The 68,718-nt window shown below is 63.4% G+C and overlaps 2 protein-coding genes across 5 annotated transcripts in view; both read right to left on the bottom strand.

Moving 5' to 3' along the window:
• The window catches only part of PRMT2 (protein arginine methyltransferase 2), a gene marked incomplete at its 5' end in the record, with an annotated part of 16,338 nt that extends 2,440 nt beyond the window's left edge, over window positions 1-13,898 (bottom strand). Inside the window, 7 exons of the mRNA XM_084231758.1 lie at window positions 404-533; window positions 639-814; window positions 5,754-5,918; window positions 6,304-6,465; window positions 9,006-9,188; window positions 9,887-9,994; window positions 13,860-13,898. Of these exons, the coding sequence (XP_084087884.1) occupies window positions 404-533; window positions 639-814; window positions 5,754-5,918; window positions 6,304-6,465; window positions 9,006-9,188; window positions 9,887-9,994; window positions 13,860-13,898 (963 nt within the window). The remainder of the gene's footprint in view (window positions 1-403; window positions 534-638; window positions 815-5,753; window positions 5,919-6,303; window positions 6,466-9,005; window positions 9,189-9,886; window positions 9,995-13,859) is intronic.
• An 8,084-nt stretch (window positions 13,899-21,982) lies between these two features.
• DIP2A (disco interacting protein 2 homolog A) lies at window positions 21,983-68,018 on the bottom strand (the record flags this gene model as incomplete). Of its 4 annotated transcripts, XM_084232530.1 has the most annotated exons (39): window positions 21,983-22,235; window positions 22,917-23,040; window positions 23,387-23,561; window positions 24,487-24,561; window positions 25,846-25,903; window positions 26,279-26,340; window positions 26,756-26,785; window positions 27,310-27,480; window positions 27,683-27,851; window positions 28,412-28,542; window positions 28,898-29,007; window positions 29,709-29,820; window positions 29,895-30,016; window positions 30,585-30,708; window positions 31,759-31,839; window positions 32,369-32,478; window positions 32,900-33,101; window positions 33,564-33,678; window positions 34,359-34,486; window positions 34,988-35,068; window positions 35,367-35,503; window positions 36,191-36,330; window positions 36,874-36,988; window positions 37,299-37,418; window positions 37,882-37,975; window positions 38,147-38,211; window positions 38,856-38,958; window positions 39,207-39,316; window positions 39,722-39,845; window positions 40,754-40,864; window positions 44,122-44,213; window positions 46,578-46,775; window positions 47,446-47,565; window positions 50,814-50,942; window positions 53,123-53,314; window positions 54,405-54,524; window positions 57,819-57,920; window positions 59,247-59,327; window positions 67,928-68,018. In XM_084232530.1, 39 exons carry the CDS (start codon window positions 68,016-68,018, stop codon window positions 21,983-21,985), a joined length of 4,677 nt encoding a protein of 1,558 aa, XP_084088656.1. The 4 variants fall into 4 exon arrangements, with proteins under 4 accessions (XP_084088656.1, XP_084088657.1, XP_084088658.1 ...); XM_084232531.1 differs by lacking the exon at window positions 26,756-26,785 and having other exon boundaries at window positions 50,814-50,945; XM_084232532.1 differs by lacking the exons at window positions 21,983-22,235; window positions 22,917-23,040; window positions 23,387-23,561; ... (14 more) ...; window positions 33,564-33,678; window positions 50,814-50,942 and having other exon boundaries at window positions 34,355-34,486; window positions 47,446-47,629; window positions 53,127-53,314.
• Window positions 68,019-68,718: the final 700 nt, after the last annotated feature.

Raw genomic sequence — 68,718 nt, 5'->3', positions numbered from 1 at the left:
TTGTGCAGAAAACTCCCTGCATAAACAGAAAGCTCCAGGCTGGGACTGGAGCCAAACTAACGCCAAACTAACGAGATGCCAAAACTAGCGCCTCAGCAGGTCTGTCCCCAGGTCGCCTGGACCTCCCGCGCCCCCTGGTGGTGACAGAGGGCAAGGCCGGCTCTCGAGGGCTGTCCCCGCGGACCCACCCACAGAGCAGAGCAAACATTTCATTCCCGTTCCATGACGACAGGAGGCGTCATTTATTTGAACCCCATGCTAAGAATATTAAACATAAATCTAAAAATAAGGGGCCGCATTAAAGAAAATAACAGAAGCATCAACAGCAGCCAGGCGAGGACGGGCACGGTGGCCGTGAGGAGCCCCTGCCCGCGGGGCCGGGCCCTGGGAGGACGCCCCTCACCTCCAGGTCGGCAATCTGCACGGTCCTCATGTCCAGCTGCAAGATGGTGCTGGGCTCAGAGAGGCAGTCCTCGGGCTTCAGGATGTGGTTGTACTTGGGCTTCGAGAAAAACTCCTTGATGGCGAGGGACCTGGGGGTGCCACAGCGACGGCTCAGGGCCTGACGGACAAGCGCCGCCTTTTTGCACGCGCAGGGCCGCCAGTCACTCCGGCTGGCCGCGGCGTGGGGGACTCACTTGAGGGCGCTGAGGTTGAACTCGTAGGCGTTGTCCCAGAAGAGGACCTTGCTGCGGTAGTCCCGGTCGGCGCTGCAGGGCACCAGGTGCAGCGCGGCCGTGGTCGGCCAGATGACCCCGTCCTCCTTCAGCCACGCGTCCCGGGCGTACAGGATGGACTCGATCATGAACTCAAACTGCTCAGGAGGGAGACACGGTGAGCGGTGCCGGTGCTGCCCATTCCCGCGGCACGCACACGGCTAGGCCTACAGGGCCCACTCGGTGCCCCCTACACCAACACCCCTGGTGCTGCTACGGCCCGAACACGGACCGCCACTCCCGGGCGCAAGCCTGCACCCGCGCCCCGTCATCACTCAGGCCTGTCCCCTTGTCCAGAGCCCAAGGCTCGCAGGGCCAACTGTCAACAATTCGCTCAGGGCCCTCTGGACCCGCACCCCCTGGCTGAAAACACGACACAGCAAAGCACAGTCTGGAAGAGCCTCCCGGGGCCACGACCCCCAGCCCCCCAGGCCAGCGGGGGAGGAGCACCCACACCTTGCTGGTTCATGAACACCCTCAGGCAGAACGTGCTCTGGCGTGACACGTGCTCAGTGTGGAGAAGCTGAGAAAACTAGAGGAGCACAAAGGGCGGCAAGCCCAGCACCATGGGAGACGCAGCTATCACCTGGCGGTTTATCTCCAGAGATTTTCCTCACACACAAACACGAACACAAATAATTGTAAATGTGTAATTTAAATGTTGTTCTTTCCATTACCATACAGCAATTCGGCTACAACCTGTGGTGCACAGATCTTTATAACGACAACCAGGACCCGAAGGCCCCTCCCACCGGGCCCTGGCCTCCCCCGAAGGCGCGCCACATAAACGGGACCGCACAGCTGTCACCAGAGGTGGCCTTCCCGCGGGGCGCCCACACGGCGTCAGGCCTGTTCCCAGAGCGCGCCTGTCCTGTCCGGCTGTCTCCTGTCATAGGTCAGTGCATGGGCTGCGCTGCCCACTGGCCACCCCACACAGCCTCTGAGCGGGCAGCGAGCAGCCCCCTGCACTGCACAGGGGTGCCAACATCTCTCCACGTGCTCACCTGTCACCCTAAGGTCCCCTCCGGCAAAATCTCTACTCAGTCTTTTGCCCACTTCCCCAAGACGCGGGGGTTCTCCCTGCTGCGCCCTGGCAGCCTCTGCAGCCTCATGCGCCCCACCAGTGTGCCCCCAGCCCAGCAGGCCGCTCTGGCTCCCAGCACCGGCACCTGCGGAGCGGCGTTCTGCGTTCTGAAGAAGTCAGTTCACCCCGCGCGCTTCCACAGGCCGTGGCAGTGCTCTCGGTCACACCTGCCCTCCTGGCCAGCTGGGAGGTGTTCTCCTAGGCTTCTCCTGAAGTTTTTTATCTACACAGTTCCATCTACGGTCTGTGTGTGGTAAATGGCTAAAAGCTGAGCTTCTTCCTGGGCATATGGATGGCCAACTGTTCCAACACCATTTATCGAAAACTGTTTTTTTTCTATTAAATTGATTTCGCTCCTCTGCTAAAAACCAAAGGAGGGCCTCCCTGGTGGCGCAAGGAGTTAAGTTGCAGCACTATCAAGCTGTCTGCAGCCTCTGCGGCACGAGTTCTATCCCCTGCCGGAGAGCTGCCCACAGGGCGCAGCAGACCTCTATCTCCCCGCTGCTCCTCTCAGCACTGTGTTTCAGTGGATCCATCTGTTCTGCTCCCCACTCTGTCTCTGGGGAGTCCTCGCCTCCCCCACACTCTAGCCAGTACCCCAGTTCTTGCATGCATGCATAAATAAATGTTTTTAAAAGGTATCGATAGATCATATTTATAGTTATCTGTTGCTCTTGACATCTGTGTCTCTCTCTTCACCAACACCACGCTTGCCTAACTACTACAGCTTCATGCTGTTATGAAGTCAGCCAGGGTGATTCTTCAAATGTCCTTCTTTTTTTTTTTTAAAGAAGCATGTATTTTTATTATTTATTTGTTTGTTGGTTTGTTTGTACAAGCACTGGGTACAGTCAGAAGCGCGGGAGGGTGAGGGAATTCACCAGAGCCAGAGCGGGGAGCAGAGCAGGCAGAAGGACCGAAGTTCACTGCTGAGGGGAGCAGCGGGCGGCAGGAGAGGTCTGCGCGCCATGCGGGACCCTCCTCCGGTGGCCGGGGAGCAGCCGGGGATCGAACTGGCGCCGCAGAGGCCGCGGGCAGCTTCGCCACCCAGCGCTCAACCGGTGCACCACCGGGGAGGCCCCAAATGTCCTTCTTTTAAAAATGGAATCCGCTATTCTGGCTTCTTTACATTAAATTAGATAAAATTTAAAGTCCACATAAATTTTACAGTAAGCTTGTCTATAAAGAAATTTCACATGGATTTTGCTGGAATTACATTGGATCTACAGATTAACTGAGAAGGGGTGCCTTTACTAGGAACATTTATTTAGTTCTTCTGTGATTCTCTCATCAACACTGCAGTGTTTCCAGCAAACACACCACGCGTGTTCTGTCGGGGTTCCAAGCACCTCACGTTCAAGAGCCCTGGTCAACCACACTGTGCACCACTGGTGTGTAAATTGGGACTGAGTTTTGTGCAGACTTTGTACTCCTATCTGCCTGGACTTTCCTTAGTTCCAGGAAATGGAGCTCTCTTGGGATTTCCAGACCCAGTGCCAGGTGAGGAGACAGGACTGTGACCAGGAGCTTCCCGTGGCTCAGGATGGGACTCTCCGAGTGCCCACAACTCCAGAAGGCCCATCATGGGCCACACTTGCCTTTTATCCCCAAGAGCTCCACCAGAGGAGCCTCCTTGGTGGCGTAAGGGGTTAAGCACAGCACTGTGAGGCAATCCACAGCCTCTATAGCACGAGTTCAATCCCCAGCCGGCCAGGGAGCTACCCATGGGGTGCAGCAGACCTCTCCTGTCTCCCGCTGCTCCCCTCAGCAATGGATATCAGTCAATCCACCTATTCTGCTCCCCACTCTGTCTCTGGGGAGTCCTCTCACCCCCGCACCTCTGGCCTGCACCCCAGCTCTTATATGCATAAATACATAAATCTTAAAAAGAATTAAAAAAGGGCCTCCCCGGTGGCACAGCGGTTGAGCGCTGGGTGGCGAAGCTGTCCGCGGCCTCTGCAGCGCCGGTTCGATCCCCGCCTGCTCCCCGGCCACCGGAGGAGGGTCCCGCATGGCGCGCAGACCTCTCCTGCCGCCCGCTGCTCCCCTCAGCAGTGTGCTTCGGTCCTTCTGCCTGCTTTGCTCCCCGCTCTGGCTCTGGTGAATTCTCTCGCCCTCCCGCGCTTCTGACTGTGCCCAGTGCTTGTATAAATAAATAAATCAATCTAAAAAAAAAAAAAAAGAGCGCCACCAAAATCCCAAAGTGAAAACTGGATGAAAATCCCTTGTGCTATTGATACTGGGAGCCGCCTCAGTGGTGGGGAAGTGGGGGAGGGGCAGCAGCAGCGCTGGTCTCTCACCTGCTGCTCCACCCGGCTGTGGCTCCTCAGAGCCCAGCAACCTCCTTTTATGCTTGCTCCTGGAATTGTAGAACAGACCAATTAGGTGCAAACTATGAGCTGATTGGTGCTAAGTGGTCCAACCAGCCATAGGACTGAAAAAAACGGTCTAATCAGACTTGTGGGTGGAGCACCCTGAGAGAGGATACAAGCCAGGGTCAGAGGCAGCGGAGAGAACATCGTTCCAGCCTCCAAATGAAGAAGGCCCAGAGCTGACCTTGAAAGAAGCAAAGCAGCAGCAGCTACCACCACCAGCCTCCAGAGAGAGGGAAAAGAAGCTGAAGACCTTGTCAGAGATGGGACCTTGGTCCTGTCTCTCCACCCCCTGAAGGGGATTGTCTCTCCTTGGTCCTGTCTCTCCATCCAGGCCCTGGGCCCGGCGTCTCAAAGAGCCGTTTGCTCCTGGTGGCGCCCACTTTCCCGCAAGGAGCCGTGAACACTGGGTGTCTGTGACACTGCCTGTGGGGGACCACTGGTGACCGTCCCCACTGGCCAGTGCTGTCCAGCACTACTGGTGGTGACCATTAGTGCCGCTATCTGGGTGCGGTGGCCACATGAGCTCTTTGTCTCCCATTTGTCAGATAAACCCGCGGTAGCTATTCCGGAGCCACGGCCTCGTGCAGCCACACGGGTGACCCACAGACACCGCCCTGTGCTCTCTCAGGACCTGCCTCGGAGGGCGCGAGCCCACAGGCCCTGCTGGACGGCTACAGCCCTCGGCTTTGGTTTTTGGCTGAGCCCATCTGGGGAGGGAAGTTCTGAAATCCAGAGCACGCGCTCACCCGGGCGCACCTCCAGGGCCAGGGCAAAGCGGAGATGCCTGTGAGGGCTTGGTCTCTCTGAGACCTGCTCACAGGACCACGGAGCCCCCCCCCAAGCCATCTTCCCCCACCCCACCCATAGTCTGGCTACACGTCTATCACCAAGACATCACAGACACACCTAAAGACAAAACACAGAACGTGAAGAGACAGAAGTAGCAGCACCGACCCCGGGGGGGGGGGGGGGGGTCTCAATCACCACATGGGGCACCACAGCAGGAGCAGAGTGTGCCAAGGGCCCTGACGGACACGCGGCCAGCAGGTGGGCGCGGAGGGCAGGGCAGTGGCGCTGGAAGCCCAGAGGGCAAACTGTGACAGGCAAGGAAGCGTGTGAGAGGTTTGGACGTGAAGGACACCACTGAGGAAGATGTGGGCTGGAGGACACGCTGGAAGAGAAGAAGCCTCTGGAACTGAGAGTCACAGAGAACAAGAGTCTGGAAACACAGAAAAGGACCCTGGGGCCCGTGGGGCAGACACAATGGGCGAGACCGACACACAGCAGGCTTTCCAGGGGGAGAAGAAAGAAACAGCAACAGTGAAGCAAGACGCCCAGGAGTTCCCCAAATTACAGGCAGACACCACCCCTCAGACCCGGAAGAGGGGGAGTGCCAGGTAGGACAAAAGCTAAAAGAAAGCTGCCCTCAGCCGAGTGCTCTCAAACTATGGCAACTCAGAGAAAAGTCTTAAAGTCACAGGAAGAGAACCCCTCGCTGCCAGGGGGACAAGACAAGCATCACACCCAACAGTGACGCAGCGCCCACCGAGGGCGAGACCGGCGCCACGCCCCGCCTACCAGCAGGCAGGTCCCCATCCACTCGGACACCAGCACGTCCACCTTCTCTGGCAGCACCACGTCCTCCACCTTCTGCTGGAACACGGTGATGACATCGGCGAAGCCATTCTGCAGGACCAGCTGTCCAGTGTGCTGGGCCATCTCACTGGCCTCCACCGCGTATACCTGCACAGGCATCGCCCCGCCGGGTCAGAACCGGTGCCAGGAGGCCGGCGTGCATGCCCCTGAGCTGCTTCCACCCTTGGCCCCACAGGCAGACCTGTGCACAGCGGCCTCGACGCCCACAGGGCCCACCTCGCTGCTCAGCAGCCACCTGCTGGCTGGGACATGCCTGCCAGGGCAGGAGGGATCCCCATATTGACACTCGGCTGGGGGTGCCCATGGGGTCGCACAAACGTGCACAGAAACACTGCTCCCCTCAGCTGGCTCCATCTCGCCTGTGCTGCCCCACACCGCTCTGGGGGTGTCTGCACCCACAAAGCTGACGACAGCTCCGCGGCAAGAACACGAGGACACCCCCAGAACGGATCACAGGGCAGGCGCTGCTCACCGCTCTGGGCCGCGCGTAGTGTGCACAGAAGAGGCTGATGATCCCTGTGCCACAGCCCACATCCAGAATCACTTTATCCTTCAGAGACTCCCTGTTCTGCAGGATGACGTTGTGATATTTGGTTGTCCGTGGTTGGTCTGCCAACATCTCCAGGTGAAGTTTCTAGAAGAAATACAAAGGGATCACACCTGTGACAAGCCAGAGTGTGAGCAGACACCCCCAGGCCCACCCCCCACACGTGAAAATGGAGAAGTTAAAAAAGCAAAAGATCAAACACACCAGCAGAAAAGTAAGATTAGCCAGTGAAACAATGCGATAGAAGTTTCTAGATCCTCCAGCCCCGTGTGGAGCTGCATGCAGCTTCTCCCTCGCCCCTCCCTGCCCAAGAGCTGGATGATGGAGATGCAGATGCATAAACATCGTCCCTGGCCTGGATCCCGCCCACTCCCCAGCAGATATGCGGGCCCAGCATCTGCCCCAGCGCAGGCGGTTCTGCAGGGCCGGCGGCCGCCAGTCCTCAGGCCAAGGCGCCCTCTGTGCTTGGCAACAGAAACCACAGCTCCACTGACCTGACCCTGGTAAGCTCGTGGCCCAGCCATGTCCTGCGGGGAGACACCTGAAACCTGAGCGCACGTGCCATGGGGCCACCGCGGGAGCAAAGGAGGGCCCCTCCAGACAAAGGTCAGAGGCCACGTGCCCTCCCAGAGCCCGCCCCTTAGGTCAGCCAGCAGGAAACACAGCCTGCCACCAGCGCTGCTGAGGGGGACACTGACCCAGGCCACCCGGACCACAGCAGCAGGCTAGAGGGGCGGGCCCTAGGAGGCGCCTCACCGAGCGGGCACTGAAGAGCAAGGCTGAGGCAGAGGTCCCCAGTGGACAGGCAAGCCCTGCGATCCTGCCTACCCCACCTAGCCAGGGAGGCTCGTGGCTGGGAGGCAAAGGCCTGCCGACCAGAGAGTGGGGCTCACGTGGCCCCCCAGTGGTCACACAAAGAACAAGCCCAGGGACCCAGAGGGCCAGGCCAGTTCTCAGGTACTCAGGGGTTACATAATTCTAAATATTTTGTTCCTCACAGAAGAGCTTCAAAACACACAAATCAGAAACGAATAGAATATAAACAAATGCCAGCCACAGGGAAGCTCCGGACACCCTCTGTCAGCAGCTGACAGCTGTGGGCAAATCCCAGCAGGGGCCCAGGACAGGGCTGTCGCCCGCACCCAGCACCCACGAGAAGGCCAGAGTGAGTGAGTGCAGCAGCAGCCCGACAGAAAGCCCTGCAGTCGGACAGCGGAGGCAGGTTGGGAAGGGGCAAGGCCGGTGCTCCACACACCACGTCTCCCCAGCTCAAGTCCTTCCAGGCGGCAGCAACGGACCTGGTGTGGCAAGGGGAGCGCGACAAACGACCACGTTAGCTCTAAAAGCAAGGCTGGCCATGAAAACGCTAAGAACCAGGACTGCTGGGGCCAGCTCTGTAGACAAAAGGCTACTGAGGGGAAAGGCTAATCTGCAGGATGAAGAGGACAAGCAGCCAGTCCCGATTCCGACACAGCGCCGAGGAGCCGACGCGGGGGCGGCCCTGTCCCTCAGGGAACAGCAGGTCGTCCCTGGGTGACGCTGGGGCCGCAGTGACCAAGCCAGACGTCTGCCTGATTCTCCCAGCAAGTGAATTCAGACTGATTTAAACACTTCATTATTAAAAATGGAGCCACAGACATCCCCAAAGCAGGCGTGGAAATCTGCAATTTTGGCATGAAGGAGGCCTTCAGAGTAGGACGCAAGACACAGACACCCCAGAAAAAGACAACTTCATCAGACAAGGTTCTGCCTGGGAAGGGAATCACAAGGCTGCATGTACTGCTCGTTGAACAAAAGATGGAAAGAAATCAAAAGAAAAATGGGCAAATCATGTGAAAGTTTACCAAAACAAGAAGAAATACAAGGAAGTATGACAGGTGACCAAGCTCGCATCAGCGTGGGCACCCACGTCAAGACAGCACATCCCGTCGCCCAGACCGGCCTCCTGCAGCCTCGCCTGACCTGCCTCCTGGCCACCAGGCCCCGGAAACCGCTGGCACCGCAGGTGCCCAGTCTGACTCCAGGGACCAGCTCCCCGACTTCCGTGAGCTCCACCGTCTATACATGCGTCATGAACACCCGCGACACTGCCTTGTGCGGTCATAACGGAACCAAGTGTTATTCTTTGATGTCTTGCTTCTTTCACTCAACGGTATGTTTGTGACATTCATCTACAGGAATCTGTTTTTACCTCGTTTTAAGATATGAACAGAAAAGTGGATCTTTATTCAAAATGAATTGAAAGAAACTAGTAAGTGGTTTAACGGCACTAATACTGACTTACTGAACTTCTTGTATGTTACTTTTAAAGTAAAATTTATTTAGTATTATTTCAACCCCCTGACCTCACTACTCAATCTTTTTAAACAAGGGTCAACACCATGGCCCTGCCTATAATTTTTAGTGGCTTTTAAAAATCAGAGCAAGAAAATACCATGAAGTTCAAATGTCAGGGTTGCCAGGAGCCGCGCTCATGTCCCCATGAGCCCCAGGGCCAAGCTCGCCTGCACCCGCAGGGCCTCACGCAGAGGCTGCCAGTACAAGGAGCAACTGATCTTTGACAAGTGGGAACTTAGAGCCAGAGAGCAGAAGCCGCGCAGCCGCCGAGGGGCACGGGCAGGCGGTACCAGGGTCCCGTAGCTGCCGAAGTACTCCTCGTCCTGCCATGAGTCCTCGGGCTCGCAGTCCTCCAGCTGCTTCCCCAGATGGTTGGCCGGGATGTACCCGCAGGCCCCCGCACGCTCGCCCCACCACCAGTCAGCGGTCGTCTGTCTCAGGATGAGAATTTTTTCTCCTCTCAAAAAACTGAGCTGGTGAAAAACAGAGAAGTGAGGATTCAAGGAAGACCGGCAGCTGGCATTTCCACAGCGGCTCAAGGACAACTCCCCCAGCGCCGGGCCCAAATCCCAGCCACTTTAAAAAGCAACTGTGAAAATTAAAGGAAGTTCCGGTGAGGAGAACCTGCAGAGGGCGCGCTCCCTTCAGTGCTTTAAACGTCCCCACTCCGCTGACCTCCAGGAGTTTAGTTTCAGGTGTTCCTCGCTGACAGTCGACTTGTTAACCTCCAAACGTCCAGTTCCTTGCACCAGACAACTGGCCCCTTTACCCGGCTTAGCCCCCTCCTCCCCGCAACCACTAGTGGATCTTATCCTACAAGTTTGTGTTTTATTTATTTATTTATTCAAGATTGATTTATTTATGCATACAAGAACTGGGGTACAGGCCCGAGGTGTGGGGGGGCGGTGAGAGGATTCGCAGAGCGGGGAATGAAACCCCTTGATTTCACTAGCTAGGAAGGCTCTGAACCAAGGCCCCATGCAAGGCTCCCGAGCCCTCCTCACCTGGGGCCCTGGTTGGGTGGGCGGCGTCACGCAGGCTGGAGGAGGAGCCCACCCAGGCCTCTCCCACCCTAGCTCGGGAGTGACTCTGCTAGACTCGCTGCAGCCACCGGTCACCCGCGGCTGGAGCCACAGACCAAGTGCCACCGGGCCCGCGCCTAGCAGCCTACCTGCGTCTCGTCCGGGGCAGCGTAGTCGGCGATGGCCACAAACTCCTCAGGGTAAAGGGCCCCCTGGGTCCGCTCGTCCTCGCCACACTCAGCCAGCTCAGCACCCTCCTGCTCCGTCGGGGGAGAAGAAGACAGTGAGCTCTGCTCTGCTCTTCCTTTCTTTGCCACAGCTCATCAGAATGGTCCCAACCAGGTTTCATGACCAAGTTTTTATCACTCAAGCAATTTTGGGGATCCTCCCTAGCGGAACAGTGGCTCTCATCTTGCCTCTGCCTCTACTGTCTGTCTCTAGGATCAAATGATTCTCTGGGAAGCAAAAACCAAGGTCTCCGCCTCACCGCCACACCGAGGAGGGCTGCACTGTTCGTCCGTTCAACCAGTGCCAGGCTCGGCCCTCACGCCAGGCCTGAGGCAGCCAGGGCGTGCCGCGTGGGGTCACCGCCCTCACACAAAGTCAGAGTCCTAAGAAGAACGGGGACAGTCCCGGGTGTTTGGCATGAAAAATATAACGTAAAAGGCAAGAACGGCACAATAACATGACTTGCATCCAACAGCGAGCGTCAGGGAAATGAAAAGGAAGCAGCCCTTCACACCCATCCTCGTGACTCGTCTCCACAAGGCCCTGGAACAGGTGACCGGCCAGGTCTCCAGGGACCGGTATGCCCAAGGACAGCTGAGGGCCGGGGGATATGGCCCCACCGCCGTGGACATGTGTGGCTCAGGCCCCAGAAGGCCGCCGGCCCGGCCACTGCCAGTGGTGCTCCTCCCCCGGCAGGCAGCTCCTCCCCAGGCCAGGCCCCTGAGCAACGCCACCCCCTGAGCTCATGTCCTCCAGACCCGCCTGCATGGACACAACAGCCCGCTGGCCGAGAAGGTGTGCAAGTCCTGGCGCATGAGGCAGTGTTGGGGACTGCACAGCAGGGACTTGGGGACGGGGAGGGAGGCGGCTGAGATCAGAGCAGAGACACTCAGGAGGGCTGAGGAGGGCGGTTGCTCGCAGGAGACCTGGGCCAGGGGAGATACAGAGAGCAGCTCTGAGAGAAGAGCCGCGGAGATGGTGCATCTGCCGGAGGAGGACGGCCCCTGGGAGAAAGCCAGTCTCACAACGGGGTGATGAGATTCCAGAACAGCGAGGAGAGGTTTAAATACCCCGAGACCCAGGCCCACGATGGCGTCCGAGCACAGCGTCCCTGGGTGTCCTGACTTTCTTCCTTAGAATAAACGGTTCTCTGCTTTCTGGAAAAAATTTCCGTCTCTGCTGACTTCTCTGCAATGTCTGCGGATTCCTTGACAGTTCGTGGGACGAGAACCTGTGGTGGCTCGGGGGCTAGAGGAACAGCGCAGCCCAGCGTCGCAGGGGCGCGGACACGGAGGGCAGAAGACAGCCATGCAGGCCGCCAAGCTTTTTACACGAGCTGGCAGGCTTGACCTCACATCTCAGGGACTCAGCAACAGGGCGCCCGGGAGCCCTGGCTGGCCCAGCTCCCCTGGGCGACAGCCACATGCACCCTGCAGTCACCCTGTGTGGCAGCCCTGACCGCAGGCCATCGAGGGGCGCATTTTTCCCTCACACGCACCTCGCGGGTTCTGTAACGAAGAGTCACAGGGCAAGCGGGCAGCTTCCAGGGCCAGGAGGCTCCAGAAATGGGGCAGCAAATCCAAAGAGGACTGACCAGACACCCACAAAAGCGAGGCCAGTCAGGGCCTAACAGTGAGGCGAAACGCAGAGGGCAACAGTCAGGAGGCCGGATGGAAGGACAGACTGGCCGCCCCCCTGCCCGGCTAAGACCAGAGCCACCAAAAGCCCCAAAACCAGGGCCATGGTCTCACGCCCCCTCCTGCCCACACCGAGGCCGGCCCGACGGCACAGGGCGGGGTATGTGGGCCTTCCCACGGCTGCACACGGCCTCGGCCCGGGAACAGCCACCGCGGGTTTGTCTCACCCATGGGAGAGAGAGCGCACCGTGGCCCCAAGGGGCGGCCACCTCGCCCCAGAGAGTCCCCAGAAGCACAAGCAGAGCACCGGCCACCTGTCAGCATGGTGGGCAGCACTGGCCAGGGGGACGGTCACCACTGGTCCCCCGGAGAGACTGGTAAGGGGAACTGACTTGGAGGATTCTCATATTGTGAAAGATCTGGGAAAGAAAGACTGGGATGGGCTATGGCGCAGGTCACTTTTCTGGGTAGCAGTGAAAGGGACAGCTGAACGGCCAACGGCAGACACGCGGGGTTATAAAACACCTCACTGACCCAAAAGGGCAGGCGTGGAGAAAGATACAAAGAACGTGACAAACAGAGCCGGGCAGCAGGATGGCAGACTTAACCACATAAGTCCTGACGGAAGAAGCGGATGGACCAGACATGCCGTTGGAAGGGCACGCTGCCACCAGGAGGAGGACACACCTGACGCACAAGTCAGCAAGGAATCTGAAACAGCAAGATGCTGCTTCCAGTCCCTCAGCCTGGACAGCCTGGCACCTCCAGAGTCAGCACCCCCAGCAATACCGGCAGGTGATGGGCAGAGCCCTCCCAGTATGGCAGGAAGTGCCCACCTGCACTGGCACCACTGGGCACCAGCGGGTGTTCAAGGGGCGGCGTTTGACAGACACGGGTACAAGAGTCGGCGGGCGGGGGAGGGGAGGGAAGGAAACGTGGCTCACCTCCCGGACAACAGAGGGTGCAGCACACTCCACACACCCCATGAAGAGACCCACTGCAGGGCACCCCACAGACCCGAACTAGCCCTTTACTCACACAGCAAGGACAAGCCCCCCCCAAAGTAACATCGGGGACAGCAGCAAACTGCCCGATAGAGAGACAGACAGACAGACAGACAGAGAGAAAGGAGTTAAATTCTGGAGGTAATTCCGGAGGTAAATTCCGAAAGCATACCCGGGCGTCACTCCCGGTGCGGTGGAAGATGGAAAGCACTGGAAGATGGAAACGGTGCCACCACACAGAGACCAAGTCACAGACCAGCCCAGCGGCTGCCCCTGGGGACAGCACAGGACCAGGCTGGGGAACAAACCCCATCTGTGGTTAGTTATCTTCATAGATAAGCATCACACAGACAATACTCTAAAGTACATACAACAAAAAGGTAACAGATCTTCAATTCGGTGTGATATATGCTTGATGTTTGCAATTTTACTCTGTAAATTTACTAGTATCTTTTAAATTTCTCAAAAGGAAATTGAGAGATCCACGGATTAAAACATTTTAGAATTTCAAGAAACAGATGAATGGAATCAGCCGCCTACATTTTTGACTCTTTAACAACAGGGGTTTAGCTGAACTCTAATAGGTGAAATCTGTGTATAGCTTTGACTCCCCCAAAACTTAACTGTGGTGCTCCCTCAAAGGGCTGGACCCTCAGCACCCATCCCAATCCCAAAATTCGATGATGCTCAAGGCCCTACAGCGGGCCCACGGCCAGGTCTTCCTGTGGATTCAACAACCCACGACTGCAGTTGGTTGAACCCGTGAACGAGGCCCTCAACAGAAGAAAACGTTCCTGTAAGTGCACCCACACAGTTCAAAGCCGCGCTGTCCAAGGATCATTACACTGAAATAACTGACATCACACAATGGAGTGTTTGATTTTTTAAAAACACTGTGGTCGTATTCATTTGAGTTTCAGCGTTACATAATCAACATTTTTTAATATTTAAGGACGACTTTTTTACCACTGACTTGAATGAAACTTTGTGTCCAAGGCACCGTGAATGAAGACTTAAGTCTTCCCCAATGTGTCAAGCCTGCCCTGGACCAGTTACACCTGGGAATGAGAGTAGTGCTGGCTGCTCCAGTGCAGGCACCAGGGAGGAGCCCCAGATTCCCGGGCCAATTCAGTAGCCACCGCCCTGCCTGCACCCCGGTTACCTTAGGCCCCCTTGCTGAGTGGCCACCTGAAGGTCCAGGGGCGGCTACCCAAGGCCCCACCCTTGGGTTACCTGGGAGTCGCTGCCGTTACCTGGGAGTCGCTGCCGGCCCCGGCCCCTGAAGTCGCCATCCTGACCCAAGGCTGTGCCGCATAACTGCCGCTGTCAGTGTGGCCTGTCCCCCTCCATTTCCACTTTGAAAAAGAGAATGAGAAAGTGGCTGTTACGCTGCCTTTAATTAAGGTCGCTGAAGTTCACAGGCAAAGGGGACGGGGTGCCGGGTGGGCGTGCCCTGCAACGTCACTGCAATGAGAACTTACAGAAGAAATGAAATTTATAAACGTGATTCTTCCCAAAGCAATGCATTTACAAATTTCTCATTTCACACAGTGCTTTCTTCACCGGTCTGCAAGGTGAGGCCCTTGCTCGGTGGAAGCTGGTTTCCGGAGACCCACTCGCCAGCTGGGGAGCCCCCGGGGCGCCCCTCCAGTTGCAGCCTCCTGGGAAGCGACTCCAGCGGCTGCCAGAGGCGTTTCCCGCCCGGCTCTCCGCCGAAGGTCGGGGCTCACGCTGCTCAGAACACGCGTTTTCTCTAGGTGCGCGTCTCAGTTTCTAGCAGGCCCGAAGCCCCCGACACCTGCACTGGCAGCGGCTGACCACACGCGCCGCGTTCTTCCGGGCGGACGCTTCCCGGGGCGCGGAGGGGGCGGGGCGGCTGGGCGCCGGGCGGGGCGGCTGGGTGCGGCTCGCGCGAGGGGGCGCGGCCCGGGCAAGGGGACGGGATTGGCTGCGAGGGAGGGCGCTGCCGGCGGGGCGGGGGCGACGCCGCGGGGGCGGCCACGGGAGGGGATGGGCGAGGCGCTGCGGGCGTGGCCCGGCGAGGGCGCGGCCGGGAGGGCGTGGCCACAGCGGCGGGCGGGGCCGGGAGGGCGTGGCCACAGCGGCGGGCGGGGCTGGGAGGGCGTGGTCACAGCGGCGGGGCCGGGAGGGCGTGGCCACAGCGTCGGGGCGGGGGCGGGAGGGCGTGGCCACAGCGCCGGGGCGGGGGTCGGGAGGGCGTGGCCACAGCGCCGGGGCGGGGTCGGGAGGGCGTGGCCACAGCGCCGGGGCGGGGCCGGGAGGGCGCGGCGTCCGGGGTTCGCCGCCTGAACGCGGCGGGGCAGGGGCGGGGCAGGGGCCGGGAAACCTCGAGAGGGGCGGCGGCCCCGGTCTTCCGCTGACGCGCAGAGCGAGGGTCCCTGGTCCGGACTGTGCTGTCTCTCGCGCGGCCCAGCGCCGGCACTGGCCGCCTGGAAACCTACCTCAGACGCGTCTCCGCCGAGGAGCGTGTCCGCGCCGCCAGCGCAGAGGGGCGGACGGTGCCTGCGAGGAGCTCGAGCCACCGCCCTCGGCCCGCGCAGGCGCACTGCGTGGCTGTGCGCGGCGAAGGCTCCGCCCCGGCCCGGGCCCCGCGCAGGCGCAGATCGTGCGTACGCCGCGGCCCTACGGAGAGCCCCCGCCACCCTCTGGCCAGCGCAGGCGCAGTGAGCTCAGCCTGGTGGGCCTGAAGGCCCTGGCCTGAGAGGAGCGTCTCGCGCCTGCGCACTTCCAGACCCCGCCGCGCCTCGCCTTCGCGCGAGCGGACGCTGCGCCCCAGAGCGCGGGCTGGGCCGGGACCCGCGGCCGGGCTGGAGAGGGCGGGGCCCGCGGTGGGCGGGGACCTGGGGGCGGGGCCACGAGGAGGGGGAGGGCGGGAGGGGCCACAGCGGCCCAGGGACTGGGGAGCAGGACCGCGCCTTCTCCCGAAGTCCTGGCGGCGGCTCGGCCGCCCTCCATCCAGGCCACCGGGACACAGCCCAGCCGCCGGAGCCGCGGCCGCGACGTCCGCCGTGGGAGGCCTGCCCCCCCGCGGTGCGGCGGAGACGCCGTCCTCTCCAGCAGCCCGGGCCTCGCCGGGCCGGGCCCGGAGGGAAGACCGGCGGGGCGCGCGAGGCGAGGGGCACCAGGCAGGAGGCGGGCGGAGGGGCGGAGCGGCCGCCCCTGCCGGGCTGACCCGGGGGCTGCGGGACAGACCCACGCGGCAGGGCCCCGGGGCCAGCGGCGGAGCCTCCCCTCCCGCTGCTTCCCCCAGAGGCTGCAGCCGCGCCCGCCTCTTCAGGGCCCGGCGGCGGCTGGCGCCCCCGGCTTATATCCTCGCTCAGGGAGCCCCGCCCACACGTCTGATTGGCCCGTTTTCCAATCCTGTGGCTGATTGGACCATTTGCCCATCAGCCCATCGCGCCTGATTGGTCCAGCCCGCGACGCAGGACGTGCGCTGGACATGAAAGGGCCGCGCCGACCCGCGGACCGCGGAGGAAGCCGCTGCCGGGCGCGGGTCCTGGTCGCGGGGCAAGGCCGGCCCAGCGCCGGCGCCCGGGCCTCCGCGCCGTGTGTGCCACCTGCTGGCGCCGGCGGCCGTCGCGCTGTCTTGCACGCCGCGCCCGCAGAGCCCGGCAGCTCGCGTCGTCGGGGCCGGCCCGGAAGCCCCTCCGCGGCCCGGCCAGCAGCGCGGCCGCTCCCTGCACACGCGCGGGCGGCGCCGGCCGGGGCTCCGCGGCGCGGTGGACACGGACCCTCCCGGCCAGGCCCTGCCGGGCGCCGCGCCCGCCGCTGTGCAGGCTCCAGGCGCGCCCTCGGGGACCGGGCGCGGGGGGCGGCGTCGCCTCCCGAAGGCAGCGCCGGGGCCCCCGCGAGCCCGCGCGGCCCGCCCCCCGCGCTGCCCGCGCCGCCCCCGCTGCGGTTTCCCTCGAAGCCTTTCCTGCTCGTGCGCACGAGGCGGGCGCAGCCCCGGGCGCGCGGAGCGGACTCCCCGGAGGCGCGGGGCGCGGACAGGCGAGGACGGACACCGCCGGGGCGCGCCGTGCGGGAGCTCCCGGCCGCCGCGTCCAAGTCCTGCTCCCGGGTGCGGCGCCGAGCCCCCTGCGCCCCCGGGGGGCCCCTCCTCCGCGGGGTTTCGAGGGTGGGACGTCCTGAGCCCGGGCTCCCACGGGCGCTGCGCGAGCTGCGGGGAGCAGCCCCGAGGGCTCCGGGCGCGGCCGGGGCGGGGCGGCGTCTCCCCGGCGGGCGCGCGGCCGGGGTGGGGTCGTTTGCGGGTGAAGGGGGGCCGCTCGGAGAGCGGCTCATTGGAGGGGGGTCCCGGCGGCGGCGCCCCACTACTGCCTGGGCTGCCGCTCCTGGGGCAGGGCTCGGGTCCGGAGGGGTCTAGGCGGCCGGGGCACCTCGCGCGGTTGGGGGGTGACCCGCGGGGAGGCTGCGCCGTCCCCAGCAAGGGGGCGCCCGGCCGGGGGCCGGCGCCGCGGACACACCCCGCCCCGCCCCCCGCCCGGCCTGCCCCAGGGGCCCGCGGCGGGGCCTCGGCAAGGCTTCTGCGGGCCGTGAGGACCGCGGACCCCGCGTCCTGCCGCCGTGGGGGTGCGGCCGGCTCGCCCCGCGTGTCCGCGGAGCCGCTGCGGGTCGCGCGGGCCTCGTGTTCCGAGGCGGCCCGCGGGCTTCTCCTCCGCGGTGTCCTCGCCGCTGCGCTCGCCGGAAACCCCGGCCCGATCAGTGGCGTCCGCGTCGACCTTGGGGGCTGTGGGACTGCGATGTCTGCGGGGGTTCGGGGGCGCCGGGCGGGCAGGTCCGCGCCTCCTGCCCCCGCCCGGCCGGGGCCGCCGGAGGCTGCTGCGGGCGCGTCCGGCTCTGCGCCTGCAGGAGCGAGCCCGCGCCCGGCCGCCTGTCCTTCCGCGGCACTGTACAGTGTCCAGCAGTTTTCATTTCCGTAACTGGTGACAACACCAGCCTTTCATTCTGAGTCTTGCAATTTGAGTCTTTTTTTCCTTTGTCAACCCAGCTAAAGGCTTTGTCAGCTTTGTTAGCAGAGAATTGGTTTAGGGTTGCTTTGATTTTCCCTGTCGCTTTTCTAGTCTCATTAATTCCTACTCTGATTATTTCCTTTCTTCTACTGGCTTTAGGTTTGTTTGCTTTTCTTATCCCGGTGTCTTTAGGTAGCAAATTAAGTTATATTTCAATTTTCTTTTTTTTAAAGATTTATTTGTGCATACAAGAACCGGGGCCCAGGCCAGACATGTGGGAGGGTGAGAGGATTCACCAGAGACAGAGCGGGGAGCAGAACAGGCAGAAGGACGGAAGTGCACTGCTGAGGGGAGCAGCGGGCGGGACTGGAGAGGTCTGCGCGCCATGTGGGTATCTCCACGGCCGGCCGGGATCAAACCCACACTACAGAGGCTGAGGACAGCTTCACGGCGCTGCACTCAACCACCTGAGCCACCAGGGAGGCCCCATATTTCACATTTCTTTTTCTTTTTTTTTTTAATTTTTTTTTTTTTTTATAGAGGCATGCTTTATTTGTTTGCTTGTTTGTTTGGTTATACATGCACTGGGTACAGTCAGAAGCGCGGCAGGGTGAGAGGATTCACCAGAGCCAGAGCGGGGAGCAGAGCAGGCAGAAGGACCGAAGGACACTGCTGAGGGGAGCAGCGGGCGGCAGGAGAGGTCTGCGCGCCATGCGGGTCCCTCCTCCGGTGGCCGGGGAGCAGCCGGGGATCGAACCGGCCCTGCAGAGGCCTCGGGCAGCTTCGCAACCCAGCGCTCGACCGCTGCGCCCCCGGGGAGGCCCTATTTCACATTTCTTAATATAGGGATTCAAAGTTGCAAATTTGCCTCTAAGCACTGATTTACCTCAGTGAGTTCACTGTGAGTTGTGATATGTTATCTTCATTTTCATTCATGTCAAAATATTTTCTGATTGCCTGATTTGCTATTTACAGGTGTGTTGCACAGTTTTCAGGTATCTGTCAGTCTCTCAAGATTTTTTTGTTGATTCCTAATTTTATTCCATGGTGCTTAAAGAACACAAGTGTGTGGGTGGAGGGCCATGGGGCGTCTGTTGGGTCTGGCGGGTGTATGGTGGTGTTCTGGTTCCCTGCTGATCTGCCTACTCTTTATAGAAATCGGAGTATTAACGTTTCTGACTGTTATTCCTCTGTTTGTCAGTCCTGCTCCATGTTTGTGTACGCCGTTGTTAGGTGCAGGTGTGTTTACAATTGTTAGGTATTCTGGAAGCATTATTATTATAAAATATCCCACTTTATCACTTCTGGTGTCCTTTGGTTTTATGTGCCGTTTACCCAGTACTGATGTAGCCACTCCATCCTTCTTTAAGGTTGCCATTTGCCTGAAGCAGTTTTCCATTTCTTTGCTTTGCCTGTTTGTGTCTTTGAACCTAAAGTAAGGACAATGTCTCTTATCAATGACATATTGCTGTGCCCTATCAGATCACCTCTGCCTTTGGAAAACAATTGGCTAGACATTTTGCACTTTTTAAATTATCCGTTACTGACATGAACCATGTACCAAGTGCAAATGTCCCGCACATGGAGTGACACTGTTACTACACTCAGGTTAAAAACAAAGTGTTTCGGGCCTCCCCTGTGGCGCAGTGGTTGAGCGCTGGGTTGAGAAGCTGCCCGCAGCCTCTGCAGGGCCGGTTCAATCCCCGGCTGCTCCCAGCTACCGGAGGTGTTGTAGCTTGGCGCGCACATGGCACGCAGACCTCTCCTGCCGCCCGCTGCTCCCCTCAGCAGTGTCCTTCGGTCCTTCTGCCTGCTCTGCTCCCCGCTCTGGCTCTGGTGAATTCTCTCACCCTCCCGCGTGTCTCACTGTACCCAGTGCTTGTATAAATAAGTAAATAATCTTTTAAAAAAAACCAAAAAAACAAAGTGTTTCTTGACCCATTTGAGACCCAAAACACAATGACCTTAGGCACAAAAATGACCCCACAAAGAAGGCGCTGCTCTCTCTGTACAGCAGTGACCGCACATGCTGTATAGGGCCTCAGCTGCTGGCCACTGTTGGGGGCCTCACTGTGCGGCCAGCCTGGCGGCAGCTGAGCAACACAAAACCACACACCTTTTTGCTACCCGGTTATGCTGACCACCCTAGCAGTCTCTTAGAAACAAACCATCTATAATCTGAAATGAAGCATAAGTAACCATATTTTGGATAAAATAGCAATTAGAACATTTAGAAAATGACGTGAATTAAAACAAATCAATCAAGACTCAAATGGCCCACTAGAAAAAGAGTGAAGCGTGTACACGGTCCTGGGCCTCCCCGCCGGCCTAGGGGCTGGGTCTCTGGCTGTCGCCGCTGCAGCCTCAGTGTGATCCCTGGCCAGAGAGCTGACCCACATGGCGCAGCAGATCTCTCCTGACTCCTCACTGTCCCCTCAGCAGTGGATTTCAGTGGATGGGTCTGATCTGCTCCCCACTCTGTTTTGGGGGAGTACTCTCATCATCCCCGCACCTCTGGCCTACACCCCAGTTCTACACTAAAATAAAATTCAAACAAAGAAAACAGTCCTGCCAATCAAGCTACAACACCTCAGGACAATAAGAACTGCTGAGACAACAGTGCGTCGCCTGAGAAATGAAAACAGCCATGAGCCCAGGAGACAGATCCAATGCGAATCCATACGACGGGGATAGACGTGCCACTGGCCGGACTCACTTCATCCCTGAGCAAGGCCCTGCAGTGCTGCCAGGCCCCCCTCAGGGCTCAGCGCCCGCACCCTGCTGCCCTGCCCAGAAGCCTGGGCCAGTGCTGGGGGAGCACAACAAGCACCGCAGGGCCCGGCAGGGCAACCCCAGGCCGCACGACACCACGGAACACGCAGGAGAGTGTGCGGACAGAGTAGAAGGTCTGAGGTTTATTAAGTACAAAAGCTAATTATAAAAGTATACGATCCTAATTTTGTAAAAAATTTAAAAAAGAAAGCATGGGTCCCTGAGAGGATTCACAGCAAACACTCACGCCTCTGCCACAGAGGCGGGGTGGCACCACTCACAGCCCGCAGAGGTTCCGCTGTGCGCAGAAATAGTGTTATACTCAGAAAAACAGAAATGCATGATAAAACACATCCTACTTGGGTAATTTTAAAAACCTTTTCACACATTTCAAAATGCAGAATTACAAACAATGATATAGCTTTTATTAACATGATATAAAAAACTCAACTGTGACATACAGAATTCCCAGAGTAATTTAGAGCATTTCAATGCAGTTCTTATAACCTTGCCTTACAAGCCACCTCGATGACTGCCCCAACCCTTCAACACGGAAGCCTCACAGATGTCTGCTGTGAAGCCGCGTCTGGAGGGCTGGCGGGTCTCTCCTACCATTCCACCACAGGGACTGGCCGCGGTCCCAACAGGAACCTCCGGACATCGCACAATAAGCCACCCAGGTCCCGCGGGGCCTGCAGTCACAGGGAGTCGCTGGGTTCGTCTGTGGCACACGCCTTGCCAGGCAGCACAGGCGGCTGCTCCCTGCCAGTGGGGCCGGGAGAGGCGGCTGGCGGCCTCAGGGTGCAGGTTTAAAATGCAGGGACCCTCCGGGGGCTGCCAGGCCTGGCTGTCTCTCTGAAGCATGTGTGAATTCTCCCACCCTCAACCCCCCAAGCCCAAGACCTTCCTCACAGTCTTTGTTAGCAATATAAAAATAACCTTAGATTCAAGCTTGACTTCAAATTCTTAGAAACATCTAAAGGATTTTACATTCTCTTGTTTCATTTAGGTTCACTACAATACTGTATCACCTGCGTTAGTCAAATTTGAATAAAATTAACTGCATGTAGTTTGGTGAGACCTTCTAGGCACCCAATTCGCCGCAAGGTCAGACCATGGCTCCCATACCACCCTCAGGTGCCCTGGCCAGGGGCCCAAACCGCCATGGGCTCTTGCTGCCGACGCTTCCCAACCAGACTTGGAATTAAAATAATCTGGGGCTCCCTGCGTACTGAGAATTTATAACGTGGTGTGATGAGAACAAGCAACCTCACTGGCAGCGCGGGTACAAGCCAGGGCGGTGGTTCAAGACTAAATGCTGGTTTCTCTTTCCGAAGCATCAGGGTGCAGCCCTCACCCACTCCGCAGAGGACGGTGCCCCAGCCGTGAGCGGGTGGCTGCTGCAGAGCCCAGGCGGGCAGGGCTCCTCTGCCAGGCTGGCTGCCCTGTTGCGCCCACGTGTGGGCACCTTGTTCTCCCAGCGTAAATTCTCTGTGAGTTTGTTGTTGGATGTGGGAATAAATAACTATTCTTTAAACCCAAAACTAAATTTAGCCTAAAAATGTGCAAACTTGCAATACAGCAGAGAGCAGCCGCCCGCACCCCTGCCCCGCAGGGTCTCGGAGCCCGGGCGCTCACATGTTGTAGGCCACATAGATGGGGTCCAGCTGGTCGGCCAGGAAGCCGTCGCGCAGGTGCATGCGCTGCTTCTCGCCCCGGGAGTTGATGGGGATGACGCCGGGGTCCACGATGACCACCACGCCCACCACCAGGTGGTGCTCCTCCAGCACGGCGCTCGTCACCAGCGCCACCAGGTCCAAGGCGTCCTGCTCCAGCCCGTCCAGCTCCACCACCACCACCAGCAGGTTGGTCCACGTGAACACGGCGCTGCGGGCACAAGCGACAGGCGGCCGGCGCGGATGGGCGGGAGCGGCATGGACACCCTGCCCACCCCACGCGCCCGCGGGCGCCCCGTCCGCCCTCCGCTGCACGGTGGAGCTCCTGGGGGAGGCGGGGCGGGACCCCTGGGGGCGGGGCGGGGCTCCTGGGGAGGGGGCGGGGCTCCCGGGAGGGGCGGGGCTCCTGGGGAGGCAGGGGCGGGGCTCTTGGGGAGGCGGGACCGGGGCTCCTGGGGAGAGGGGGCGGGGCTCCTGGGGAGGGGCGGGGCTCCTGGGGAGAGGGGGCGGGGCTCCTGGGGAGGGGCGGGGCGGGGCTCTTGGGGAGGCGGGACCGGGGCTCCTGGGGAGAGGGGGCGGGGCTCCTGGGGAGGGGCAGGGCTCCTGGGAGGGGCGGGGCTCTGGGAGGGGCGGGGCTCCTGGGAGGGGTAAGACTCCTGGGGGCGGGGCTCCGGGGAGAGAGGTGGGGCTCCTGGGGAGAGGGGCGGGGCTCCTGGGAGGGGTGGGGCTCCTGGGAGGGGCGGGGGCTCCTGGGGAGGGGCGGGGCTCCTGGGAGGGGCGGGGCTCTGGGAGGGGACTCTGGGAGGGGCGGGGCTCCAGGGAGAGAGGTGGGGCTCCTGGGGCGGGGGCGGGGCTCCTGGGGCGGCGGGCGCGGGGCAGGACCCGCCCTCACCACTCGGCGATGCTCCTGTGCGCGCGCGTCACGGACGCCTCGATGTCCACGGGGTGGTACCGCATGCCCCGCAGCTCCAGCGTCTCGTCCAGGGCCCCCACGACGTACAGGGCGTCGTGCCGCTCTGCGGGCGCACCCGCTCAGCGCGCTCGCCGCGCCCCGCCCCAGGCGCCGCGCCCGCGTCACTCGGCTCCCCCGGGGCAGCGGCGCCCACGCGCGGCCGCGCCTAACTCGGGCTGGGCAACAGCGGCCCTTCGACCCTCCCCCTCCGGCTCCGGCTGCCCAGCGAGGCCGGCTCGGCTGCCGCCTGCGGGGCGGCGAGGGGCGCGGCCGCCCCGTCCAGCAGCGGCCCAGCGGCGACAGAGGCGGCGCTCCCGGGAGGAACGCCGGGCATGGCCTGTCCCCGCCCCACGGCAGGGCTGCAGGGCTGGAGGGCAGGGCCCCGCACGGGCAGGGCCCGCGGCCCTCACCTCCACTGGCGTCCGTGAGCTCTGTTCTTCGCAGGAAGCCCAGGTAGCCAGTCCTCGCCCAAACGGTCTGGGTGTCCCCAAAACTCAGCCGGGCGCTGAAGTGGTCGGCATGGAGCGCTTCCTCCCCGTAGACAGTATAGTAGCCGGTGGCGTTGTGGGGGCTGCTCACCCAGATCTGGGGGCGTGAGGACCAGCCGTGAGCCCAGCGGGGAACCCACAGCCAGAAGACGCCCCAGGGCGGGGAGGGGAACAGGCGCTCCCTGGGCTGAGGCCGTGACCTGGTCCACACCAGCCAAGAACCAGGGTCCTGTCTCCCACAGGATGCCCTTCTCCTCCTCCGAAAGGAACCTGGGGGTTCCACGTGGGTCAGAGAGAGCCATGTCCTGACCTCACACACTGGCTGAGTCAGGCTCAAGGCCCTGCCAAAGCAGGGCGGCGCTGCCCGTCCCCTCTGCCACACATGACGCCAAACAGACTGCCCCCCCCAGGCCCCACCAGACCAGCTGCAGCACTGAGAGGGAATGGGGTGGCCTGACGAGAGCCCTCGCAGCCATGTCAGGGGCCCACTGGTCCAGCAGACTGGTCCAGGGCCTGTGGCACCTGCTCTCTGCTAAGTGAGGGCCCACAGGGAGGCGCAGGTGGCTCTGCACATCCTGAGCCCAGTCTGCGGGGCCAGAAGCCAGAGCACAGACCTCATGGTCCTCCTGCACCTGGCAGTGGGCGGTGCCCAGAGCACGAAGCTGCCCTCACCAGAGGGCCAAGCAGAGCGTGCAGACCTCCATGTCAGAGACCCGAGAAGTTCCAGATGCACCTGCACAGTGGGGCCAACCCCACCCAGCAGGAGCAGCGGCGCAGGGCAGTGGGGTGTGCAGGCAGGCACTCTGCTGCTGCTATCCCTCCCAGGGCCTGACTCTGAGGCTCCCTGGCTTGTGGGGCAGCCGGGGATGGCTCATCCTAGGAACCCTGAAATCCTGCCCAGCAACACAGGGTCCAGGAGCACAACTGGGCCAGGAGAACGAGCCAAAGAGCTCTGATTGCTCCCAAACACAAGCGTGTCCGTGTCTATGCAGAAAGTCGGGGGGCGGGGGTTTGGGGCTCACCTCTCCCAGGTGGGAGTCACCAAGGGGCCCCTTGGTCTCAGTGTGGGCAATGATGACCTTCACCCCAGGAAGGATCTGCAAGAGAGAAGGGAAGAGGCCTGAGCAGCTTGTGGAGACACCCCCGGGGGACCAGGCAGGGGCCTGCTGCCCCTCAGACACCCATAGAAGCAAAAAGTAACAGGACAAGCTGAGTCTTAGGTGGGATTAGCCGTTCCAGAGAACGGATTCCTGGTGTCCAGAGGGCCCATGTGAGCCCTGCAAGGAGGGTGAGGCCCACAGGCCACCCGCGGCTGCTCCGGCCACCTGGGGACTGTCCAGTGCAGTCCCCCCAGCGCCCCAGTTATGGCAGGAACCTGACCTGCAGAAGTCCCTCCCACCCACCAGTGCCTCCATCCAGCCACCCCCTCACCCTCGGTGCCACTCAGGTGGACGGGGCACCAGTGCCCAGCGGGAGCCACGAGAGCATTTCAGGGAGGGCCCGGAGACCCACACTGGACCGGGTCAGACCAGCTGGCTGCTGGGGCTGGGCCCCCTTTCTGCCCCATCCCCACGTGTAAACTTGGGGATCCGGGACCTGCAGGCTGGCGAGAGGAGGCTCCAGCCCCATCAGCACCAGGCCCCGCCCGCTGCCCAATGGGACCACCTTTCTTCCAGGTCTGCTCTGGCCTCCCTGTGTGGCCCTGAGCACAAGCCAGCCAGGCTGGTCACCATCAGAGGAGATGGCAGCCAGCACACAGAGGCGGAGACCCCGCGGTGGACACGGGCTCTGCCCAGGGAGGGCGGGGTAGAGGGGGGCAGCAGCCTCCTGCCCCTCCCAGCTCCCTCCGGACCCCAGCTCTGACCTCTGCCCCCTGCACCTTCCACCAGAGCCCAGGCTGCCGCTGGGGAGGCCCCAGCCACCCCACAGCCCCGCTGATGCCCGAGGCCCACTGTGCCATGTGTGTGTGGGGGCACAGCTGGGTGACCCCAGGCACCAGGCGAAACCCCAGGCCCTCCCGGTCAGGGTGGGGTGGGGGTGGGGGTGGGGGATGGGCAGGCCCATTCCTGCCTCTGGTCAGCACAGGCCTCCTCCCTTGGCCCCACCTCGCAGCAGGAGAGATGTGAGGCCAAGACTAGCCCTGAGGCAGCCGGACTGGCCCTCGGGAACCCTGTCAAGCCCCACCCTCCGGGCAGTACCACCCCCACCCCCCCTCACAGGTGCGGCTTTTGCCCGGAGGCCCCGGGGCCTCGCCCAGGACCGCGTGGGCAATGTCTCCACCCCTCTCCGGGGGCCGAGTGCAGAGGCCACGTGAAGACTCTGCCCAGGCTGGCCGCCGCGGCCGGGGCAGGCACAGGACGGGGTGTGCACCCCACTTCTACCTTTCCAGACTCCGTCAACGGCAGGCTATGCGGGGAGCCCCGTTCCACCAGGCGCACCCTGAAAATTAACGAGGGGAAACTTCTGCATAAGACCCAACACAGCCACCCCCAGCGCGGCTCCGCAAGGACACGAGACACAGGCGCCGCCGAGCATGGCCCGCCCCAGTCCCGCCCGAGCGCGCAGGCGGAGCCAGAGGGAGGCCCGCTCCGGCCGCTTGGCAGCCCGGCCTCGGCGCTCCTGCGCTGGGCCGCCGCGAGTGGACGTCCCCGGGCGCCCCGCGTCCTGCGCCCCGCGTCCTCCGCCCCGCGAGGAGCGCTGGGATGGGCTCTCACCGCCGCGGGCCCGCGGGAGCAGCGAGGACGAGGCTCCCCACCCTGCTGACGTCCCCCGCCCGCTCCGGGCGCTCCGAGGGGCGCGGCGGCCGGGCCGTACCTGTCGTGCCGCAGGGCCCGCGTGTCCACGTAGACGGTCGTGGGGTCCGGGCCGGCCGTGCCCTGGGGAGAGCAGCGGACGCCTGGTGTCCAGGCAGCACCGGCTGGGCAGCAGCTGCCCGTGGCGGCCCCCTCCCCCCGGCCGGCAGGCGGAACCCCAGCCCCTCTCCGCGTCCCGCCCGCCCTCTCCGCCTCGGGCTGCGGCGCGGCCCGGGCCTGGCCTCTCCGCCCAGCCCTGGTGACGCCGACCCCCACTCGCGGCCGAAGTAGCCCGTCTCCTGGGTGACCGGAAGGCTCGGCCTCGCCCTGAGGCCCCGAGCCTGCACCTAGTGCCGCGGCCCGGGCCAGGCCAGCCTCGCCGCCCGGCAGGTCCACCCGCGTGCCGGAGCCCTGGCCAGACGCCTCGGCCGGGGCGGCCACGCAGCACGAGGCGGCCGCCGTTGGGGCGCCTGCGCCCCGCCCGAGGCCAGGGTCGTACCTGCTCAGCCAGCTTTCCCAGCCTGTTGGGCTGACGGGCAAGGAGGCCAGCAGAGCGGGGGACAGCGGGGGACAGCGGGAGACACAAACAGAGAGCGACGGCGTGAGGGGCGCAGCCTCGCCTGCCACAGCACCCCGCGAGGCCGCGTCGCGGGAGGGAGCCGGACTGGGCCGGGCCGCGGGCACCCGGCGGGCAGCGCCTTCTTCACGCAGCCGTGGGCCCATGCCAGGAAGGGGCGTCCGGGGGCCAGAGTGGCGGCGGAGCCCTGTCCTGCTTCCGCCAGGCCTTTCCCTCTGCGTGGCGCCTGCGGGGGCGAGGCCGGACGAGGCTGGGGCGCGGAGCCGCCGGGGAAAGCAGGTCACGGCCACCGCTGGGCCGAGCGCCCCGCCCAGGAAAGCACCTCGACGTCTGGCCACAAACGGCCAGTCCAGACGGACGCGCCCACGTCCGACACAGCACGGGCCGGGCAGCGAGGACACGCGCGCTTGCCCTTGCTCTGAAGCACAAGGGTCGCCGTCGCACAACGGACCCTCCCGGCCGTCGGGCGGCCTCACCTGCAGGCAGATGGCCACATTGACCCTGCACCCGAAGGTGGTGCTGACCGCGCGGGCAGGCAGGCCCAGGTCCTTGAAGAGCTTGGAGAAGGACTGTGTCAGCGCGATGCGGGGCCGCTCCTCCGCCACCACCATGCAGGTGCGCACGCAGGACAGGTTCACCCCCTTCGTCTACAGGCGGGGGACAGCCTGAGCCCAGGCCCGGGGCGACCCACACCGCCCTGGCCCGGCCACCCAGGGAGCCCCACGCCTGCCCCCAGGCAACCCCCCCAGGCCGTCTTCTCCCACTGCAAGTAACGTGGCACCCAGTGCCCCGGCCCAGGAGAGACCGCCAGTGGTGCCTGCAGGGCATTGGCCCGGAGCCCACGCTTACCCTGAGGACGCCAGTCTGCGTGCCCAGGCCCCTGGTGCAGGCCTCCATCACCGAGTAGGAGCAGAAGGTGACGCGGGCCTTGTACTGACTGACAGCCGACAGCCACAGGGCCACATTGCTCTCCAGCTCCAGCGGGGGCACCAGCACCGACTGGTGCCCTGAGTAGACGCTGTGGGGACAACAGCTCAGCCCAGCGGGTCCGCGGTCACCCCAGCCGGGCAAGGCACCATCTGCCTGCACGATCTGGGCCCCACCTGAAGGCAGAGGCCCGGGTCTCCTGGGACCCAGCGCTGGGGACCCGGGGTCTACTCTGAAAGCTCTGCTGTATTCTGGGCCACAGCTGTGCAGGCCCCAAGTGTTCGTGCTCCCCGAGTGCAGTGCCGCTCTGCCACCCTCACCCCCAGAGACCTACCCTGGGCCCTCAGCCACAGCCTCAGAAACATGCCCTAACAGTGAAAATCTAAAACCTAGAGAAGCAGCACCCCAGCAAGTGGGCCAACAGGGTGCCGGTGCACACTACCTGTACTCACCTGCGTATTCACCTGCATACTCATCTATATGCCCTACCTGCACTCACCTGTACACTCACCTCTGTACAGTACCTGCACTTATCTATACACCTTTCTTGCACACTCACCTGCATATCCTACCTGTCCTCACTTGTACACTCATCTGTGCACGCACCTCTACACCCTACCTGCGCTCACCTGAGTCCTCTGCCTCTCTCACCTGCACAGACACCACAGGGCGAAGCCAAGGCCACAGTAGGGGTCGAGGCAGATGGCGATCTGTCTGGAGGGATACAGCTCACACTGCAGCTTGATGGAGCGGCATAAGGCACTCGTGGCAGCATGCGACATCTGGGGGGAGTGCAGGACATCTGGGGGGGTGCGGGACATCTTGGGGGGCGCGGGATGTCTGGGGGTGTGTGGAAGGCCGCTCGGTGGTGAGAAGGGAGGAGAAGACACCAGCCGTCCAAGGCCACACAGATTTACCCCTTCAGCACAGCTGAGTGACACCCAACACTGCACACGGGGCACCCCGCCAAGGCTCAGGGGCAGGGGCTGCAGACCCCGGAGAGCAGCTGGCTGCTCGTAAGTGCTGCCACCAGGCCAGACATAGCCTGATGCCTCAAGGGTGATGTCCCGGCCCACTCAACTGGGCTGCTGTGCTCAGCCTGAGCCCTGGACTCCAGTGGGTGTGGGCAAGTCTCACCTTCACCCCCGCGAGTATCCCCGTGGTGGACACGCTGAAGTCCAGGTATGCAAGCACATCTGGTGTCGGGGGCCTGAAGACACCGGCCACCTTCTTCTTGGGGAGGTCATCTGTGCATGGGGAGAGACGCGTGTCCCTGGGGAGGGTGCAGCAACGGCGCCTTGGCCGCCACCTCCTTCAGCCTCCAAGGACGCTGAGCGCCGGGGAGAGGCCACCACCTGGGCCACCCTGCCCAGCAAGGTCGAGGGGCTGGCGAGGCTGCAGAGCCAGGACCGAGCATCACTGACCCGCAGGCGCCTGCTCTGTGGCCTCCTCCTGCCCTCGAAGACCCACACGGGGCAGCTATGACCAAATGGGTACTTGGTGAGGTGGGAAGGGCTGGCCCACTGGGCAGTGACCAGGAAGACAGTGGGACTGTGGGCCCCACCCGGTGTCCCCAACCAGCTCCCTGCAGTGGGAATGGCAGGCGGCCCTGAGCTCCCTCAGAAGGTGCCAGGGGTGAAAAAAAAAAAAAAAAAAAGGGCCCAGGAGTGAGGGCGGAAGCTCACAGGCGTGCGCCCCGAACCACCAGCAGAGCCCACGGGGGGGCCAGGCCAGGGACACTGGTGGGGAGGGCAGCAGAGGCCGGCACGAGCCCAGGCCCAGCCCTCGCCACCCAGGGTTGGCCAGTGACAGGACGAGGGATGTGAGTGTGCGTCTGTAGCCACAGGGGCCAGGAGGCAACCTGGGCACACCCTGCACAGGGCTCTGCTTCCCACCAGCACGGCACCCTTTCCATTGGGGCCAGCACGCTCTGCTGCACGGCACCCACCTGTGTCCAAGATGGTCGGCCAGGTCCGGACGTCCACAGCAGCGGCAGCCTCCTTGGACCTGAGCAGCCGCATGATGGCCTGCGTGGTGAGGACGCAGGCGGCCTGGCTGACCTGCAGGGCACAGGGTTGAGGCGCTGGAGGCGGGGGCTCCCCAGGACCTCCCACGCAGCCCAATGCCCACACACCTCCACGATCATCTTGACAGTAGGCAGCGTGGTAGCAAGATTCTGGGGGTGAGGGGGGCGCACAGTGACGGGCACGCAACCGCAGTACAGGCAGCCGTAGAAGGCGGCGATGAGGTCCACGCCTGCACACAAGAGGCCCAGGTCAGCTGGCGCGCGCCCGCGAGGAAGACACACAGGGACCGGGCGCAGGCAAAAGGGGAGTTACCATGGCAGTCTTGGACCTGCCGCCTCACCCCCGTGCAGCCCCCATGCCGGCAACCCCCTCCTGCAGCCTCGGGGGCAGGGATCCACCAGCGGAGGAAGCCTTGGCCTCTCCCTCTACCCCCCAGGAGTGCGCAGCTGGGCCTGGGGCACTGCAGAGGCCGAAGTCTGTGCCCACATGGTGGCTGCTCTGCTGTCACTGACTTCTGCCGGGTGCACCCATGGAGGGAGTCCCCGCTCCCTCGAGGCGCAGGGAGGCAGGCATGCAGGGCCCAGGGGTATGTGCACCCCACTGGGTGCTGACGGCCAGAAACACGGGTGCAAAGGGTCAGAGTGTGAAGGTCAGGGTGTAAAACGTCAGAGGTGCAAGGATCAGGCTGTAAGAGGTCAGGGTGTGGAGGTCCGGGTCTACCCTGTGTGGCTGGCTGTGGCCACACGCAGGCACTGGCCCCGTGAGGAGCAGCGATCTCTTGTGCTGCACGTACTCACCTGGGGGGTACACCAAGGCCACGTGGTCCCCGATGCTCAGCCTCGCCTTCTCTGTTAGAGCAGCGGCCACCCTCTCTGCCCTCTTGTGCAGCTGAACACAGGTGGCGGTGCTAGTGACAGTGCCCTGGCGGCCATCAGAGGGTCAGCATGGAGTGGCCACCAGGCACACACAACCCGTCCCTGCCCCTCAAAACACAGAGCTCAGGCCCCGGGCAGCTGAGACACTGGCAGCCACTGCCCTAGGCCAGTCAGAGACCAGGGGGAACAGGAGCACGTTGGCCTTTTGGCAAAATACTTCAAAGTGACGTAAGGAGCAATACGCCAACAAGTCTTCCTGAGACCGAGGCCACCACGCTGCACGCCCGCCCCACCCCACCTCGTCCAGACACGCAAGTCCATGCCAGGAAGCCCCAGCTGCCTAGCGGCCCCAGCCTCAGGCTGCAGCCCACCCCCTGCAAAGGCTCCTGCCCTGGGGGCTGCTGCAGTGTCCCTGCTGGGCCACGTGGCCTGAGCCAGCTCCCTGCCTGTGCCCCCCAGGCCGGCCCTGCAGCCCCTGCGTCCCTCCTGCGCTCCCAAGGGTGAGTGAGCCGTCTGGGGGCTGCACAACTGGACCAGACTCCTCGCTGGCCGCCCCACACCCACCCGACAGCCGGACCTGCTGTCCCGGGACACCGCCCGGCCCGGCGCCGCCGCCTCCCAGGTGGAAGGTGCGCCCAGGACCTAAAGAGGGTCCTAAAAGCAGACGACCCGCAAGGCAGCGAGGCTGGGGAAGGGCTCTGAGCAAAAGCCTGCAAGGATTTGGAATAGGGGAGCCTCTCCAGCACCCCAACCTTTGAGGACCGCCCACCAGCAGCTGCTGGGGGACTGTGGGGGCGGGCAGGGCGGGGCCCGAGAGCCCGGAGGGGGCGGGGCCGGGCAGGCTGGGGGCGGAGCCGGAGGGGCCGGGGCGGAGGGACAGGCGGAGGGGGGTGGGGCCGGGGGAGCGGGACGGGGGTGAGGCCGGAGGCAGGGGGCGGGGCCGGAGGGGCGGGGCCGGAGGGGCGGGGCCTGGCGGGCGGGGGCGGGGCCGGGGCCAGAGGGGGCGGGCCGGGCCAAGGGGCGGCAGGGTGGGGGGGGCGGCGCCGGAGGGCGGGGCCGGGGGGGCGGCGCCCTCCCCCACCCCCGCGGGCCTCACCTTGGCGTTGAGCAGCAGGAACAGCGGGTGGTCGGGCGTGGCGTGCGCGCGCCACTGCAGCACGTCGGGCAGGAACAGGAACTGCGCGGAGAGGGGCGTCGGCGCGCGGCGGGGCCCGGCCCCCCTCCCGGCGCCCCCCCCTGCCCTGCTCCCGGCCCCCCTCCCGGCGCCCCCCGCCCCCCCTCCCGGCCCCCCCTCCCGGCGCCCCCCCCGCCCCCCCTCCCGGCGCCCCCCCGCCCCCCTCCCGGCCCTCCCCGCCCCCCTCCCGCCCCCCCTCCCGGCGCCCCCCCCGCCCCCCCTCCCGGCGCCCCCCCGCCCCCCTCCCGGCCCCCCCTCCCGGCGCCCCCCCCGCCCCCCCTCCCGGCGCCCCCCCGCCCCCCTCCCGGCCCTCCCCGCCCCCCTCCCGCCCCCCCTCCCGGCGCCCCCCCCGCCCCCCCTCCCGGCGCCCCCCCGCCCCCCTCCCGGCCCCCCCTCCCGGCGCCCCCCCCGCCCCCCTTCCCGGCCCCCCCGCCCCCCCTCCCGGCCCTCCCCGCCCCCCTCCCGCCCCCCCTCCCGGCGCCCCCCCCGCCCCCCCTCCCGGCGCCCCCCCGCCCCCCTCCCGGCGCCTCACCTTGCGCGCCTGGTCGCTGTCCTCCAGGTGCGCCAGCTCCCGGCCCGCGGCCTGCGCGATCCTCCGGCCCGCGACCAGGTTCCCCACGACCATGGAGGCGGGCCCGACCTCTGGAAAGGGGCGCCGTGAGGCTGCAGCCCCGGGGAGACCCGGCGGCCGGGCCGGGCCGGGCCGGGGCGTCTCTGGCGGGAAGGGCGCCCCGCCCGGCTCAGCTCTCCACGCGCTTCACCGCCCTCCACGCCAGGGAAACCGGCCCTTCCGGGCGCGCCTGGACCCCGGGGGGCCGTGGGGTAGGACCCCTGCCGCGGGGGCGGCCACGGCCCGAGCCGGCCGCGGGTCACCAACCTGGGGGTCACCGGCCCAGGGGTTCAGCGACTCCGGAGCCACGGGGCCAGCCGACCCCCAGGTCAGCTGCGGGCAGGTGGAGCCGCTGGGCAGCAAAGTAGGGCCACCCTCCCCGCTCAGGGACCCACCTCGGGGGCCCCGGGGCGCCGGCCTGAGGGGGACAGACGTGCTGTGCCGCAAGCTGACCTGGCTGCTTCTGGCGCGGCTTGGGCAGGTTGGTGACGCAGGCGTGAGGGCACATGAGCACGCTGCAGGGGTGCAGCAGGCCCTCCAGGAAGCGCTGCTTGGTCTCAGAGACATGGATGCCGCCAAGCGGCGCCTTGGGCAAGGTGTTGGCCGGAACCAGGGCCAGGCAGTACACGCCCACCTGGTGGATGCTGTCCACGGCCTGGGCGGGGGAGCGAGGGCAGGCGCTGAGCCTCAGGGCCCAGGGGGCCGGCGTGGCATCACAGGGTGGGATGGGGCGCGGGCAGCTGGCAGGGCAGGCAGGACACAGGTGTGTGGCGCCGTGGGGTGGGGTGGGGTGGGGCGCTGCGGGCACGGAGGGGCTGCTGAGTGAGCTGTAGGCGCCTGTGCCACCCTCCATGTGGGGTGTGTCTGAAACGCTCCCGACACAACCTGGGAGTCACGCATGGGGGCGCGAGTTGGAACCCAGGCCCATGCTGCACCGTGAGGCGCCCACTCGACCCGAGGGGCCGGCACGGGGGCTCTGGCACCTGCGGCCTCCCAGGTGTGAGCAGACACAAGGGCTGTGGCAGCCACAGGAGGAGCCTGGAGGAGGAGGGGGTGCCCAGCCGCCAGGGCAGTGGGGATGGAGCGGGCAGGCGCTACACGCCGGCCCAGGGCCCACCTGCAGCACGCGGCTCATCCACTGGAAGCTGTCCTCCTCCGAGGCGTCCGGGCGCTGCTCGGCCACCACCACGATCCGGTCGTCGTGAAGCACCGTCACGGAGAACACGGCGATCCTGGGGGGCAGGGCGCATGACCACCTGGCGGCTGGGGCCACCCTGCTCCCAGCCCAGCTTAGACTCACTGAGGCACAGGGGTCCACACCGGCAAAGCCCCGGCACGCGTCTTAAGAGGACACTTTTAAGGCCGAGCGGAGCGCGTGCTTCGCAAAAGTCACATCTGGAGTCCCGAGGGCTAGCCTGGGCGCCCTGAAGTCCGCACAGCCCCACCTGCCTGACAGGCAACGGCCCCCACGGGCAGGTATCCATCCACACCCTCCTGTCCACACTGGGGCTGGTGAGGCTTTTCCCTGTGGGGGAGGAGCTTCCTGGCGTGGACCTTTCTCCATGGCCCTACAGCCTAGTGTGGACATGCCCTCCCTGGCCCTCCCTCTGGCGGGCACAGACTGCCCTCAACCTCCCATGTGGCGGCTCCGCCCACACCTGCCCTTGGGACGCCCCACCCCCACCCCCGTTATTTAAACTGTTTCTTTGCTCCTGGGGAAGTGCCGGCCGGTGGCCACCCACCAGTTTGCTCCCCGGGTCGACGCTGCTCTCTGCTCAGACCACGGTCTGGCCCTGACACCTCCTGTCCCGCTGCCCGCCACTCCCCTGGGGGGCACCCAGGCCTCCGCTAGCCTAGCTGTGGCAGAGCAGGCTCTGGGCCCTGCAGTGCCGGCATGGGGAGAGGGCATCACCTGCCTCTGTAGACAAACTTCATGGGCTCCACGGCCAGCGCAGTGGCCACAACATCGTCTGCATTGTGTCTGCGGACGCCAACCACCATCAGCCCGTCCAGCTTGCCCACGACAAAGACCAGGTGGTCCTGAAGGCAAGGACGGCAGTTAGGGAGCCCAAGCGGGCCCTGTGGTCAGGCTCCCATGCTGCCGGCACACCCCGAACACGCGCTGACCCTCTGAGCTCGGGCAGGGCAGCTGTGGACGAGGGGTCCTACAACCAGCAGCGGGTGTGGCGTGAGGGGGCACCCAGAGCATGGTCAGCAGAGCTGGGGCACAGCCGGGAGCAGGGCCTGTGCAGCCATGTGCACGGCCCCCAGACTGAGGGGCGCTCTGGGCAGGCTCTCGTCACAGCCGTCCTGCTGGACGGGGCTCCGGGTGCCCAAGGCGCTGGTGACCCGCCCTCCTTTGAGAGTGACTGCCCAACACCCAGGCACTGCCCAACACCCCCGGAAGCCGGGAAGGGCCCCTGAGAACTCAGTCCCAAGTGGCGGGACGGAAGGAGCCCCACACCTGCCACTACATGGAACTCAGAACAAGCTGGGACTGCGCCCCACGCCCGCAGCCCACACACCCACGGGGCTACTCACAGGCCCCACGAAGCCCAGCAGCCCGGTCCTGGTGAAAGGCCTCTCGGAGACAGGTGTGCCCTCTGCCGTGACCGGGACAGTCTGCAGCAGGGCAACAGTCAGGCCACAGCCCACGAAGCAGCACCCCCAGCCAGCAGGGCCCAGCGGGTACTACCCGCCCAGCGCAGCTGCAGAGGGCAGGCGCTGAGACGCTGTGAGCCCTAGGAGAGGCCACTGGTGCTGCCCACTGACTGGCCTCCGGCTCGGACCCTCAGGCCCTGCCTGTGCCGTGTGCACTGAGGGGCACCCTCGGGGGACCAGCCTGACCATCGCAGCACCAGCCCCTGGTCCGCGCCCGCCTCGCGGGGGAGTCCAGGCTGCAGGGGCCAGTCGCACCCACCTCAAAGATGGTCCTCGTGATGCCGAGCAGCCCGTAGTAGGCCGAACCGGTGCCGCTGGAGTCCACGCAGATCTCCCCAACTTCGTCTGTTTTGCAGAGGAGCGGGGCCCCATCCACCTTCACGACGCACACGCGGGCTGGAACGGGAGGCCGCAGTCGTGAGCGGAGGGTGCAGTTCCTGGGCCCCTCCACCAAGACGTGCCCCGCCACACCCGCGCCCCGCTGGCGCTCCGCCCCGCCCCCTGTGCCCCTGCAGGAGGCCCATACACACCCTCTGGCTACTGCACACTGGGGTCTGGTGGGCTCTGGGCAGCCCCACCCCAGCTGACGGAACCCCACTTCCTGCCCTCCTGAGTGTGGCTGGGCGGGCCCTGGCCGGGTGCTCCTGCCACCACCCCACCTGCCCAGCCAGGTCCCCAGAGCCCCTCCACAGGGGCCAGTGGTGGGACCGCAGCCCTCAGGGTGGCTGAGTGACCTGCCCAGCCCAAGGAGGCCCCTGCCGCTGACCATGGCCACCTTCTCGTCTCCAACGTGGGACATGCTCAGCAGAGAGAAGGCCGGGCCCCGAGCTGCAGAGGGACCTGCGGATGTGCCCGGCCGGCGATCGCTCCCCGCACCCTCCAGGGCACGGGTTCATTGAGGAGCCCTCAAGACTGTGCGGCACCTCAGCTCTGCCCTGTCCCATGCACAAGTGCAGGCCCCCTAGCCCGTGCACTATCCCTCCCCCGAAGGCCCCGCCTCCCAGCCCCCCAAGGATCACCAAACACACCCCCTAGGGCAGCCTGGTGTGTGACCCCGGGGCCCACTGTCCGGGGCACCCTCACCTGCAGGCATCACCTGCCCCACGTCCTGGACAGTGAGGACAGACAGCTTCTCCTCCGTGTCGACTCTGATGACACCATAGCTGAGCCCGTTCATCGACAGGACAGCTTTCCTCGGGGGAGGGCCTCCCAGCTCAGGCGGCCTGGAGAAGAACCCAGGCGTGGGCCGCAGCACTGGCCACAGGCAGCAGCAGCTCCAGTCAGCCATGGCCTTGGCCCCAGCACCACACTCGGGGGCTCCCTCATCTGGGCCTCTGACCACAGAGCAGGGGGCCAAGGGGCTGCCAGCTAGAGTAGAGGCCCCGTTGGGGCCGTGGGCAGCCAGGAGCACAGAAGGCACTTGAGGACGTTGCACCCTGAGCTGGGGGCCGCACTGGAGGGGAGGTCCCAGATGGCCGACCAGTCATGTCTGCTCGACGGGGCCCAGCCCAGCTCCTGACCACCCAGCATGCGCTGCAGCCCAGGACGCGACCTCCGGCTTGAAGCTGGCACAGTGGACGCCGTGGGTGGCTGCAGTGCAACCCAGGTGCCAGTGTTTCTCCAACAGCACCTTGGGCCAAACCCGGCATGGCAGGGCGAGAGGCACGCGGGGGGCAGGGCCAGGCGGCTGTCACACAAAGGGTGGGGTATCTCCCATGCGCGCAGGCCAGGCAGGGGCACTCCCGCGGTGCGGTGGGCAGGCGTACCTGCGGATGGCGACCGTCAGCGCCTCTGGGGAGCTGGCGCAGGGACAGATGACCTCCGGCCTCAGCCCCCTGGCCTGAAAGACGTTGAGGAATGCATCGCAGGAGGAGATGGACCCTGGCGAACGGGCATGAGTGGTGACGGAGCTGCAGGGCTCGGCACTAGGCGGCCACGTCCCTCTGCGATGCCAGGCCCTCAGCATGGGCCAGCGCTCGCGGGTGGAGCTGTGGCCAGGAAACACACACGTGCCAGCAAACAAGACGCTGGAAACTTTGCCCAAAGCTCAGCCCAGAGCCACACGAGCCTCCAGCCCAAGACCGAGGGGCCTGAGTCCACCTCCCGCCAGGCCCAGGGCAGCTGCAGGCAGGCAGGAACGGCGTCCAGTGGTGGTCCCTGCGGCCTCAAGCAAAGGCCAGGGCAGACTCACAAGGGTTGGCGCCGTCGGCCACGATCAGCAGGCGCAGCGAGCTGAGGCTGACGTCCCGCTGGCCCCGCTGCGCCAGGAGAGACCAGTGCATGTCACGGGACTTCACCAGGGCCACCTGGGCTGCAGGGAACACAGGCACCTGTGTCTCAGGCACGGCCACATGGGCGTAGTCTGTGCAGCTACTGACCCCAGGGGCCCAGGCTCAGGCGCTGAGCCTGAGTCCCCGGCAGCTCCTCTGCCCCGCTCGGCCCTTCGCCTCAGGCTGTGATTCCCTGAGCCGCGAGCCCATGCCGACCAGAGCCGGGGCTGGCCAGTGGGCAGCACCTGCCATGTCCCTGGCCAGGCCAGTTTCCCGCCATGAAGCAGGACCTTGAGGGAGCTCCCTGAGGGCTGAGCTGCACACAGCCATCCCTGCACACAGGAAGCACAAAGGGGCCCCGCACCACAGGCCGGGCCCCGGGGCCTGACCAGCAAACCTGGCCATCCAGGGCTCCCGGCCCACACCCGCAGTGGGCGTGCAGCTATCACGCTTCTCTCAACAACTGACAGCTGACCCGGGGAGGGGTGAGTGTGGGGGGGTTACCTTTATGAGAGGACACTTTCTGGATCCAGGAGAGGGGGTTCACCTTCATCAGTGCATATGGGATGCTGATCACGTGCATCCTGTTCATAACGCTCTGGAAAGGGACAGGCTGAGTGGGGGCGCCCAGGGGGACAGGCCAGCCCCGGGGGCAGAGGAGGGCGGGGGAGGAGCCATAGGGGACAGACCAGCCACAAGGTAGAGGCAAGGGTGGGGGGTGGGTGCCGTGTGGGGGCAAAGCGTAGTGCCTCCTGGCGTGGACACTCACTGTCAGCACCCCATGCCACAGGCCAGCCTCCCTTTTGAAATCCAGCACGTTGGTTAACGTTTCAGCTGAAAGTGGACAAAGATGGTTAAACAGCATGACCCCTTCGTGACCCACTCTCACAGGTGCCCACGCGGCTGCGCTGGCACCGCAGCCCCGGAGCATGAGCACCGTCCCCCGCCCCCCCACGTCCCCGCAATCCATGCCTGGTCTGGGAAACCAATCGAGGCGTGCAACAGCGCGGTCCACATGCCGCTCTGGCGCAGAGCCGGGCGAGGGGCTGCGAGCAGGGGAGGGGCCCAGTGAGCACTGACTGAGTGCCCCTCACCCCATTATCAGAATCACCTAATTCTGACAGACAACCAAGGAAGGAGCCTGACAGGCCTAAGTTTTGAAACTATTAAAATCTAAATCCCTTTTTCTTCTCTTGCTTTTAGGTGCCCAGATTTAGGTATCTCAAACCAGCGTTCAGTTCAGTTCCTGTTTTGCTCAACTCTAGCAGCACAATGCAAGAAAATCACTGGGGCTGCTCAGCAGTGCCCTCAACTCGTCCCGCTGTGTGCGGGCACCGCCTCCTGGCTCCCGGCCAGACCCACAGCACTGGCCAGGGGGACGGCGGAGCCAAGGGACACATGCCTGTGATGAGCGCAGGCCCGGCCACCGCCGGACTCGGGCAGAGCCTGGAGGGCCCCCAGGGCACCCCATACCTCACCTTCTGAGTAGCCGCAGGCCTGGGTGAGCGCCCGGCACTGTGCGAGCAGGGAGCGGTGGGACACGGTCACACCCACCGTGCTGCCATCCTTGCTGGTCTTGTACTGCATGATTTTGGTAGGAGGCTTCATTACACGGCGCTCCTGGAGGCCACACGGACAGACAGGCCACCGCCCAACCCCTTGGGCCACCCCCGGCCTCAGCCCCCATCCCAGGGGGCCTGACTCCAGAGAAGACACCTGCAGAAGCAGGTGCTTGCGCGGCCTCACAGCCGCCCAGCCCAGGGACCATGAGGGGAGGCTGAGGGCCCCAGCGGAGCCGGGACACAACCCGCCCCCCAGCCTGCACCCACCTCGATGTAGGCCACCCCGGGCCCTGCCTCCGGGGTCAGCAGGTGCCAGTCCTTGGGGGGCTTGGCCAGATGCTTCCCATCGGTCACCAGCCAGGCAAGGGGGGGCCATCCTGCAGGGGCATAGGAGGGGGATCACAGCGGGGGCCTCACCCCACACCCCACACAGGGCCCAGCTCCGCGTGCCCAGAATCGCAAGTTGGTCTCACTTTACTTCTGTTGACTGGTCTCTAACTTGGCAGGTGCCTCTGCTGGTGACAGTGAGAAGGGAGAGCCCCAAGGCCTCAAACCAGCATCCAGCACCACCCCTTCCCAGCCTCGCCCCGCCCCTGCCCCACCACCACCTGACACCTGGCCCCACCCACCCTGGACCCAGCCCTGGCACATGACCCTGCCACGCCTGGCCACATCCCACCCAGCCCTGCCCACAACCCCCACACATGGCCCCACCTGGCCCCACACCCAGCTCCCACCAGGCTCGTCTCCCCCTCCTTTGCCCCTCTCCCTGCTCCGCCCACCTTTGAAAGTGGCCACTTCTCCAGTCTGTGCCTTGGGCAGGCCCTTCTGACATGCATCTGTGGTCAGGGCCAAGGTGACCCCGCAGCTGCCGAGTAGAAAGCCCACCTGCTGGCTGCCTGCGTCCTGAGGAGACAGGCAGGCAGGGGTGAGGCCGGGAGGGGTAAGGCCCAAAGGGAAACTTCCCTGCTCCCTGCTGAGAGCCCCCCCAGGCCACCCTCCTGCGGCACCTGCTCCATAAGAAGAGAACCGAGTAGCTGCTTCTGCATTGTAAAGGACAGACCTCAGTGACCGGAGAGTCTGGACTAACAGAGGTTTTCTCACCAACAACATTTAGTGGCATTTTAACCCAAATTCAGCAGCAGGGAAGCCCCAGCTCAAGCTGTGGCTGAGACGCATGGCCAGTGTGCAGGGCCAGCCAGCCAGCGCCAGCCCCTCATGAACACTCCTAATGTCCAGTCTCCCAGGGCTGGTGTGTCCGTCTCACTCCGCCCTGGTGATTCCAGTGTCCAAGCGTCTGCTCGCCTATTGCCCTTTTGCAAAACGTGGGTGTGGTCAGCACACCCCACTCAAGCCGAGGACCCTGGGCAGGGCCTGCACCCTCCTGGCACAAGGCGAGCCAACCCGAGGCTTCACGGTGACCAGACCACCGACATGACCTGGCATGCAGCGGCAGCCCAGACACACGAGTCCCCACCAAGCCAGGCCTCAGTGGCAAAGCCACTGAGATGTGGACAGGATGAGTGTCTCGTACATCAGCCATTGCTGAGGAGTCAGCAGACGCGGTGCCCCGAGCAGAAGCGGTGCCAACAGCACATGATTTTGAGGAAATGTTTAACATCTTGTCAGATCCCAACTGTTCACTGGGGGAGCAGAGCTGACTGTCCTGCTGGGGAACCCTGGAGCACACCCCCCACCCCCAGGTGGGACAGGAGTGGAGGCTGAGCAGCTGCAGCCCTGCCCAGCTGCTCCGGCCACAGCCAGCACATGGCCCTGCAGTGAGACAGCAGCTGGGGACAGGCAGTTGGGCTCACCTTCCTGGTCAGGGGCACTTCTATGGGCACGGGAACCAGCTCCGCCAGGAGACAGCCGTAGAAGGCGACCATGAAGGCAGCGGGGTCGCTGTTGGGGAACACCAGCGCCACCTGCAATAGCACAGAGGTGGGCAAGGGGCTCCCGGCGGCCCCTGCAGATGGGCCTGCAGTTCTTCCTGCTGACTCTGGGAATGGAACTGGGGGTCGACCCTCAGGCCTCCGTTGCCTCACTCTGCACTCGACTTAAATGTCCCTCAGGGAAGGCGGGCATGGGCAGCTGGCCAGCCCATATGGTCCCGGCCCCGAGGCGGCCCACTCCCCACTGCAGCGGCCACTCACTGCCACCGGTCAAGTTACATTGTCCCATTTTCACATTTAGCAAAAAAAATTCTTAGACAATTTGAAATGACAACAGTACTGAGGAGAATACGCATCTGCCCACTCTCCAAGGCAACCACTTTTAAAATACCTTAGAGCTCACGCTGGCGATTCACTCTCACACTTATAAACATGTGTGCTGTCATCTGAGAGTGCTCGGGTGGTGATGTTATTCCCCACTACTGTGGATGCGCGCCCCCCACCCAGCACCCCTGCCTTCATTCCTGCTACGACCAAGCGGCCAGACGCTTGGGAACATTGGGGGGCGGGTTTGGGAGCCCCAGGCACTGACCAGTGCCAGGACCCACAGCACCGCGGCCCTGCAGTGTTGGAGAGGACAGCCGGGCAGGTCTTGGAAGCACAAAGCACAAAGTCACTCGGGTCCTTCGTGCCAAGGGGAAACTTAAAACGGTTTATTCTGTGTTGGGCACTGGGTTTCTAACAAGCTGTCTGCTCAGAAGGGTGAAATTCTCTTTGGAACCTCACTGGGGTTAGAGTGTGCCCAGAACTGTGGCCTGGAGCCTGGAGACTAGAAACCTGGCAGAGAAGACAGGCCCCCGCAGGATTTGCTAGTAAGCGCCGCGGGAGAAGCCACGGAGGACGGCCAGGAGGACGGGGCTGCCTCCCCTCTGGGAATTGGCCCCACGGACCAGCACTGGGCTCTTGGTGGGTCAAGAAAGTGTCTGGAGGGCCTCCCCGGTGGCGCAGCGGTTGAGCGCTGGGTTGCGAAGCTGCCCGCAGCCTCTGCAGCGCCGGTTCGATCCCCGGCTGCTCCCCGGCCACTGGAGGAGGGTCCCACATGGCACTCAGACCCCTCCTGCCGCCCGCTGCTCCCCTCAGCAGTGTACTTCGGTCCTTCTGCCTGCTCTGCTCCCAGCTCTGGCTCTGGTGAATTCTCTCACCCTCCCGCGCTTCTGACTGTGCCCAGTGCATGTATAAACAAAAAACAAAAACAAACAAACAAATAAATAAATAAAAAAAGCATGCCTCTATTAAAAAAAAAAAAAAAAAAAAAAAAAGAAAGTGTCTGGAGTCTCTGTCCTGCTAAGATATTTTTCCAAGAAAAATGAATCAGTGATTGTTAGCTCCATTTTAAAGCACTCAGGGGTCCTTGGAGCGTCTTCCTTGAGCAAGTCAGAGACCCCACGCCTGCGCAGGGACGCCAGACTTTCCATCCTCGCCACCTGTTCTGCTCTGGGTGCCTGTGCTGGCCGGTCTGTCCTCAAAGCCCAGCCAGGTTTCCCAAATGCCACCAGTCAGGCGAGTGGCCCTCCTGCACGCCCCGGGAGGGTCTGGGGAGCTGGCCCTCTGCAGCGCCCCACTCACTCGGGGAACTTCCCCAAAACCAGAGCAGCAAGTCCGCGTTCCGAGCCCGCATGTCTGGGCACGGCCACCCCATCTCCCGCTCAAGGCCCTGCTCCGGACGGCCCCGCGGCGCCCAGCTGCCGAGAGCCAGGCGTCCCAGCAGCCGCCCACTCCCAGGCCCTGGCCCCGGCCGGCATCTTCTTCAGCTCCAGCCGCAGTGACCATCGCCGGCTGTTGAAACACCCGCCCTTCCCCTTCCTCCTTTCTTCTATCCTGGGGGGGGTCCCTCTGTCTTGGGGGTTCTGTTCCCAGGACCCGCCGCCTGAGCAGCGGGAGCGGCAGGGGCCGTGGCTCTCGCACCCCGGCCCCGCCACAGTCAGGGTGGCAGCTGCTGCTCTCAGCGCTTTTATGTCACGGTGTAGTTCCGGGATCGTGGGGTGGACCAATCAGGCGCGAGCTATGAGCTGATTGGTGCCCAATGGTCCAATCAGAGCTTTGTTACCAGGACCCGCCGCCTACCGCCAGGCGGTGTGGCAGTTGCGCCTCTGCGCCCTTTCGTGTCCAGCGCACTTCCTGGATCATGCAGTGGACCAATCAGGCGCTGTGGGCTGATGGGCAAATGGTCCAATCAGCCACAGGATTGGAAAATGGGCCAATCAGAGGTGTGGGCGGGGCTCCCTGAGCGAGGATATAAGCCGGGCTTGGTTGCTTTGAGAGAGACGACGCCAGGCCCCAGAGGCGACGAGGACGACGAGAACACACCGAAGAGGCGGACACGGCTGCAGCCTCCGGGTGAAGAAGCAGAAGGGGAGACGCCGGCCTCGGTCCCGTCCCTGGCGGGGCCTGAGGAGCCCGGAGGCCTCGGGCTGGCGCCCCGGGAGCTGCTGCTGCCGGTCGCCGACCCCTCGCAGCCGAGGCGCTGGGTGTGTCCGGCGCCGCCCCCGGGGCCCCGCCTCCCGTCTGTGGGGCGCGGGCGCGGGGGAGCCCCGGACGGCCCTGCCGCGTGGGTTTGTCCCGCCGCAGCCCGGGTCAGGGCTTTTCGGCAGCTCCGTCCCTCCGCCGGCCTCCCGCCCTGTTTCACCCCTGCCCGGGAGAGATGTCTGTCCTGCCCTGGGGGGTCTCCTCCCGTTGCTGGCTGTGTTCCCTGTTCGCGCGTGCGGCCTCCGGGGCCGTGGCGCTGTCAGCGGAGGGAGGAGCGGACAAAGGCACCGCTGTTGGGGGGGAGGGGGTCTCCGTGGCAAGCTGTTGCTTCCCAGCCTGGCCCTCGTGTGCTGGGCCCCTCGCCGCCCCCACACCTGCCCAGAGCCCAGCTGCCCGCAGAGCTCCCGGGCTCACCAGCGCAGCCTGCCCCCCCGCAGCAGGCCGGGACACGAGGCCTGTGCTGAGGAAGGCTTACTTGATTTTGGCCACATAAGCAGCTGCTATGGCCGCTGTCAGCCATGGGGGCAGGGCCCACCAGGCTGCGCAGCGTCTCCTCAGAGCCTCAGCTTCAGAGATTCGGTGCCGCCAGGGTCTGATGTGACATGCCCACAAAGGCAGCATGTATGGAGTCAAAGGGACCGGCAGGGGCAGACTCAGTGGGGGCCGCGCGTAGGGGGCGGTCCGCACCTGTGAGGCCAGCAGGGGGGCGGGGCGGGGGCGGGGAGCAGGGTCTGGGCTGGCCAGGAGTCACATGCGTCACTCACTCTGTCTCCAGGCCTCAGCAGCGGCTCGTTCCTGCCCGTCAGCTTGTTGAGTAGAGTGTACGCCAGCTTTAGGCTCCGGCTCCAAAGTTTTCCTAAAATAAAATACTCGCAGTGAGACTTAAGAACTGGTGATGGACATCTTAATGCAGCGATCAGAACAGCCCACGACACCCCGTGATTCTACTGCTGGAAATACAAGGGGTTTCCAAGGGATAACCTTTACGCACAGTGCTGGAATAGACTACTTTCTCTTGAAAACAACTTATTTTTTTTTTAACAAAAATAAAATGGGATTTCATCACAGAAAATTCAGCGTCGAAACAAGCCACGTGGAAGGAGCTGGAAGGGATGCTCAGTGAAGCAGGAAGGAAAGCGAAAAATACCACGTGGGAACCTAACAAGACATCAGGAAAAAGACGACGGGGGGGGGGTCAGAACAGGGGCAGGAGGAGCACAGGAGACTTGGGGCACGGTTCATGGGCGACGGGCTGCAGTCCCACGCATGGACAGGTGTGGGCAAGGAAGGCCGTGCCAGAGAGCGGGGAGAGGAAGGAAAGTCTCGGGCTACAGAGACAGGAGCTAAGACTCGCCCCGAGCTTCAGGAGGCCGCGCGTTCAGGGAGGTGGGACTTGAGGACACAGGACAGGTGGTGGATCGAGACATCCCAGCTGTGACGTTCTGCTCTGCAACAGAAGAGGCCAGTGGGCCAGAGAAGGACACGGAGCTCAAGATGCCAGGAAGAGAGCCCTGGAGCGGCAGAGGAAAGACACGGGCTGAGGAAGGGCTCTGGGGGCTCGGGCTGGGGCCATTGCAGCTCGGGCAGGACAGGCTTGCCTGTCCTCAGACACAGGGACCCTCACCAGCTGGACTTCGGCAGGAGGGGTACGCTGCGAGAGGACACAGTCCCGATGCAGGCGGGGATCTCCAAGACTGACACCGGTGTGGAGGTGTGGGGGTGGTCTTGGAAGGGGGCACTGCAGACCCCAGGCCGCCCCACAGCCAGCACCACTGGGCATGGGGGCCACGCATAGGAGCGTACAGCTGAGAGGAGCCTGAAGTTGCCCAGGACTGTTCCCACTGGGGAAGGCGGCTCCATCTCAGAGAACCCCGGGGCCAGTCCCTGTGGCGGGTCCAGACATGCAGGGCGGAGGCTGGGTGGCGAGAAACCCAGCCCCGCCTGACAGCGGGCCTGCACCCACGCCTCACGCTCAGCCATGGGGCACCCACCCAAGACACCGCAGGCATAGCACAGCCCGGGCCCCACTGTGCCGGGTGGACAGACAGGCCCAGAGTTTGCCCACACCTGCCCCCGACACAGGGTCACCGCTTGGGACCCGGGTGCATCCACACACAAGCAACCGGTGAGGAGGAGCGCCTCCAGCCTCCTCGCAGAGTGGGGACGAGTCTCCCGCAGTCAGAGGCCTGACGTGCTCAAGGGGGCCCGGGGCTCTGGGTGGAAGATCACAGCTGGGCTGACTGGCCCCAGTGCTGTGCCCACCGACCCCAGGGGGCTTTTGTGGACATTGACAAGCTGCCTCTAAAGTGACTTGGAAACACAAAGAACCAAGCACAGGGCAGGGATCACTCGCGCCCAGACCCCGGGGCGTGCCAAGCCGCAGAGCTCAGGGGTAGACAGCAGAGACGGGCCCTGTCGTATCCACCTGACCCACCCCAAGAGCGTGGGCCAGGCTGGGGCCGCCCATGCACCTGGGCAGCAGGTCACCATCCCCAGTGGCGCTGCGGATGGGGCAGCGTGGGAAGTCAGGCGGCGAGGCCTTCAGAGAAAAGCCTAAAGGACACCTTGGCAACCTGAGCGCCGGCTTCCGAGTCACTGAAGGCGGCAAAATAATGGGGTAAACAGGTTCACTTCAGGCTCCTCGCGCAGAAAGGCTCAGGACAAGGCCGAAGTCCACAGAGAGAAAGGAGATGATCACAAGGCACAGACCTGCCAGAGGATGCGGCTGGGAAGCGCAGAAGGAATCACTGGGCTGGGCAAAGGGCCAGCAAGGGCCTGGAACACTCTCGAGGAGGACATTCAAACGCTCCCAGGCCCAAGAAAAGCACCATGAGCCTCAAGAAGATGCAAACCAGCAAGGCCGGCCTGGGAGAGCGGGCAGCAGGCCCAGGACGCAGAGGGATGCCGGTGAGGAGGCCACTTTGTCTCCAGCAGGCCAACGCCCTGAGTCCGCGCCACAGCGGATGGCCCCCGGCCCTCCCTGGTGCAGGCCAGGGTGGCCTCGGTCCCACGCAGTGCGGGGCTCTGCCCGCCGCTCACAACCCAGATGAGCGGGCGGCCACACCCACCCAGGAAAGCGTCCCAGGAAAGCAGAACCTGAGCCGCAGACGCTAGGCGCATTCACACGGCGCCAAAGCCAGAGAAACGAGACCCAGCAGGCGGGCGGGTGGGCGGCCTGGGGCCCTGAAGCCGATCCGAGCCCAGAGCCCTGTGCACTTGCCGTAGGTGAGGGTGTAGACGGCCTTGCCCGCGGTGTCCAAGGCAGTCAGGCAGGGGGCTTTGGGCTGCGTCGCGCCCCACTGCTGCAAGGCGGCCAGCAACGATGGTGGTCTGGGGGTCCCTTGGACCAGGGGCTCCCCTTCCAGCACCGCCATCTGGCTTCCCTCTGGCTTTGGCTGATTGGGGTCTGGTTGGTGAACTATAAACAAAATCAAAATTTAAAAATCAGCATCTCACGGCGCAGTGCACCTGGTCTGCTTTTAGCATTTATGTTTTACCATTTTGTTTAAAAAACACCGATACAAAGGGTTACAGTAACTTGCTTAGACTTTCTCCGAGAAATGTGGCCGCCCAGTGAGCCGGGCCCAGGGCGGAGGCCGTGGGCAGCAGGTGCTGGAGAAGCAGGCAGCGGCTACCTCGGCAAAGGGGACAGTGAGACCTACCCGACTCCAGGTGCATCTGGGCCCGCAACTCACCTGTCCAGCGGAGAAGCGCTCGCACCATTGAGCTCTGGTCTGAAAGGCGCCCGGTACATGGCGCTGTGGCGGGGGGCGGGGGGGTACTGCCCCCTCCCCACCTGTGGTGCACGCTGGGGGACGGCTAAGGGCAGGGGCCGCACTGCTGTCCCCGCGGCATCGTGCCTTTTTGTATTTCTTGGCAGTTTTCTCTTAAAAGGTAAATCTATATATTCTAAATATGTATTTCATCCATAAACGAGAAGCTAATATTCTGAAAAACTCAGATTTAAAGTTTAAGTAAACATTTAAGCAACATAAGAAATACAGCCTTGTAAGTGTCTCATGAAAACACTGGGCTGTCGGGGCGTCCAGGTCACGCTTCCCCCGCCCACAGCCTCCGAGGTCCCTGACCTTCTAGCAGCTCCTCGGAGTCATCCACGAAGAACTCCTTCAGGGGCGGGCGCTTGGGCCTCTTGAGGGTGTTGAGAAGCTGCTGGATCTTGGAGGACACCCTGCTGCTCACGGGCACGCCTGTGGCGGGAAAAGCGGCTGACAGCAGCGCCCGGGGAGGCCCCACACCTGCTCCTGAGTGTGCCTGCACCCACAAGTACACCCAGCGCAGGCCCAGAAACCCCCGCTCTGGACAGGGCGGCCCAGGGACGCAGGCGGGGGTCGGGGGTCGGGGGGGTCCCACCCCCTGCAGGGGGGCTGTGGTCTTGCTGCTCCCACGCTGGCATCAAGGCCCATGGCCTCTACTGTCCCGTGACCCGCCCTGGAGCCTTCCAGCACACGCACGGCGAGGTCACCCAGACAAGACCCTGAGGCCCGGGCCAGCGCAAAACAAGTCCATTCTTCTCACTGGATGTTTCAGGAATTTTTTTATAAATACATGCTACTTATGTTAAGAGGTAATGAGTTTATCATTATTTAATGAATTAAAAGTATTTTTAAAGCTTTTAACTTCGAATTCGGTGAGAACGAAGAGCTGGAACACACAGCAGCTGTCAGCTCTTTCTGGGGTTCAAAAATCACTAAGAAACCCTGTTCTGCCGGATATAAAATCGGCAAAAAGACAGAAAGCACCTCTCCCCAAACTCCCACGGGGGGGCCTCTGTCCTGAGGGGGGCCCTGCCCTAGGTCCCCGCAAAGCGGCGCTCCCCTTCGGCCTGGTGGTGCTGGGGCCCGGCCACAGGCAGGAGCTCTATCTGCTTCTGATGTCTCTTCAGGCTGCTCTTTCTGATTCTCATTTTTCTAGTAGCCACTGTCGCTGCTGCTGCTGCTTGTTCCTCAGCTCCCACTTCTGCAGTTTTCTTCTCCCCCCACCACTCATCCTACCACGCTGGCTCCTTCTCCCGCCCGGCCCCCAACCTCACTTCCTTTGTGAGTGGCTGGTCAGCCCATCCGCTGTGGGACTGTCCCGTATGTCTCTGGCGAGCTGACTTGCTTTACAATGTGAAACTCCCTACACCTCGTTCTGTCTTGCTCTAAGTGACGCCAATTCACTGACACCCTTGGGTGGGTGCCCCGGTGTGGGGAGCCATGCCCTGGCCCAGGCCTCGGCGGCACCCAGGCTGACCAGTCCTCGCTGGACTGAGCAGTGCTGCAGGCGCTGTGGGCACAGCTGTTGTGTCCACGGCCCACAGTCCACAGCAGAGCCCAGGGGCCGACGGCCATAGGCACCTGCATGTGTAGGTTTCTGAGGTAAATCCAGGTCATTTCCAGAATGGCAACACCGTTCACAATCCACGGGTGCCGGCCCCTCTGCCCTGGCCACAGGACTGTCCTCACGCCTTCCGCCTGCGTTCTCTGTGGGGAGACGGGCTCCGGGAACAGCGGGGCGTGGGCTGTTTTGAAATCCACTCAGCCAGTCTACGCTGCCTTCACTGGCGAGTCAGGCCACAGACTCATTGTCTTTTGAGGGTTATTTTATATTTTTCTTCAAACAAGTGATTATTGATTAAAAATCTTTTACATCATTGTTCATTTTTTATTTCCAGTGCTTGCTTGCTTTTCTCAGGTGTAGTCCCCATAGGATTTCCACCAGCAATTCATCTGTGCACCATCGCCACAGTCCCTTGTGCTCCTGCCGACCCCCCATGCCTCTCCCTCCCCGTCCCCTACAGAATGGTCCCAATTTACAGTTGTCTGTTTCATTTTGTTTTGTTGTTTTAATTATTATTTTTCCCCTGATCCTTTATTTGGTTCCCCTGTATTCCTCCTATAGGTTAAACCATCTGATATTTTTCTTTTTCCTTCTGGCTCATATCACTGAGCATCATCCTTTCTAGCTCCATGTGTTTATCTTTTTGATGGCCGAGTAATATTCCATGGCGTATATAAACCACATCTTCATCCAGTCATCTATTTTTGGGCATTTGGTTGTTTTCAAGTCTTACCTATTGTCAATAGTATTGCTATAAACATAAGGGTGGGGTTTTATTTTTTTAGTTTGTCTTTTTCTTTTTACTTCATGACATCCCCCTTTATGTTTGTCTAGGTTCCACTGTCTTATGCTCTGCTTCTATTAGTTTTTATTTGGGGGAACGGCTGAGATCGGTGTGAGGGGTGGGGGCCAGCCCGGGCTGGCCGTCGGCACCCCCCGCCCCCGACATACACACACACGTAAGTGACTTGGTGTCTGGTGCCTCTGAATTTGTTGTTGTTACTTCATCATAACCCACGTGCTGCTGGGAGCTTTTAGGTTTTGCTTTTCCGTGACCTCCTTTCCCTCCTGTCTTGAGTGCTCATCTTCGGGATACCCCGGCCAGCAGCTTCTTCTAGAAGAACTTTAACTCTCTCCGCCAGTCCTCTGTGCTGTGGTGTTTCTGCTGGGAAGTCGCCGACAGCCCGAGGCTGCTCTCTCCGGCCGCCCATCGCTGGCCTCTCCCAGGGCTGGCACATGTCTGGTGCTATTCGGCTTGGAATTGTCTGGACACCTTGGCTATGAATACCTTGTTCATTTCCCAGCTACGGAGGGTCCTCAGCAAGTATTTCTTTGAGTAAATTTTCTAAATCTCTCTTTCTTCTCCTTCTGGGATGCCGGGAGCCAGAAGTCATTTCCCTGGAGGCTTCCCCAAAGGGCTCTTACACCGTTCTCAAGCTTTGACAGTCTTTCCGCTCTGTCATCTCTTCTGTGCACCTGACACGGTGCTGGCCGCGCTGGCCACATGTCGCTGGGGGGGCCCTGCTGCGTTTCCGCTTTGGCTCAGCGCTTTCGTCCTAAAGAGTAGTCCCTGCTGTGTCCCTGTCTTGCACAGTCTGCTGCGCGCGAGCTGAGCAGTGTGGTTGCGCCTGGAGCCCTGCAGGGCTGGGCTTCTCCGGGTTCTGCGGTGTTTGCGATGTGTCCCCCCCACAACCCCACCTGGACCCATCACGTCCTCCTCTTGCAGATTCCAGTAGGGGTGAATCTGAGTGGGCCAGCTTCAGACCCTCCTACAAACACATGGGCGAGATGCACATTTTCTTTACCCTGGCTCTTCAGGTATCTGCTGCCCACAGGGACAGTTCGAGGGGAATGGCACGGACAGGAGCCCCGAGCCCACTCCCACTGCATCCAGAGCAGAGAACCAGCTGCTCCGACTGCCCCACTGCCCAGAGCTAGGCTGGCTGTGCCCGCCTTCAGCCTGGAGGGCTTCGTCCCACTCCTCCCCATCTGACCAGCCCCACATGCACCCGGCCATCTCTACATACACGTCTCCATTAGGAACAGGGTCACAGGGGTAGCTGCCAGGCAGCAGTGGGTGCCACGGCTGAGGCGAGGAGGAGGGAGGCGCACTTACCTCCTGCGGTCTCCAGGATGCTCCCGCCGCAGCCCCGAGGGGCACCTCGCACTGCAGCCGCGGGGGGCCGCTCACAGGGCACGTGCTCTACGAGGCCCGTGGTGACATCAGGGGGTGCCACGCACAGACCTGCTTAAGAAACAGACCGGAAGGAGAGCGGCCGTCAGTGCAAACATGGAGAACATCAAGTACTTGCTTGAACCCCACTGCAGCAGGCGGTGCCCTCTCAGCCGAGCAGTTGGTCCGTGCGCCTGGCCAGCCTAACTCATCAGGGCGCACAGGACGAGGTGGCGCAGCCATGGCGGCTTCCAGCCAGCCAGGCCGTGGCAGAAATCCTCCGTCGTGAAGTAGAAACAAATTTCACATCAATTATTCCTGGACCGCTCTTGGTTACATGATAAGACAGATTCTACGCTTCTATAAATCACACCCTGAAAAGGTCTGAATGTCAGGGGGGCACAGACCTCAGCGGGCTCCAGAGAACGAGTCACAAGATAGACCAGCCGGGTGGAGCTCTCCACTAGCTCCCGGGGGAGCATGGGCAGGGCCCAGGGTAGGATGCCGGCGCCCCTCCGCGTCCAGAGGGCACATCCAAGCCGGCCGTGAGGGCAGGTCATGCGGCCTGCTCCAGCGCTGTGAGCTGCCACTGTCACACCTGACTGGGCTGGCAGCGCCCCGCACGGGCAGACCCCGCCACTTCGCAAGCAGCACTTACCCCAGGCTGAGTGCAAACCCGGGGCTCACGCACGTGCGTACCAAGATGAAGTTGTAACACAGAACACAAATTCACTACCTGGCAGAAAACACTGTGTGGAGAGACCTAATTTTAATGACAATTTTCACATCCCTTGGAAACGCCTGAAGCTGATGAGAGCGGCCTGTGAAACCTGTGGGGCCTTCCCACTCGGAGCGAGCCCACCTCGCCCCGTGAATCCAGCAGAACTGAAAGCAGTGGGTAACCGTAGTCTTGGCAAAAAGGCAAGAATCTTGACCACAGTCTTGAAGATAACCAACATAAAAATAACCTACATTCAAATTGAAAACCAAGTACCGTCACTAAAGTACCGCTTCTAGATATTTATATGTGCGTCAAAATGCTTAATGTATTCGAGTTCCTTGACTCAGAACTGAAAATGATATTTTCGTAAATTACCTTTACCCACTATAGCGCACCTCAGATTTTTTACCTAATGTTCTCTCTTTTTCTATATTTCTATCCTTAGCCCAGACTGGAGATTCTCCGAGTCTTCTAGAAACCGAAACAAAGGACAATTTTCACAGGATGTAGAGAAAACTGGGTCTTTCTAGATTCAGAGGTTGGGTCACCTCCACCCAGCAAACATCCAGCAGTGGGAGCCACACCCGCTGCAGCGGCCCTGGGAAGAAGAGCCGGGCGGCCCTGCTGACCCACCTCGCCCCGCCCTGCAGGAAGGGGACACCTGCTCACCCACACCATGCCGCCCACGCCGGCCCAAAGCGGAGACACACGCAGGGCCAAGGCCCTCGCTCCTTGCGGCCACATCTGTGGGTCCAGCAAGTTGCACCCCGCAATGGACAAGGGCACAGACCGGTTTCCCTGGAAGCCCCCGAGGAAGGAAAGGGCAGCCACTCCCCTAGGGGCCGGGAGCTGAAAGGCACAGAGGCTGCGGAGGACAGACGAGGCCCCACAGGAGCAGCCCCACTCCGGCTCAGCGGAAAGCAGCCTGCGCCAGGGCCAGACCTAACCCCCTGCAGGGGTGGACCGGGCCGGCCACCTGCATCCTCCCTCCTCAAGAGGGAAGGGGCAAGATCTCTCCTGCCAGCTGCTTGTGCAACAGGGGGCTGGCCACGGCAGCCCCGTGCTGAGTGTATAAGCAGCAGCATCGGGAATGCCCCCTGGAGGCCTCGGCGAGGGCCAGCCCCAGAGGTGCCTACGTGTGTTCGCCACAAGGGTTCTCCTTTTGAGAAAACGGCGGAGCACCCCACAGCTTCAGGCACTTGGGGCTGGGAACCCACTCAAGGTCCAGGTGCAGCTGGCACCCGCCCTTGCGGTCCAGCCCTCAGCAACCCCCAGCCTGCGCCTCACTGGCCACCGCCCAGCCTCGGTCGGGCTGTCCCGCCGGGTGTGGTGGCCCTGGCTGTACGCGGAACACAAGGGCAGCGAGGTCATGGCGGCCCCCCATAACCCCAGGTGGGGACCCGCAGCCACAGAGCCGGCCGCAAACCAGAGCGTCAGAAATGACCTTTGTCACCTAAAAGGCTTTTTCCGGGTGGAAAAGAGAAGGTGGCCGCCGGGGGACAGGCTCCCTGGCCGCGGCGCTGCTACTGACCTACGTGGGCCCCGGGGCCAGCGGGCGTCCCTCCCGGGTGGGATGAGGTGGAGGATGCAGAGGATGAGGTGGACGAGCCCGGCAGGGCCCGGCCGAGCCAGGGCTCGGCGTTGGAATGGCGCTGGCGCGGAGCAGAGGAGGGTCGCCCAGGCGGCCGCAAAGAGCCCTCATCTTCCGAGGCGGACGACGTGTCTGCGGTCAAAATAAGGACGACAGGCATGATGCGGGGAGCGGGGAGGCCCAGGGCATCGGGCCGGTCAGGCCTCTGACCCTGTGCTGGGCCCGTGAGGTGGGGCATCCCCAAGGCTCTGGGCCTAGAAAGGCCAGAGAGCACGATCAGTGGGGTCTCGGGGCAGCCATAAAAACCCCGCAACTTCTGCGCCCCCTGAAGGGCCCCAGGCTGGCCAAGCCGAGCGCTCTGCGGGCGCCCTGCACTCCAGAGGCTGAGCTGCTGGAGTGGGCGGCCTCGGGGCACTGCTGCTCAAGGGGGCATGCTGAGGTGCTGGCCGGCGTCAGGGAGGCCCCAGGACAGCCCGCGGAGGCCAAAGACGACTCGGCCTGTCCCTGGAGGGATATGCCGCTGACACCACTCAGCGCTCGAGTGACCTGGCTCCAGGCTGGTACTGCGATCACTAGCCGTCACGGGTGGTGACTCGGTGCCACGTCGCAGACACATGGCGTCTCCCACTGAGGGCGCCGGGCCGGGTGAGGAGCTAGACCACTGGGCCGAGAGCCACACCGGGCCGGAGACGCTCGAGCAACAGCCTGCGACACCGCCCTGTGTGGGAGGAGCACCCTGGCAGGCGGGGCCAGAAACAGAATCACCCCAAAGCTCCAACACGGCTGAGACTTCACCAGTGAGCACCTCAGCCCCCCAACAGAGGCACACACAGCAGTTCAGGAGACACCACGTCCACACACCACAAACACACCACACCCCTACACACACATGCACACACCACACGCAACATATCCACACACCACACTCACCACACACACACACCACATACCACACACACACCTCACACACCTCACACCGCACACGCCACACACACACCACACACACACCACACACCATATCCACACACACCACACACACCTTATAGCACACACAGCACACACACCTCACAAATAGACATCACATACACCACAGACACACCTCATACCACGTACCCCCCCCCCCCCACACACACACACACTCTCTTCATCTCCAGCTTCCCCAGATCTTCCCTACAGGTTAGAAGGGGATCCCCACCCGGGGGGGGGGGCGCCCCAACAGCACCTGGGGGCGTGTAGGCTTCCACGGACGAGTGCACCAGCGCAGACCGCCGCTTCGAAGGCATGGGCATCTTCCTCTCCTTGTATTTGGCCAAAGCTGCTTGCACGGCCTCCGTGTGGACATCTACAGAGAACAGACAGCAGCAGAAATGCTTTTTACAAGGTTGGTTACGAAGGAACTGAACTCGTCTAAACTGAGGTAACGTACGAGTCAGGCTGCCTGAGCCAGTCCTGACCATGGGGGCAACCTGACCACGTGCGACCCTCACAACTGCAGGGCCCAGCACCTGGACTGGCCCTGAGCCAGGGCGAGCACACAGGGCCGCAGGGCCCAGGCGGGAGGGGCCTGCTCTAAGGTGAGGGAGGCGGCAGCCATCCGTGAGAGGAAGGCCTCACAGGGTCCTGGGTCCAAAGAAAATGCTCTTCGGAAGCCGCGTGAGCACAGGGATGGTCGGAACAAAGGAGTCATTACCCCCTGACCATACCATTATCTCCTGATACACACTCCTTTCAGAGGGAGGCCAAGAACAGGCGACACCTCAGTGCCAGAACATGTGGGCCGCAGACGGGTAACCGCATTGTTGAGCCCGCTTCCGTATGTTCAAACGCTCCTCCAAAGAAATGTCTTCTAAGACCTTTAAAACTGTACTGTGGAATGACTCACAGGTGCTCATGAGAAAAGATGGAAAATCCACGCCTAGGCACACTGAAACAAAACCCGCAAGCCTCCGAGGCAGCAAGGCCGCTCTCCAGTGCCCAGAGGAAGCGCCAGCCCACACCCGGAGGGGATGCTGGGCCCAGAGCCGCGCAGTAAGAGTGACCCCAGGGCAGGGATGGAGCCTGGCGGCCACATCCAACCAAACAATCAGTAAGGCCGCTGGCCTGGCAGACACCCCAGGAGGATGAGCCGTGGCAGCCCTTGGCCCGCTGGACCCTCGGTAAGAGGGAATCCCAGGACGTGGTGGCGGGCTGGGGCCAGCACCCGCAGCCAGATGTGGTGCCAGCTGTAGACACCAGCACCACACCCACGAGGGTGGATCTGGCACCTGGCGGAGACACCGAGGGGCAGGGGCACCCCTGCCCGCTTCCCTGGCACAGAAATCAGGCTGGGAACCTTGGACTCGCGCCACGTGCTCACAGAGGAGGATGCAGGACTATGAACGGCGGGCAGGAAGCACAGGCCAGTAGCTTTGCGACCTTGGGTTAGGCCAAGATTTTTTTGCATGTAAAAAACAAAAAACTGGCGCGCAGACCTCTCCTGCCGCCCGCTGCTCCCCTCAGCAGGGTATTTCATCAGTCTGGCTGTTCTGCTCCCCGCTCTGGCTCTGGTGAATCCTCTCACCCTCCCGCGCTTCTGACTGTACCCAGTGCTTGTATGAACAAATAAATAAATCTTTAAAAATAAATAAAAAACAAAAAACTGGGCCTCCCTGGTGGCGCAGGTGGTTGAGCGCAGCACTGTGAAGCTGTCCGCAGCCTCTACAGTGTGTGTTCAATCCAGGCCTGCCGGAGAGAATCCCACATGGCCTGGCAGACCTCTCCTGTCTCCCCGCTGCTCCCCTCAGCAGTGTATTTCCTCAGTCTGCCTGTTCTGTTCCCTGCTCTGTCTCTGGTGAGTCCTCTCACCCTCCCACTCATTTGGCCTGTACCTCTGTTCTTGTATAAATAAATAAAAATCTTTAAAAAAAAAAAAAAAGAAAGAGGGGCCTCCCCGGTGGCGCAGCGGCTGAGCGCTGGGTTGCGAGGCTGCCCGCGGCCTCTGTGGCGCCGGTTCGATCCCCGGCTGCTCCCCGGCCCCCGGAGGAGGGTCCCGCATGGCGCGCAGACCTCTCCTGCCGCCCGCTGCTCCCCTCAGCAGTGTCCTTCGGTCCTTCTGCCTGCTCTGCTCCCCGCTCTGGCTCTGGTGAATCCTCTCACCCTCCCGCGCTTCTGACTGTACCCAGTGCTTGTATAAACAAACAAACAAATAAATAAATAAATAAAGCATGCCTCTATAAAAAAAAAAAAAATTAAGAGTTAATGTTTAAAAAAAAAAGAAAGAAATGAAAAGATTTATTTATTTACGCATACAAGAGCTGGGGTGCAGGCCAGAGAGGAGGGGGGTGAGAGGACTCACCAGAGACAGAGCGGGGAGCAGAACAGGCAGACTGACTGAAACACACTGCTGAGGGGAGCAGCGGGCGAGTCAGGAGAGGTCTGCTCGCCATGTGGGTTGCTCCCTGGCCGGCCAGGGATCGAACTCATGCTGCAGAGGCTGTGGATTGCTTCATAGTGTGGTGCTTAACCCCTTGCACCACCAGGGAGGCCCCCTTTCTGGGTATTCTTTTTTTTTTTTTTTTTTTTTATAGAGGCATGCTTTATTTATTTGTTTGCTGGTTTGTTTGTTTGTTTTGTTTACACAAGCACTGGGTACAGTCAGAAGCGCGGGAGGGTGAGAGAATTCACCAGAGCCAGAGCGGGGAGCAGAGCAGGCAGAAGGACCGAAGGACACTGCTGAGGGGAGCAGCGGGCGGCAGGAGAGGTCTGCGCGCCATGGGGGACCCTCCTCCGGTGGCCGGGGAGCAGCTGGGGATCGAACCGGCGCCGCAGAGGCCGCGGGCAGCTTCGCAACCCAGCGCTCAGCCGCTGCGCCACCGGGGAGGCCCTTCTGGGTATTCTTAAAACAAAATGTCAATGCCATTTTTTTGTAACGAAAGTCTCCTCAGACAAGTGCAAATGGAAAGAGCGCGGCCTGCGTGGGGAGGGCCCAGCGGGCACAGCTGGGCTCCCGGGCACCACAGGCCTCCCGCTGGCCCAGCAGCATCAGCGGCTCTCAGAGCAGCAGAGAATACAATTAGGCGATCTCCAAGGCTAGAAAGACACTGAAACACATACACCGTACGAAACCACAGCACCAGCCCCGGGATTCCAGGTGGTAAGAAAAGGGGGGCACTGAGGAGAAGCCAGTATGGCCGAGGCCACCCAAGCACCCCGACTGCGGAGCAGTCCCCGCTTCTCTGGAAAATGTCACCGTTCGGGTGAGATGTCCTGTTCCAGGGCAACCCCCACATGAAATGGGGTGGCCTGAATGTGGGTAAAGGGACTTGCAAGGAGGCTGAGGGCAGGTGCGCACGAAAGGGTGTGGAGGGAACTGACAGCAACAGCCAGGGAGACTGGGGAGTGCGTCCTGCCAGGCCCAGCACCCAGGCCCCCCAGGCTGTGTCTGGTTGCAGAAGCCTGGCTGTTAACTCCGCCCTCCGCTCCCAGCACCCACCCCTTGGGGTGAGACACTGTGGGATTCGTAGTCCTTGCTGTCCGGGGCCTCCCTGGCCTGGGGTGGGGGTGGGGCCTGTGACAGACCTGCATGGGGGGTTCGCTCAGGACGCCCCTCCCCCCGACCGGCTCCCCAGACTCCAGGTGGTGCGGGCGCTGGGCCTACCTGAGCGGAAGCGCTCGTCCCGGGAGCTGGCGGGCCTGGGCTTCTGCGGTTGGGGCGCGGCAGCCGTGGCGCGGGGAGGCCCAGGGAGCCTGCCGTCTGCGCCTGCAACAGCGGGACAGCACCAACGGGTGAGCGTCCGCCCTCGGCCACCCCAGCTGCTCGGCCCCGGCACCCTGGAGGCACAGGGACCCCACATGGGGATGCCCCTCCCGGCTCAACTCGCCCAGGGGTGGGTGGCTAAAAGCCCCTCCAGGTCCCCATCAAAGCCCCAGAGTCCGAAACGGCCATCCCTCCTCCGGGCCCCGCGTGGGTTCAGCAGGTCAGCGAGGCACCCCAGCGGCCAGGGCCCTGTCCCCCAGCTGGGCAGCACCCTCAGGCCATGGCAGGAGGCTCGCGCTAGCCAGAGGCACATGCAGCCCGCACCGCCCCGGGGCCAACACCGAGGCCCAACCCACGAGGCTTTGGCTGCCTGTAGGTTCTTTGATGCAACCAAGACACGAGACCCAGCGTGAAGCCACTGGCCGGCCAGACGCAACGGCAGGAGGCCAGACAGTGGCCACGGGGGCTCCTGCCCACACCCTTGCGCCCAGTTCTCCAGCTGGGCCAGAGCTGGAGAGGACACGGCTCACCCCAGTGTGCATCCCCGCACCTGGCAGGTGGGACTTGGGGCCCGCCGCCTGCACCCCTCTCCCGTGAAGGCCTGGCGGGGGTGCCCAGGGCGGGCTGAGCAGCGAGGCCCCAGGCGCCTCGGCCGGGCGGCCTCCCCCTCCTCCCTCACTCGCTGGCTGGCCTCCGGGCCCCGCTCCGGCTGCCGCCCCAGCCCCGGGCCTCGCGGGGTTTACAAAGGCACTTGGAGCTTCGCTCCTTCTGAAGTCGGGGTGACCAGCGCATCCATCTCGGCGGCGGCCGCTGCTCTCCAGCGCCAGCGGTGGGAGAGCCCCTGAGCTGAGGGTGACGCTGCCCGCCCGCCTCGGAAGCCGCCCCACAGCCCTCTGGTGAGCCGGCGCCGCCTCCGGCCCCGCGGCCTGGACGTGCCCGAGCCCGCTGCCCAGGCCACCGCCGGGCACTGGCCTCCCCAGCCTGGCACGCGCTTCCATCTCCCCCGCGAGCGTGTCTGGATGCCTTGGGCTTCACGCTGAGACACACATTTCAGAATCCGTGGGTCACATTCCACAAAGAACCGCGGCAACGACGCATGAGCGGGCGCTACAGGTGAACTGAGCTGGGAGAACCGGCACCGTCACTGACACACAGGCGCGTGTCCCCACACGGCCACCGGGGACACGGGACGGCTCCTGCGGGGACGGGGCTGCGAGAGGCAGCCGTGCCTCCAGGTCCTTGGGGTGAATGTCGGGCGCCGCACCCACCAACTCTCCTCGGGAAACGGACGAGCAGGGACAGACCCGCGAAGGGAGCCTGCGAAGGCACCGCCCTCACCTTGTGCGCCGGGCGCGTAACCTGCCAGCAGCTTCGCCCGTTTCTTCTCATACCCTTTTTGCGTGATGTCACCTGCAACAACGGGCAAAAGCGTTACTTCCCTTTAAAGCCCCAAGCCCTGAACCACGCGGAACTCACAGCGGAGCAGCTGGGGAGGGGCTGCTGGCCCCGCTCTGCAGGGCGAGATCTACTGCACGCAGAGATCCTGGAAGCCAACCCCTGGGTCAGTGTCCCCCAGGGCCGCCCAGAAACGCTGATCAGGCAGGACCAGGCGAGACCCGAGTCCACAGGTCCTGGACGGGCTCAGGCGCCAGCACGTGGGGGCCATGCAGGAGGGCCCAGGAGGCCGGGAGGAAGAGCCGTGGTCCCCACGCAGCCCAAAGGGGGTCCCGATGAAGCCAGGAACGGGGCGGGGGGGAGTGCCCCAGCCCAACCCCAGCTCCCGACAGGGCCGCAGCCGCTGGAGGCCTGCCCTGGCCGCAGCTGGAGTCCACCCACAGCCGGTCTGAGGTGGCTGCCCTGTGCCGAGAGCTTTCTCGGGGGAAGGCCCAGCGGTCTGGGGGGCCTTCCCCTGAGAAAGCTCTCGGCACAGGGCAGCCACCCCAGCCGGACAGCCGCTGGGCCAGACCCTCATGCTCTCTGGCTACGGGCTGTGGCGCTAAGGCCAGCCTCTGGGTGGCTGGTGGCCACTCGGGCCTCCCGGGAGCCTCTGGGCGGCAGCGGCCAGTCCTGACCGAGCAGGCCAGGCTCCGAGCTCAGGCCAGGCTCTCAGAGCCCCGCAGCTGGGCCGGCCCTGACCCCTGGGTGCGACAGCCCTGGGTGCACACCGTGTCCTGCCTGGCGGTGACTGCAGGACTCTGGTGCGATGCCAGCGGTGCGCAACTTCAAGGCGCACATTCTGAAGGCAACAACCACTCATTGTTTTCCCTCCGGAATACATGAAATCAAGGCAAATTTAAGTGAAAACTGAATACTGGCACACTAAGCTGAAACAGATACAGTACCATCTAGAAGCAGAACATCTGTTTTTCCCAGACATTTAAGTACCCATTTCCTGGAAATGAACGTTCCCGGCTCACGGGAGTGCAGCGGCGAGGACCCGGCGGGCTCGCCCCCGGCCGCACACACCCGCCCCAAGGCCCCGTCCCGCGCCAGCCACACACCCCTCGCAGCGGCCATCACCACGTGCATCGCCCGGGGGCCCCAACAGCCGAGGAAACTACATCCAGGAACCCAGGGAAGAGCAACAGAGCCCACCCTGATCCGACGGCGGGACCCCAGGGTGCTCCCTGCTGAGCTCAGCTGGTCGGGTGAACCAGGCACCACCCTCTGGACATGCCTTCCCGGCCGTCTGCAGCGGGTCGTTCCCCGGAATCCTCCAGGTGCGGCCAAGATACGGGGCTCAGAGCGGCCCCCACCACCCACACCAAAGTCGGGAATCACACATGCAAAGCCCCGACCATCACCACGCCTGACTCGACAATGGCCTCTAAGAACGTGTCCACGACGCGCCTCAAGGTCACAGGAGCAAGAGGCAGCGGTCACAGGAAGAGCAAAGAACCAGGACACCGGGACGCCCAGCATGGGGAGCCAGCACTGTCCCACTGCGTCCCACAGGACCCCCCCGGGGCCAGGCCCACCCAGGCCACTCAGCAGCCGCGTCCACTGACTCCAGCAGAGGCCCCAGACAAGACAACAGAGGTGACGCGCAAGACGGAGGAGATGGGGCCCCTGCTGGCCCGGGGCGAGCGCTCACAGAACGAGGAGAGGCGAGCCAGCAGACGGCAGAAACGCGGCAGGGCGGCGCACGCTGTGTCTCGATGACCACTTTGCCGAGAACGGCCCGACCCCGCCGGTCGGAAGAGGCCGCAGGGACCGAAAGCAGAGCCCAGGTCCCCCGGGGACACGACAGTCTTGCCAGCAGAGCCCAGCGCAGACCTAGAGTCAGAGGGCCGCGGTGACGCTACAACCACGAGCAGACAGAGGCAGGAGCAGTCGTGTTTGATAAACTAGACTTTCACTGAGGAAAGTGAAAAGGGAGCACAAGGCTGCGATAAGCGCCGGCTGCCACGGAGGAAGCGCACTCGTAACACCCGCGCAGCAGGCGGTGCAGCCGAGGCTCCCGTGGCCATCGCTGAACCTGAGGGACATGCTGGTCGTAACACAGCACCCCCCCCCCCGGCCGCGATGCCCGCTCGCCACAACGGGCACGTCGTTAGACAGGGCACAAATGCAGAAACAAAGCTTCGCGTGAGGAGTTCGACTCAGTAGGCCTCCCGGGCACCTGCAGCGCACTGCACCCCACAACTGCTGCGTGCACGTTTTTTTCAAGTGCACATGGAGCACACTCAGGAACACGTCGTATCTTGTGACCCAAGTCAATTATCCACACAGAAGCTGAAACGGTACCTCGTACCTTCACGAATACCGTAAAACTAGAAATAACTGAGAAAAACAGCAGGAAAAACTATGACTACGTGGGGATTAAACAACAGCAGCTTTAATAGCAATTGGATAAAAGAAAACAAAAGTAGAATTAAAAAATACCTTGAGATGAATGAAAACGATGTTTCAGAATCTATGGGATGCAGCAAAAGCATCCTTCACGGGAAGACAATCGCAATGCAGGGCCAAATTAGAAAACAAGAAAAATCCCAAATAAACAACCTAATAGGACACCTCAAGGGACTTTATAAAGAGGCACAAACAAGACCTAAAGTTAGTAGAAAGAAGAAGATAATAAAAATAAGAGTGGAAAAAAATAGAGAACAAAGAGATGACAAAAATATTGAGGAAACCAAGAGCTGGTTCCCAGAGAGATAAACCCCCAGCGGGGCCAAGGAGAGCCCGACTAACAGAGCCAGGGAGAGGAGAAACCCTACAGACAGTGGAAGGACAAAGACTGCACGAGGCGCCTGGGGGTGAACAGGGGCGGGGGCCGGCACACTGCACCGGCAGACCCCAGGAAGGGCAGAGGAGCTCAGCCGGCCCACAGCGCGGAAGCCGAAACAGCAAAAGAAATTTTCCAAGAAGCAAAGCCCAGGACCACATGGCTCACAAATGCCTCCTATCAAACTTGCGGAGAACCAATGCCCACCCTGCTCAAACTGTTTTTAAAAATATAGGAAGGGGGGGGCCTCCCCTGGTGGCACAGGCGGTTGAGCGCCACGCTGTGGAGCTGTCTGCAGCAGCGCCGGTTCGATCCCGGCCGGCCGGTTCGAGGGTCCCAAAGGGCGCAGCAGACCTCTCCCGTGTCCCCGCTGCTCCCCTCAGCAGTGCACTTCGTCAGTCTGCCTGTTCTGCTCCCCGCTCTGTCTCTGGTGGATCCTCTCACCCTCCTATGCCTCTGGCCAGTACCCCAGCTCTTGTATAAATAAATAAATAAATAAACCTTCTAAAAAATACAGAAAGGGGTCCTCCCTGGTGTCCTGGGGAGTCAGTCTCAGGTTGTCACCGCTGCGGCCTGAGTGTGATCCCGGCCAGGGAGTGACCCACAGGGTGCCCCCGACCTCTCCTGTCTCCTGCTGCGCCCCTCAGCAGTGGATTTCAGTCAGTCTATCTGTTCTGCTCCCCGCTCTGTCTCTGGTGAGTCCTCTCACCCCCGCACCTCTGGCCTGTGCCCCAGTTCGTGCATGCATAAATAAATAAAAATAAATCTGAAACAAAAATTTTTTAATTCCTTTTAATTTCTTCTTTGACGCATGTGTTCAGAAGTGTTCCGTTTCATCTGCAAGTTATCCAGGGACTTTCCAGCTACCGTTCTGTAACTGATTTCTGGGGTGATCCCACTGTGGCCCGAGAACAGATGCTCTAAGGTTCTAATCTTTTTTTTTTTTAAAGATTTATTTATTTATTTATTTATTTATTTATTTATTTATTTATACAAGCACTGGGTACGGTCAGAAGCGCGGGAGGGTGAGAGGATTCACCAGAGCCAGAGCGGGGAGCAGAGCAGGCAGCAGGACCGAAGGACACTGCTGAGGGGAGCAGCGGGCGGCAGGAGAGGTCTGCGCGCCATGTGGGACCCTCGCCGGTGGCCTGGGATGGAACTGGTGCTGCAGAGGCTGCGGGCAGCTTCGCAGGCCAGCGCTCAACCGCTGCCCCATTAAATTCGTAGAGCGTGTTTTACGGCCCAGAGTGTGGTCTGTCTTGGAGGAGGCACCATGTGGCTTCATCTGATGTTTCCCGAAGCTAAATCAAGGTGCCAGGAGGCCAGGGAGCCCTCCCTGCCGGCACCTTCTCCCCAGGGCCCGCACCCCAACCAGGCGCAGTGGCAGCTCTGCCCCTCGCCTGAGGGCCCCAAGGCCAGACAGCTCATCTCTGGCGTCTTAACTCAATGGCATCCGCAGAGACCCTTTTCCGACAAGGTAGTGCTGTCGGCTTTGGAATCACGCCCTGAGTTCTCGGCTGAGTAAGTCCCCTTCTGTGGGCTCTGCGGTCCCTCCCCTCAGGGCGAGCGCCCCTGGGAAAAGTGGCGCTGAGCCCCCAGGGCCGGCATACCCATGTATTTGGGGGGTAGCTGGCATCACCCCAGTCCCATCCTCTCCCTCCAGGCGCATCTGGGGGACAGCAACCCAGGGTGAGGGCTGCGAGACCACACCTCCACAGTGTCCGTGCCCAACGTGCAGGTCAGGGGGGCTGGATGGGCCCTGCACCCCGTCTTGCTCCTGTTGGTCCACACGAGACCCCACCTGGCCTGGGCACCAGCCTCCTCAGCAGAGCGGCCCCACCTGGCGCTGCCCGCAGCCCCTTCCGAGCACAGCCAGGCCTCTCCCCCTGGGGCGTCTCCTCCGCTGATCATAGTGACAGCCCGTTTCAGCCGCAGCCCCCTGAGGCGTGTGGGAGGTCGGATGTCCCTCTTGGGTGGCTAGCAGGGTGGGCTCAGGGGAGCCCCGCGTCTCCCAGGCGAGCTCCTTCCCGTGCCCGCGCATCCTGGCCCAAGCGCTGCCCTCGCACCGCCACTGCCCGCCGGCCCCGGAGGCACCATGGGTCAGGGATGCCTCAGGTCGGACACCCCAAGAGATGCGGTCTCCGCGCTCGCCAGCCCGGCCCTCCCGGGCCCCCACAGCCCCACCACCCTCAAGGAACCCGAAGCTGCCGTGGTCAGCCGTGGTCAGCTGTGGTCAGCTGTGGTCAACCGTGGCCAGCCCAGGCATTGGCTGGAGACGCTGGGGCAGGCTCCACACACCTTCCTGGAAATACACGAATGACAGGGGCCCACCGAAGCCTGCGGGGGCGAGGGGGGGCAGGCGCTGAGGACATCGAGATCATGCTCCTGGGGTTCTTCCGGAAACCCACAAAGCGAAACTCTGTGATGAGGAAAACACCCCAGGACGATGCGCCCCGAAGCGCAACCGCCCAAAGGGACATGCCCAATCTGCGACGCGGGTGCGCCCTGGGGCATCGTGCGCAGCCGTGTGGGCCCCTCGCTTGCGGTTGGGGGGCCAGTCCGGAGGCCACGGGGCGGGGGGCGCCCTGGGGAGCCGGCCGGACGCCCTGTCCAGCGGCCGCTTCGAGTGTGACAACGCGGTCTGTGCGGCGACGTCTGCCGTGTGGGAAACCAAACCTCAGATGTTTTAAACGCCGGGTGCATTTTCAGAACCTTGGATTTTAGCATCTTGTAAAAGCCCGGACACGAGCGCGTCATCCCCACAGGAAGAAACAACGTTCACAGCCCAGAACGCTCGCGCCGGCGCCCTCTGCTTCTGCAGCCGAGCGGCTGGGCCCGGCCGGGCAGCGCGGGCCGCACAGACATGCTCCACCGCCCTCGGCCAAAGCAGGCAGTGGCCTCTGCCACAGCGCCCCGCTGCAGGGCCCCGGGGCCGGGGCTTCTCCGGCCGGCCCAGCTCTGCGCGCCCACCCTGGGCGTCGGGACCCCCAGGCCCAACATCCCGACAACACCGGCCCGAGGAGCGCCCCCCACCCCCCGCCCAGACCAAAACTCGCGGCCACTAAGGCCACCCCGACCGCGGCACCGTGCTGGGGGTCAGAGACCTTTCAGGCCCTGCTTTCTGCCTGCGAGCGGGACACGGCCCTCGCCCAGCCCGGGAGTGACCGCTCAGCCAGCTCCCGCTCCCGCGCCTCCCGCGTCTGGCCGCCCCCTTCTCCCGGGAAGGGTTCCCCGAGATGCCAGCGTGCAGCTCAGGCCGCTGCCCTGCACCCCAAGCTGCACCTCCAGCCCAGGTGCGGATGCCGTCTTAGTGCTACTATGGACCCCGGAAGGGTCCCCAAACGGTCTGCGGCCCCAGGCCCCTTTCAGTATAAGAGGGGGCCGGCAGCCGCCTCCCGGGAGGCTTCCCCACACAGTGCCCTGCTGGGGGCCTTGTGACCAGCCGGGATGACAGGGCCACACCGAGGATATCAGGAGCGCAGGACGGGGCTCCGGAACAGGGAAGGGGGGACAGCAGAAGGTGGGGACCGCAGGGAGGAGGGGAGAGCACACAGGATGGGAGCGGCCATGCGGGAGGGGTGGGGCAGCGCTGGAGGGGAGGGGGCTGCGCCCAGGGAGGCTGGGGCGAGAGGTGTTTGGGGGCTTGGGGGGAGCACAGTTTGGGGAGGACAACCTGGACACGGGGGGGGGAGGGGCGGGGAGGGCCAGGGCGGGCTTTTGAAAACTGAGAATGTGTCGTAAATTCTAGACATTCAGGACGTTTCAGGAGGAAGACAGCTCTGTGGCAGAAGCGCCTCCCTCGCCCAAGCTGTGACCCCGGGCGGCGCGGCCGCACAGGGGAGCGGCAGGAGTGGCCGTGGGCCTCAAGGGGGAACAGGCTTGCGAGCAGGGCAGAGCTGGGGTGCCCAGCAGCGGCGGGATGACCGCTTTCCAGCCAGGGTAGAGCTGTAAGCGCCTCGCTTCCACCTGCGGACACTCTCGGGCTTGAGACGTGGGTCTGGCCCCCTGCAGTGGGGGGAGGCGGGGCCGCCGCTCCCGGGCACCCTCATCTGAACAGGAAACCCTGATTCAAGATGTGCAGAACTGCCAGGAGGTGCCCGCTGTCTCACTAACCTCCCGTCCGAGACGGGCGCTGGGCGGAGGTGCTGGGCCAGGACCAGCTCAGGCAAGCCCCCCACACACCCTCCCCAGCAGTCTCACCGGGAGGCACTGCCTGATTCCCAGGCAGAAGCGACCCCTCCCACAATGGGGCGGAGGCGGGACCCCTGTGGGGCCCAAGCTCCTCTCAAGGTGGACTGCGGGGGGTCCTTCCAGCAGGCACCAGGGTCATCTGCCGGGACATCACTGGACACGCCAGGCCCAGGCCAACCACTACCCACTGAGCGGCATTGGCATTGGGGGCCAGGCTGCCCAGCCATTGCCCAACCTGTTGGAGCCAGAGTGGGGTGTCCGGTCAGGCAAGGAGCTGGGCCTGGCCAGAGCCTGGGCACCCGCCTCCTGGGCTGCCCCAATGCCAGTGCCCCACGCAACTCCGCCCCCCCCCCGCCCTCTCCGGGGGAGTCACACCTCCAGCTCCCACCCCATAGGGTGGGGCTCACTGACCCGCACCCCTCCTGTCTAACCAGAAAAACAGACCAGCAGCAAGACGGCCTCTCGAGGGCCACCTGTGCAAGGGGGAGGACAGCCTCCCGGCCTCCAGTGCCTGGCCGGCCGCAGACAGACGGGAAGGATAAAGGACACGAGCAGAAACCACGGACATCAGCGAGGACACTGGACGTGCAGAGTCCACGCTGTGTCACGCGGTCCTGGTGAGGACCCCACGGGCCAGGGTGGGGTCCCCTCGCGCGTGACTTGGGGTTTTCAGGCTTCGCCACAGCGTCACCAAGAATCCGCAAATCCACCCATTTCCTCGTGCACTTTTTAAAAAGTGCCAGTACCCCCAAAACTTTTAAGACTTTCGATGCTGAATTAAAAACAGTGGAAGCAGGTCAGGTCTTAGCGCCCAATACCAAGAGCTGGGGCAGCGGCCTGGGCGGTGGCCAGGCTGCGAGGGGCACAGGCCGGCCCCCCACGTTCACCAGCCGGCCCAGAACCGCTGCCCCCGCAGCGAGCGAGAGGAAGGAGACTGCGAAATGGACCCAACGCTGAACACTCGCAGGTCCCGGCACAGAGGGAGACTCGGGACACCTTCCTCAGGGGGAGGCGACCGCCGCCTGCCCGGGCACGCGCCCCTCAGCCAGACGGCACCGCCGCCCCAGGCCGCAGCCGCCCCCCACTGTCTCCCACGGCCCGGGGCGTGTTGCTTTGTTTCCGCGGGGGCTGAGCAGGGGGTTCTCAGCCGCCCCCAGTGTGAGGCGCTTGGTTCCGCCCTCGAACCCTCCGGGGGGCCCGGGTCGCAGGAGGACACCGCGGGGCTCGGAGCCGCCGGGCAGGCCGCAGCCCGGGCGCCAGGCCGGCTCACCGGGCGCCCCGAGGTGGCGGACAGGGGCCGGCCAGGGCCCCCCCCGGCCCCCCCCGGCCCCCCGGCCCAGCTCGGAAGGGCACAGCCACCCACAGGGGCCCGGGCCCATCCGTCTGGCGCGGACGCGGGGGACCCCAAGGCCCCGGGCGCGGCGGGGCGGGCGGCCCGGGGTGCGGCCGGGCTCTCCGCGGCGGGCGGCGGGGTCGGGGTCGGGGGCGCGGGCGCCAGCCGCGGGGGGCGGGCGGGGCGCGTCCGCCGGGGCGTCGGGGGCCCGCGGGCCCGGGGCGCGCTCTCGGGGTCCCGGGCGGGCCCCGCGCTCACCTTCCGACAGCTCCAGCTCCAGCTCGGCCAGGCTCTCCCGCAGCTCCGCGGGCAGCGGCGCCGCCCCCGGCGGGCCCCCGCGCTCGGCCATGGCTGTGCGGCCGCGCCCTGGCGGGCCGGCTACGTGGCTGGGGCAGCGCCGCGGGGCAGCCGCCGGGCCCGCGGGGCGCGCGAGGGGCGCGGGAGGGGCGCGGCTCCGCGGCGGGCGGCGGGCGGGCGCGGGCACGGCGCGGGCGGGCGCGGGCACGGCGCGGGCGGGCGCGGGCACGGCGCGGGCACGGCGCGGGCACGGCGCGGGCGTCCCCTCGAGCCTCGCCGCCGCCCCGCCCGCTCGGCGGCCCTGGAGCGCGCGTGCGCGGCGGAAGGGCGGGAGGCGCGCGCGCAGGCGCAGACGTGGGCCGAGCCCAAGGCGCGCTCCCGGGCCGCCCCGCCCCCCCCGCCCCCCTTCCCCCCGCCCGCGCGGGCTCCGCGCCTGCCGCGAGACAGGGCCGCGTCGCTCGGGGCGGCCGCTGGACTGGCGGGAGCGCGTCGCGCCCGAGAGGCGCTGCGGCGGGGACGCCCGGCTCCAAGCCCTGAGCGCCCCGGAGAGTTAGGGTTCCTGAGGCGGCGTCTGCGGCCTCACACTCCTGTGCAAAGAGGATCTGCCCAGCGGCGGGCGGGTCCTGAGGGGGGCCTCCCGGCGGCGGGCGGGTCCTGAGGGGGGCCTCCCGGCGGGCCCGTCCTGAGGGGGGCCTCCCGGCGGGCCCGTCCTGAGGGGGGCCTCCCGGCGGCGGGCGGGTCCTGAGGGGGGC

The sequence above is a fragment of the Talpa europaea genome (assembly GCF_964194135.1).
Source record: "Talpa europaea genome assembly, chromosome: 4".
Lineage (NCBI taxonomy): Eukaryota > Metazoa > Chordata > Mammalia > Eulipotyphla > Talpidae > Talpa > Talpa europaea.
This window is presented reverse-complemented; position numbering and strand designations above follow the sequence as displayed.